The sequence below is a fragment of the Vulpes vulpes genome, unplaced genomic scaffold (genome assembly GCF_048418805.1).
Source record: "Vulpes vulpes isolate BD-2025 unplaced genomic scaffold, VulVul3 u000000682, whole genome shotgun sequence".
NCBI classification, from domain to species: Eukaryota; Metazoa; Chordata; class Mammalia; order Carnivora; family Canidae; genus Vulpes; species Vulpes vulpes.
Window position 1 is genome coordinate 399,845 of NW_027325781.1, and position 72,089 is coordinate 471,933.

At 39.9% G+C, this 72,089-nt stretch overlaps 1 protein-coding gene across 1 annotated transcript; it reads right to left on the bottom strand.

Moving 5' to 3' along the window:
- Positions 1 to 11,354: 11,354 nt before the first annotated feature.
- Positions 11,355 to 56,841, bottom strand: LOC140597324 (uncharacterized). Its single transcript, XM_072745547.1, has 6 exons — positions 56,780 to 56,841; positions 55,778 to 55,808; positions 53,166 to 53,725; positions 17,259 to 17,320; positions 14,532 to 14,622; positions 11,355 to 14,370 (listed from the first exon to the last, which is right to left on the bottom strand). Exons 1-6 carry the CDS (start codon positions 56,839 to 56,841, stop codon positions 14,307 to 14,309), a joined length of 870 nt encoding a protein of 289 aa, XP_072601648.1. The 3' UTR covers positions 11,355 to 14,306.
- Positions 56,842 to 72,089: the final 15,248 nt, after the last annotated feature.

The following is a 72,089-nucleotide window of genomic DNA, read 5'->3' on the forward strand; positions in this document are numbered from 1 at the left end:
AAAACAGACACATAGATCAATGGAACAGAATAGAGAATCCAGAAGTGGACCCTCAACTTTATGGTCAACTAATACTCGACAAAGGAGGAAAGACTATCCACTGGAAGAAAGACAGTCTCTTCAGTAAATGGTGCTGGGAAAACTGGACATCCACAAGCAGAAGAATGAAACTAGACCACTCTCTTGCACCATACACAAAGATAAACTCAAAATGGATGAAAGATCTAAATGTGAGACAAGATTCCATCAAAATCCTAGAGGAGAACACAGGCAACACCCTTTTTGAAGTCAGCCACAGTAACTTCTTGCAAGATACATCCAAGAAGGCAAAACAAACAATAGCAGAAATGAACTATTGGGACTTCATCAAGATAAGGAGCTTTTGCACAGCAAAGGATACAGTCAACAAAACTAAAAGACAACCTACAGAATGGGAGAAGATATTTGCAAATGACATATCAGATAAGGGATAGTTTCCCAGGTCTATAAAGAACTTCTTAAACTCAACACCAAAGAAACAAACAATCCAATCATGAAATGGGCAAAAGACATGAAGAGAAATCTCACAGAAGAAGACATAGACATGGCCAACACGCACATGAGAAAATGCTCTGCCTCCCTGGCCATCAGAGAAATACAAATCAAAACCACAATGAGATACCACCTCACACCAGTGAGAAAGGGGAAAATTAACAAGGCAGGAAACCACAAATGTTGGAGAGGATGTGGAGAAAAGGGAACCCTCTTACACTGTTGGTGGGAATGTGACCTGGTGCAGCCACTCTAGAAAACTGTGTGGAGGTTCCTCAAAGAGTTAAAAATAAACCTGCCCTACGACCCAGCAATTGCACTGCTGGGGATTTACCCCAAAGATTCAGATGCAATGAAACGCCAGGACACCTGCACCCCGATGTTTCTAGCAGCAATGTCCACAATAGTCAAACTGTGGAAGGAGCCTCGGTGTCCATGGAAAGATGAATGGATAAAGAAGATGTGGTTTATGTATACAATGGAATATTACTCAGCCAATAGAAATGACAAATACCCACCATTTGCTTCGATGTGGATGGAACTGGAGGGTATTATGCTGAGTGAAGTAAGTCAATCGGAGAAGGACAAACATTATATGGTCTCATTCATTTGGGTTATATAAATAATAGTGAAAGGGAATAGAAGGGAAGGGAGAAGAAATGGGTAGGAAATATCAGAAAGGGAGACAGAACATGAGAGACTCCTAACTCTGGGAAACGAACTAGGGGTGGTGGAAGGGGAGGAAGGCAGAGGGTGGGGGTGAATGGGTGACGGGCACTGAGGGGGGCACCTGACCAGATGAGCACTGGGTGTTATTCTATATGTTGGCAAATTGAACACCAATAAAAATAAATTTATTATTTAAGAAAAAAAGGATGCAAGTAAGAAGACAGCACAGAGAAACCTGCATTTCTGCCTCCTGGGCGGTGAATGCCGAGTGGATCTTTCCAGGTTGGAAGGAAAAAGAGAAAGAGTTTGATGTACTTGTGAAACAGGACATAAAGCCACCCCGACGAGGCTTTGACAAAAGTTACCGGTAAATAAAAGATGAGCGATTTGTCTTTTTGAGGCTTAACTAGGGTGGCACCTGGCTCCGTGATGGGGTTGTAACAAGGAGAAAGCTGCATAAGCAGGCACGATGGGGATTCGGTCACGGGGGGACAGTCTCTGAAGGTTGAGCCACTCACAGGAACACGGCCCCCGTACCGCAGCCTTTCAAAGGGAGTCGCACGGGATTTCTGGGTCTGGTTAGAATGAATTTACTTAATTAAGAACAAACTTTAGTTATGGGCATTCTCTGCAATCTGAGAGTGCAGCAACCAAAAGAAAAGCAAGGACATAATCCTGCTGCCTTTATAGGGGATTACGGAGATGCTCCGACTCGAGCCTTTAAACCCACTCCAGACACGCCTCCCGTCCTGCAGGCCTTAAGACCCCTTTGAGCAGCTCATTCCACCCATCAATGTGTCCGACAAACTGTGATCACATAGATGCAAAAAGGACACTTCACACCCAGATATGTCCCCACTCAGCAGCGTCCAGAAAGTTGGGAGCCAGGCCGCTGCACCTCGGGGCCAGGTCCCCCTGTGGCCAGGCCGGTGGTGCAGCCAGGCCCAGCTCCCGGAAAGCACGGTGTGGGCAGCTCAGGGTGCAGGTGAGGGGGTGCTGTGATGTCCGGGGGTCGGGGGCACCCCACCCACCTCCTCCCGGTCCCCCTGCTCTGCACGAAGGCTTTGGCTACTGGCTCTGGCCCAACAGTGCCTGCCCTAGGCCTGTGTCTCCCTTCCTGTGGGAACCAGGACACAGCCAGGCTTCAGGGTGGCCCTGGACCCCTGACACTCTGCGGGGGAGGGTCCCCAAGGGTCCTTCAGCCTGGCCCCCGGACTAGCCAGCCCTCCACCTCCACACCAGGATGCTCCAGGGGCAGGACACAGGACAGGGCCCCGGGAGGGCCTGGCGGGTGGGAGGGTACTCCTGTGACTGGCCCTCCTCTCCATCCCTGGGGTAGGGTGCTCCCGTGACCCAGTCCTCCTCTCCATCCCCAGGGGAGGGTGCTCCTGTGACCTGCCCTCCCTCCTCTCCATCCCCAGAGGAGGGTGCTCCTGTGACCCCACCCTCTTCCCCATCCCTGGGGGAGCTTGCTCACAGTGACCAGCCCTTCTCCCCAGTCCCAGCCCCTTTGCCCTGGGAAATGTCTCTCTTCATGTCAGTTGACACCTTGAGCCTTCCTGAGACCTTTGCCTCTAAAATGGGCTTAAAAACACAAAGGCTTTTACAGTTTGACTCCTTCTCGCTCTTAAAGTGCAATGATGGTCTCTTGCCGTTCTGGACATCTTACCTGTAATTAGAAGAAATTCTCTGAAGGTGCATTTACCTTGTTTTCAATGATGAGAAAAATTATTATTTTAATGAACCTGATTATCCCTGTCTTTTTGGTTGTGTGTGTAAGTGCCCTCCGCATGGACTTTAGGGATGGAGTTCTGGATCATAGGCTCTATGTAGTTCGTGTATTTTAATTTTACATGCATTTTATACTCCATGAGCTATTGTTTCTGCTTTTAGGGTCATAATTTACTTATATTTGCCCACACATTTTTTCTTTCCATTACTCTGTACCTTAATGATTTTAGTGTTTCTCTCTGTTATCGTATTTTTGTCCTGGAAAAAGTAATTTTCGTAACTCTTTCAAATGAGAGTGTGCTGCTGATGAATTCACTCCATCTTATTTTGGTTGGAGATATTGATTTCTATTCTTCAGTCCAAAAGATACAGATATAGAATTCTGTTTGGCAGTCATGTTCTTTCTGGAATTTAAAGGTTATTCCATTGCCTTCTGGCTTTCATCATTTAAGATGATAATACTTAACTGTCAATTTTATTGTTACTCCATGAAGGCTAAACTTCTCTTAATGCTCCCACCCCTGGCTGCTTTTCAGTTTCTAATTTCTTTTTAACTTATATTTTAATATGCTCAGATTCATATGTCTTATGCTAGTTTGCTTCTTTGTGTTTACCTGCCTGGGATCTATCATTCTTGAATCTATAGATGATGCATTTTATCATTTTTAGAAAATCTCAGCCATTATTTCTTCAAGTATTATGTTAGCATCACCTTCTCTCTTCTGTGTTGCTTCATTTGCAATTACATAAATTAGACGTTATTCCATATACACACATTTTATCTTTTTCTTCCTTCTCTTTGTTCACATGTAAAAGCTCTTCTGGTGCTCTAGTCTGGATATTTTCTCCTGAACTTTATTCCAATCCTCCATTCTTCTTTACCTAATCCATGGATGAGTGACTTTTTTTTTTTTTTTTTTTGTAAAAGACTAGATAAGAAATATCTTATGCTTAGGACATACAGGTAGAAAACTGGGCATCCTAATACACAGAGAGTCAGACACATTATGTAACCACGTGGCTATGACCTGTTCCAATACAAAATCCATTATCAAGTATTCTGCACTTGGACTGTAGGCTGACATTTGCCAATATTATGTTTAATAAGACCTTTGAGTTCATAATTTCATTACTGTATTTTTTATGCCTAGAGTTTACATTAGACCATTTTCATAGCCTCTAGTTCTCTGGTGAAATTTAACAGATTACCAGCTCTTTCCTGAGCACCTTAGTTGTCATTATTTTGTCATTTGTGTCTGAGAATTCCAACATCTGAATCAGCACTGAGTCTACTTCTACTGCTGTTTTTTGCTCTTAGCTGTATCTCTTGCCGTGTCTATTAACATCTTATGAAGTCGGAGACTTAATTAATATGAAAAACTCTCAGAGCTCTAGATGATACATTATCTTCAGCCTGTAGTCAGCATATGGACGTATCATCTTAGTACAAGTCAGGTCAAGCTCGATCAAGGCTGAGTTTAGTGCTTTTAAGTCCTGGTGTATTTCTGCTTCTCCCTTACTCCTGTGGTTACTTGTTTTCAGAAGTCCTACATGAAATTCTTGGGAATTTGTAAGGGGCCCTACTCAGTGGCAAGCCCTGTGTGCCGTCCTGGTGCTGGAGCTGCCCACTGCTGCAGGGCCCCAGCCCTCTGGCCTGCATGGCCTCGGGGTCGCTGGGTTCCTGGAGGAGGCAGCGGTGCTCCCTTGCCCAAGTCTCACTTGCAGGGAGATCTTGTTACTCAGGCATGGCGGGCTTAGCATCCTTGGCGTCTGGGTTGCACCTACCAGTCTTCAGAAATGTGGAGAAACTCCATTTATGGTCTCCGTCCCTTAGCAGCCATCCTGCTCAGCTTCTCAGCTATTCCCTCTCATCTTAGAAATGGATGTTTGCTTGTCAAGAAGAGCGACGTGTGGCACCAAGTCTTCCCCTGTGAGCATCTCTTCTCCTGCCATAATCACCTTTCAAGCACACACTTACTTGCTAATTTTTCATTGCCTTTAAATAGATGGTTGATTTTTATTGTCTGCTTGTTTGAATAATTTCTAGTTTTTTCCTTAGTTTTTTGCTTCGTTTTGAGAGGATATTATATAGATTGCTACGAGCTAGTCTGTCATTACCGGGAAAATGAAAATTTACCTATTATTTTTTTTAATCTCTTGAAAATAATTCAACATGACATTTTCTCCTCTTTTTATCACTTGCATTTGCTGTATCAAAGTCATGCACTTCATGTTTCCTCTCTGCTCCATGTCCGAGGAGATCCCTCAACCTGTGTTACCCACACTCCCTTGCTGCCTGGCTTCCTAGTGGGTTTGGGGGGAAGAGAGTCCAAGCATGGCAGCTGAGAGGCTGAAGCATTTGTTACCTTTCTTCATGGAAGGAAGCATTCTCACCCTTTGGCCTCAGGTTCTGTGTAAAGGCTGCTCTCACACGGGTCTAGCTTCCGTTTGGCTAGACCACCATCCTGCTTTGCCCTTTCCATGTACTTTGGGCCTAAGGGTAGGTGGTGGGGTTTCTTGCTTTTGCTGGAAATGTGGTATTTAACTTGACCTTGGTTATTCCCTTAATAGCCCCTTAGTTACGTTTCTTTCAGTTAATCTTTTGAATATGCCATCTGCTCTGCTTGGACCTTGACTGATACATATTCACATTCTTCATTAGGGTAATGAGAGGGGCTTTTGGGGATTTGTAGCTAGGATGGTTCAGATTTTGCCCCAAACTATGGACCTTTTAACGAATGTAGCCTTGCATTCAACAGAGTCAAACCTAAAAGAACAAATAGTGATAATTTCATAAAAAGAACTCTCCAAATGCACGTGTACACTAATGTAATTTGTGCACCTACAAAACACAAGATTAAAAAACAAAATGTTAGTTATGAAGTAGAACAAGATACATAGAGTTGTTAAGTAAGATTCCAGCTGGCAATGTACTACAAAGGTAAGTCAGTAATTAAAATGCATTGGGCTGGACAAAAATGGGGTAGACAAAGCTCAACTGGCTTTAGTATGTCAGTGTCACTGACTTTGAGTATTTTTCATTACTATAACGATTAGTCTAAGATTTGCAGTTCTTCCCTTGACATGCTGACCTTTTCACACTGATTCTTTCTACCTGCTGCTAAGATGCAAAATCAATATAATCAAACAAGCAAATCACTTGATACTGAAATTGCCTGATAATAGAGAAGAAAATCTTATTACCCAGTGTCCTTGGATGTGCTTATGCATCTATAAAGACAGGCCCAGAGACCTACCTTGAAGGAGACCTGTTACACTCCCACATCCAACATATGACCTTAGTATTTAAAGGTGTGCTGTTGAACAGAATCCAGTGGGCGGACATGCCTGCTGATGTTTGATGCCGTCTCCCCTTGATGATATCCTATGGTATTTCTTTCTCTTTTACTTTTATGGTAGTTTTGTTAGCTTTCCTCCCATCCCCATTTCTATCCTGTTTTTCTGCACCTCACCTGACATAGAGCTCGTCGAAACCAGATATGTAATGGAAGGGTTTTAAGGAGGTGATTCAAAGGGATTGTGGACCCTGGTCGTTTTTCTTCCCTTCCCATCCTTCCACTCCTTTGGGAGACATGCTGGTCATTTGAAGTATTAACAGCAGCCCCTTCAGCCTTTGTGGGTTTTTTTCTGCCAGAGTCCTGGATCTTGTTCACAAAAACCCAAAGCAAGTTGCTTCCTTAGGGGGGTTACCCTGACACAATTCCTTAAATCATAGTTTGTCAGTAGTCATCCATGTATCAGTTAGATTTAATATACTACTAATTAATCTGTATAAAAAAACTAACTGTAGTACTTGTAAAATTTGTAAAACTTTGTTTTTAGAGCACCTTGCTCTGTTTGGAAAGTTTTGACTATTAAATTTTACTCCCTGAGAAAGAAAATCCCATAGGGAGTTCTATGATTCAGGTATTTGCTGGAAATGATATTTTATTTAGCTGTGCTATGTGTTCATCATTGTCAAGAGTGGCAAAGCATATATGCTGATTTAAGGGCACAGTGCATTTCCTTTTGAATATTTTATCAAAGTTAAGTTTCTTAGTTACTTTTTTAAAAAAGTGGTAATGTATTTTATAATCCATTGTTTTGAATCTAGGAATCAAACTGGTAACAGGACAATATAAAGAATCTACAACACGTTTTTCCCTTTGGAAGCAATCTTCATATAACTCATCTATAATAAGGATATTACATATTCTCCAAATGTAATGCATTCACGTTAACTGGTGATAAATTGAGATGTTCATTCTTAATGTCTGGTTGGAAACTAGTCCCAAATTTTAAAAATTGCTGTTTAAGGAAATAAATCTTCTATAGAAAAATGTATTTTTATAGCATACTTGTAATTCATTCCATGAATGGGGCAGATGGGGCTAGTTGTAATCATCAACTCAACTAAGTGCCTTTTATTTGCTGAGATTGGGTCTCATGTCTATAATATAAAAATGTGTTCTAACACATTTGTTAGTTGTTTGTCTCAACTTTTAGTGGAAAAAAAGGTGATCGGTGTTGGGTTTAAATTATGAAAACATTTCAGACTTAAACTGCAATTGAAAAATATATTCTTTTTTTAAACTTTATTTTTTAGAGCAATGTAAGCTTCACAGCAGGACTGGGAGGATCATGGAGATTTTCCACACATTGCCCACTGACACACACACGTGGCCTCCTGCATTATCAGCATCACTCACTAGGTAGTGCATTTGTTACCAATGATGAATCTACATTGAACATCAAAATCACCCAGAGTCCAGAATTAACCTCGAGGTTAGTGCTTGCTGTTGTGCATTCCGTGGGCTTAGACAATCATATAATGACACTTATCCATCATTCTAAAATCATATAGAGTAGTTCCACTGCCCTAAACATGTGCTCTGTACATTTATCCTTTCTTCTGCCACTGTTGACATTTTTACTATTTCCATATTTTTACTTTTTCCAGAATATCATTTAGTCATAATCACGCAGTCTATAGTCTTTTCAACTGGTGTCATTCACTTCGTAATATGTACTTAGGGTCTCTCTGTGTCTTTTCATGGCTTGAAAGCTGATTTCCTCTTAGCACTGAATAAAATTCCCTTGTCAGATGTACCATAGTTATTTTTCCATTTACCTACTGAAAAAGAATAAAAAAATTAAAAAATGATGGATATCTTGGTTGTTACCAAGTTTTGGCAATTATGACTTAAAGATCTATGTGTATGTTTTTGTGTGGACACATTTAAAACTTTTCTGAGTAAATGCCAGGAAGAGTGGTTGCTGGATCAAATGGTGCGTTTAGTTTTATAAGAACCTGTCAAATTGCTTTCCAATATGGCTAGACCATTTTGCATCTCATCAGCAGTGTATGAGCGTGTTCCCATTGCTTCACATCCTCACCAGCAATTAGTGTTGCCAGTGTTCCAGATTTTAGGAATTCTACTAGGTATTTTGTGGTATCCTCTGCATTTTTCTGTGGGCATATAATGTGGACTATTTTTCATATGCTTGTTTTATATCTGTATATATTTTAAGGTCTTTGGCCCATTATTTAATTGGTTGCAAATATTTTCTCCTGGTCTATACCTTGTCTTCTAATTCCCTTGACATTGAATTTCATTGAGCAAAAGCTTTTCATTTTAATGAAGTTCAGCTTATCAATTATTTCTTTCATGGGTTGTGTCTTGTGTTATATCAAAAAGGCATCACCATACCCAAGATTATCTAGGTGTTCTCCTATATTGTCTTCTAGTTCTATGACCCAGTTTTTTCTTTAAGAATTATTCTAACCACATATTTTATATAACCACTTTTTAAAAATATACCATTTATATAAGAGAAAAATGAATGACACAGTGTTTTTATATTAGATTATATTTAGATTTTTTGACTGTATAAATGGCCAGTTTCTTATAAGATAAAATATATTTGCACATCATTCTGAAAAATGGCTATTATAACTATTTTTAAATGAAAAAAAAAGATCTCATCTAATACAGTAAATTCTGTAGTACCATTGATACCACTGATAGAATCATCTTCATTTGGGGAAATAATTACTAATAATTCATAATCTTGTGTTGGAATAGCTCTCTTAGAAAAAGGATTATTTAACTATTTTATTAAAGGTTTCCTGGTCAAATGATGAGAGACTCTTTAACTCTGGGAAACAAACTGAGTGTTGCTGAAGGAAAGTGGGTGGGGAGGATAGGGTAACTGGGTGATGGGGATTAAGGAGGGCATGGGATGTGATGAGCATTGGGTGTTATACTAGATGTTGCAAATTTAATTTGTTTATTTTTAAGATTTTATTTATTTATTTACTGAGAGAGAGAGAGAATGAGCAGAGGGAAGAGGCAGAGAGTGAGAAGCAGGCTCCTTGCTTGAGCAGGAATCCCTGATGTCGGGCTCAATCCCAGCGTCCCAGGATCATGACCTGAGCCCACCCAGACACTCCAGCAAATTGAATTCAAATTAAAAAAATCAAATAAAAGTTTCCTGGAATTTTGTGCTATGTTTTAGAAACTCCTCCTCCTGACTCCCTATCAATGGATTCACTTATTCACCCAGAAAATATTTACTCAGTACTTTCATAGACACAACAGGGGTTAATGGATATTTGTATTATGGATAAATGATTAAATAGAATGCAAATAAGAGTGACATGCATTCTTTCTTTGACAAATATTTACCTCTCAACTTTTAATTTTTAGCTCACTGATCCTTCATTGATGAAGTCTTTCATTTATTTAGCACTTACACTGGAATCTCGACCTGTAAGTTTTAGATACTAGATTTATATAAATAAGAGATAAGTATCCATTCTGCATATGGGTATTTTTTAAACAAAACAAAATTTTGAAAAGACAATCTTGTGCCCAAATCCTTTTCTAACCTAAAAGGGGGGGAGCAAATATGGTGGCAGGAGTTTATGGAACATCTCTTATTTCTTTCTATTTGTTTGTTTTCTCTGAGAAATGGAGAAGAATAAGAAGTCATAGACTCAGTAAGGATCGGTGAGGATGCATTATTAATTTGAGAAGAGGTCTGGCCTAGTCTTCCAGGAATGCAGAAGAGTGAACAGAATAGGAAAAATATATTGGGTGCCATTAAAGTCCTACTTGTGGTGAGACTCAAATGATCACAGAACTCACATGGTATGTGTTTTTCTTTAGCTGCATGAAACTTTGTGAGTTCAGATCCCAAGGAGGAGGAAATTTGTTTTAAACTAGGATTGTGATTATTCAAGCAAATGCTCTGAAGGGAGCATTGCATAACGGAGTTACAGGTACATGCCTGAAAGAAATTAAACCTTCCATGGAATTTAAGCTAGTAATATTGAAAAGGAAGGCACAAGGATGAGGTCATAAAGAACATCGAAAATGCAGTAGAAATGATGGACCGAAAGTCCAAGTGGGTCTGTGGCATTTTTGGAATTAGAGTACTAGAAGAAGTAAGCTGGAAAGATAGGAGCTGGTGATTGGTGAGCTGGGTTCTTAAGGCAGTGGAAATTAGTAATTACAAACATAGGCATGATTATGTGAGTAGCTGAAGCATGCTGAGAGCCAAATCCACTGGAGAGAAGGACATGGAGTCACTGAGTGAGACACCAGGATCAAAAGTCATCAATGTAGATAATAAAATTATCAAGGATTTTGATAAGAATTGTGGTGTAAGTCTTCAAGGAATAAGAGGAAACACAAAGGAGTAATAAAAGGCTTATAAGTAGGGAGGAATATAGTGAGTGCAATACATATGGGTAATTCCTCAAGATTATTGTAAAAAACATGAAATTTTAGAAAGGAGGAGGGAGAGAGCCTGGTCACAGCAATGATTAAAGGTCTTGTTACAATTCCTGAGCCTCCAGAGGAACAACTATGCCCCCACCCCCACCCACCTCTCCCCACCTCTTGCCTTCTGCGTTCCAGGCATTTGTGGGAAGAGGGCAATGGAGGACATAGCCTTCAATTGACAGGACTTTAGGGGAAGCGATGTCCTCAGTGGGGAGACACTTTCAAGTAGGGAAAAATATTGATAAGAACTTTGGGGTAGCAGTTAGAGATACAGGCAGGTTTAGCAAACCCTGATTGTGAATTCTGAACATCACTGTGCAACAGTGTCAGGATATAGACGTAGGAGTATCACCTAACAGAACGGGAATTTAAGACTGATGTTAACATATTTGGGGATTAGATCCGAGAAAGTCATTATGCAAATGTGAGAAATGAGGAAGATTTGTTTAATGCTGCAACATGCTCTGTTTGTGAGAAATAAATTTTTTCTTTTTTTAATAAATTAATTTTTATTGGTGTTCAACTTACCAACATACAGAAAAACACCCAGTGCTCATCCCGTCAAGTGTCCCCCTCAGTGCCCGTCACCCATTCACCCCCACCCCCCACCCTCCTCCCCTTCCACCACCCCTAGTTCATTTCCCAGAGTTAGGAGTCTTTATGTTCTGTATCCCTTTCTGATATTTCCTACCCATTTCTTCTCCTTTGCCTTCTACTCCCTTTCACTATTATCTATATTCCTCAAAAGAATGAGAACATATTATTTTTGTTCTTCTCTGACTTATTTCACTCAGCATAATACCCTCCAGTTCCATCCATGTTGAAGCAAATGGTGGGTATTTGTCGTTTCTAATGGCTGAGTAATATTCCATTGTATACATAGACCACATCTTCTTTATCCATTCATCTTTCGATGGAGACCGAGCTCCTTCCACAGTTTGGCTATTGTGGACATTGCTGCTAGAAATATCAGGGTGCAGGTGTCCTGGCGTTTCATTGCATCTGAATCTTTAGGGTAAATCCCCAACAGTGCAATTGCTGGGTCGTAGGGCAGGTCTATTTTTAACACTTTGAGGAACTCCACACAGTTTCCAGAGTGGCTGCACCAGTACATATTCCCACCAACAGTGTAAGAGGGTTCCCTTTTCTCCGCATCCTCTCCAACATTTGTTGTTTCCTGCCTTGTTAATTTTCCCCATTCTCACTGGTGTGAGGTGGTATCTCATTGTGGTTTTGATTTGTATTTCCCTGATGGCAAGTGATGCAGAGCATTGTCTCATGTGCATGTTGGCCATGTCCATGTCTTCCTCTGTGAGATTTCTCTTCATGTCTTTTGCCCATTTCATGATTGGATTGTTTGTTTCTTTGGTGTTGAGTTTAAGAAGTTCTTTATAGATCTTGGAAACTAGCCCTTTATCTGATACGTCATTTGCAAATATCTTCTCCCACTCTGTAGGTTGTCTTTTAGTTTTGTTGACTGTATCCATTGCTGTGCAAAAGCTTCTTATCTTGATGAAGTCCCAATAGTTCATTTTTGCTTTTGTTTCTTTTGCCTTTGTGGATGTATCTTGCAAGAAGTTACTGTGGCCAAGTTCGAAAAGGGTGTTGCCTGTGTTCTCCTCTAGGATTTTGATGGAATCTTGTCTCCATTTAGATCTTTCATCCATTTTGAGTTTATCTTTGTGTATGGTGCAAGAGAGTGGTCTAGTTTCATTCTTCTGCATGTGGATGTCCAATTTTCTCAACACCATTTATTGAAGAGACTGTCTTTCTTCCAATGGATAGTCTTTCCTATTTTATCGAATATTAGTTGACCATAAAGTTGAGGGTCCACTTCTGGATTCTCTATTCTGTTCCATTGATCTATGTGTCTGTTTTTGTGCCGATACCACACTGTCCTGATGACCACAGCTTTGTAGTACAACCTGAAATCTGGCATTGTTATGCCCCCAGCTATGGTTCTCGTTTTTAAAATTCCCCTGGCTATTCGGGGTCTTTTCTGATTCCACACAAATCTGAAAATAATTTGTTCTAACTCTCTGAGGAAAGTCCATGGTACTTTGATAGGGATTGCATTAAACGTGTAAATTGCCCTGGGTAGCATTGACATTTTCACAATGTTAATTCTGCCAATCCATGAGCATGGACTATTTTTCCATCTCTTTGTGTCTTCCTCAATTTCTTTCAGAAGTGTTCTATAGTTTTTAGGGTATAGATCTTTTACCTCTTTGGTTAGGTTTATTCCTAGATATCTTATGATTTTGGGTGCAATTGTAAATGGGATTGACTCCTTAATTTCTCTTTCTTCAGTCTCATTATAAGTGGATAGAAATGCCATTGATTTTTGGGCATTGATTTTGTATCCTGCCACGCTACCAAATTCCTGTATGAGTTCTAACAATCTTGGGGTGGAGGCTTTTGGGTTTTCTGTGTAGATTATCATGTCATCGGTGAAGAGGGAGAGTTTGACTTCTTCTTTGCCATTTGAATGCCTTTAATATCTTTTTGTTGTCTGATTGCTGAGGCTAGGACTTCCAGTACTATGTTGAATAGCAGTGGTGAGAGTGGACATCCCTGTCTTGTTCCTGATCTTAGGGGAAAGGCTCCCAGTGCTTCCCCATGGAGAATGATATTTGCTGTGGGCTTTTCGTAGATGGCTTTTAAGATGTCGAGGAAAGTTCCCTCTATCTCAACACTCTGAAGTGTTTTGATCAGGAATGGATGCTGTATTTTGTCAAATGCTTTCTCTGCATCTAATGAGAGGGTCATATGGTTCTTGGTTTTTCTCTTGCTGATATGATGAGTCACACTGATTGTTTTACGAGTGTTGAACCAGCCTTGTGTCCCAGGGATAAATCCTACTTGGTCATGGTGAATAATTTTCTTAATGTGTTGTTGGATCCTATTGGCTAGTATCTTCTTGAGAATTTTTGCATCCATGTTCATCAGGGATATTGGTCTATAATTCTCCTTTTTGGTGGGGTATTTATCTGGTTTTGGAATTAAGGTGATGTTGGCCTGATAGAACAAATTTGGAAGTACTCCATCTCTTTCTATCTTTCCAAACAGCTTTAGTAGAATAGGTATGGTTTCTTTTTTAAACGTTTGATACAATTCCCCAGGGAAGCCATCTTGCCCTGGACTTTTGTGTCTTGGAAGGTTTGTGATGACTGCTTCAATTTCCTCCCTGGTTATTGGCCTGTTCAGATTTGCTATTTCTTCCTGTTCCAGTTCTGGTAGTTTATGGCTTTCCATGCAGGGATCCCAATGTGGGACTTGATCCTGGGTCTCCACGATCAGGCCCTGGCCAAAGGCAGAGGCTAAACTGCTGAGCCACCCAGGGTGCCCTATTCATTTGTTTCTAATAGTGATTAAGAAAAAATCATTTTAAGATACATTGAGTACCACGTGCCAATTCAAACTTACCATTGATGTTTTTTTTAAATTTCCAACTGATCTAGATACTGAAAAAGGAATCTGACAATATTCAGTTACCTGGCAAACAAAATACATATACATAAAATATACATAAAATATATATTACAAATAGAGACAGTCATATATATCAAAGGAAAGGCTAATTATCTAACTTTCTAAAAGTGAATTCCACATCATCAATTTGCCCAATGCAGTAACATCTTGTGGAGGCCTGTAAATGCAGCAAAAAGAAGTTTATTAGGTAATGGTGTCATTTCTGCATCTAGAGAACAATATGCTATCGGTGATCTAATTATTAATATTAAATTTAAACTAGAATATTAAAATTAAGTTAGAACTTTCATGTTATACGACAGGGAACTACAAACAAACCTTAAATGAATTTCCAAAACCCTGGTCCAGAAAGAGAAAAAAGAACAGGCAACTGAGAGGTTCAAAGAATTGAGAGAATCATCATGTGTACCTAAATCCAAAAAATAAATCATTTTAGTAACAAACTACTTGCAAAGCTCTTCCTTTGGACTGATAATCGATTCAAAAAAGTAAAGTACAGGAGAATGTTGATCTGTATCTCTGAATGACACACAAAAATCATGGTGGCTTACAGTTTTATTAGATTCAACATTTTGGTAGTAACATCTCATAGAGAATTCAGATTTACAGGCAAATTTGCACATACAAGAGCTTCTCTGAATGTCCTAGTTGTTAGGGTTTTTCAAACAAACTTAGGAAATGAAGATAAACAAGCCCAGAAAAATGTAGTAAGTAACCTGGCTGGAATGATTCAACAGGAAAACTGGAGATAGTGCCTTATGGTAGAGCTGCTACAGAGTATTCTCTTGAGGCGGGTGCTCTGCCAAAATCCTAATGCACCACAATGACCGTTTCTGAATTCATAAAGTATGGAAGGGTTGCCATATAGTGTTATATCCAACTGTCATGAAGTTTGAATGATTACCTGTATGCATATAGTCTTTAAAAAATACTATCATCAGTGTCATTACCTCTTTCCTTACTAGTAACCTACTCTTACCTCGCTAGAGTGTCTTAGCTGATTGGGAAGTTCCAACACAGGAATCAGTACATAGTGATGGAATCAGCCCCTATGCCAGAATAAAAACTCAGGTCTAGAGAAGAATAAGGAGAAAGACTGGACGATGGGCTTTAGAACTAGACTAGGAACTGACACTACTCTCTTACTTTCTGCCTATGTAGATATCCTTCCTTATCCCATGGGCCTCAATTTCCTCATCCATAAAGCAGAAAATAGAAAACTTATTTATGCCTTGGATCGTACTGCTATTTTCCAATAAGTGGCTAAGAACACATAAAAGAAACAACAATACCTCACATTGATATAGCACTTGGCAATTGTCTAAAAATATCACGTACTTTATCAGGCTTTCACCTTCTGAGAGATGGATGAAAAAGTCAAGTGCATTTCCAAGTACACTGGGTGGAGAGACTCTGCCTTGGAATCAGATAGACCTGACTTGGGATTCTGGTATACAATTTATTAGCAATGTATCCTCAGGAAAGGTTATCTTAACTTCATTTATTACCTTATCTACAAAATAGGATCAATAGCACCTACCTAAAAGAGTAATTCTGGATTAAAAAATTCAAAAAATATCAGGAAGGGAGACAGAACATAAAGACTCCTAACTCTGGGAAACGAACTAGGGGTGGTGGAAGGGGAGGAGGGTGGGGGGTGGGGGGATATGGGTGACGGGCACTGAGGGGGACACTTGACGGGATGAGCACTGGGTGTTTTTCTGTATGTTGGTAAATTGAACACCAATAAAAATTAATTTATTAAAAAAAATTCAAAAAAATCTGGGTCCATCTCCCAGAAGAACACCTCCAAGCTGTGCACATTTTACCAATGGGAGAGTTGAGACTAAGTGATGATAAACAATTGTAAAGCTCACACTTAGCAAATCCTAGAGCCAGCCTATAACTAGAACCATGAGAAGAACAGGCGTAGTGAACTCAGGAGTGAAATAGAATGAGTTAATCTATATATAGCTTTCAATTTTCCTGGATAAAACATTTCTTAAAGGAGGCTAAAACAACCCAATGCGTTTGACAGCTAAATGGAATTTGTCCTCATATATTTCTTTTATTTCTTATGCTTACTTTTCAATGACTCACAAAACAATTTCCTTTCTTTGGCCAGACACCTATTATTAACTATGCTACCTCAATGTTATGTGCAGGAAGAAAACTTATATTCTGTTATGTACATCTGATATTAATATACTCATGAAATAGCCACTTATATGTCATATACAAAGTAAGAACACTTAATTAGGAGACAAGATTGTTCTTCTGGCTTTGGCTTTCCCATTTGGGCCCTTTCACCTTGGGCGAGTCTCATCATCTTTGAAACTCTTTCACTTAATCTGTAAAATGGTGTAGGTAGACTTTGTAATCTCATCCCTTTCAGAACTAGATTCAATCACAGGTGAAATAACATCTTTCCCAAGAGCTTTAATGACGTTAAAGAGAAATGCATATACAGGATGATGTGATCATTGCTGCCCCTCTCAGACCTCACCCTTTGAAAAGGATAGTTGGTATGGAATTAAGAAACACACTTAAGTGGGATATGACAGTGAAAAACTGGAATACACAATCTTGGAAGATTGGGGGAGGGGACTTCTCTGAAATTACACAGGATAATGTAAGCCACCATTTGATAAGCTTTTACCAATGGAACTGCTTCTGTATTGTGGCAATAGCTAGGACCAAACAAACTCACAATGCCTTCCAGTCTAATTCTTTCTGATTCCATCACTATCACAAAACATTTACTCCTGGATATCTAGATGTATCTACTTTTCAAACTTCCTATCTCCTTCCAACATCCAGCATCACTCACAAATCTCCAATTTCTCTGACAACTTGCCCACTGTCCCTTTTCAAGTACCATACCCCACTAAGATTTCATGTTCTCATGCATTTGAGGTTCAGTTCTGCTATTTCAAAACAGCAAATGTAACTATCTCTTGTTTTGTAAGGAAATATAGTCCCCACTGTGCACAAGTAAATATAACTCTAGAAAAGGCCATGCGTGATTTGGTATTTCAGCTGCACCTGTCTGTGACTTAACTTGGTTTCTCTTTACTTGCTGGGAGACTGTTGTCCACATGTGGATGCTGTTAAAAAAAAAAAAAACAAAACATGACTATGAAATTGGCAAAGGCATAATTTAGTGTATTGAAATGGTAGTAGATAGCGTCAGATTATCCAGCCAAATTGACTAATGACTAATCAATACAATAGGAAATAATCTTCAAAATTCCTAAAGTTACAAACTGAAACTATACCAGTATGGACGAAAAAAGTTTGAACTCCCGCTCAATTATCAATAGAAGTAGGAGACAAGTGATAAAGGTGGAGAAAATAAAATATAATGAAGTAGGAAGTAAGAATTCCATATGTAATATCCTTTCACTTAATTCTTCCTTACAAAGATCCTAATTCAATCTTAACCTGTATATTAACATCAGTTCTACAGAGTTCAAAATATAAAGCTGAAAAATATCAGGAAAAAATTATTTCCACAGTAAAATTCACAAAATATATCCTTAATACTCCTCTAACAAAACAAAAAATCTTTAAAATGAACACTGGGTGTTTTCTGTATGTTGGCAAATTGAACACCAATAAAAAATAAATTTATTATTAAAACCTAAAAAAAGACCTGACTGTAACAGAACATTGCATTCCTATTTATTTACTCCCATCCCAGGAGGGGGCACTGTACCAAGTTGTGATCTAGCCCAGAGTGGTGTGTGTGTATGAGGTGTGTACTGTATCAGGCTTGACCAAATGACTTGTACTGACACATGAAATGTGACTGGAAGCAAAGTGAATCATGTCCAAGAGAATGCTTTAAGAGTCGTCATGTTTGGGGGACTGTTCTTTCCCTTCTGCCAGAAAAATGCATGTCTCTTGTAAGTGTTGTTCCCTTACACATCAAGTGGAACCAAATGCTGGAAAGAGTCACAGCCTCCTGTACCCCACACTTGCATGGACAAGAGCTAAATCTTTGTTGCTAGAAACCGCTAAGACTTTAAGGTTATTTGTTTGAGCAGTCTTCTTGGCAAAAGTTGACTGATACAATGACTTAAGCAAAATAATACTTTTTAAATTATTCCCTTGGTAAAAATGAAGCATCTTTTAATCAAGGAAATTTATGTGAAGCAGAAAAATGACAGGTGTATTCAAAAGAGTGAACTGTGTAAAATAAGTTAATTTCATATTTACGGCACACTCATCGGGTCCTATTAAAAAGTGAAGTTTCAAACAAATGTAAATGTTTCTTTTCTTTTCTTTTAAAAAAGATTTATTTATTTATTTGTGAGAGAGAAAACAATGGAGGGGAAGAGGGAGAGCAAGAAGGAGAGAAGCAGATTCCCTGCTGAGTGTGGAATCCTACTCAGGGCTGGATCCCACAATCCATGAGATCATGACCCGAGGTGAAATCAGGAGTCAAATGCTTCACCAACTGAGCCATCCAGGTGACACTAAAATGGTCTCTGATGGTTTCTAATCACAGCTAATAATCAGCCACACAGCAAGGAAACAATTTAATAGGATTCCTAGGAATGGGATCCTATATTAGACAAAAAAACTAAGTCCATAAATAAAAAACAACAACCACAAATCACTAACATATATGCTATGTTTCTCTGAGGGGCTCAGGCAAAGACAGTAATCTTTAAAGTATCTTACAAAAAAAAAATCTGACATGGAAAAAAAGTCAACAGAAAAGACAAGAAGAATAAAAAGAAAAATCTGTTACACAGAAAACATGTGATCTGATCCTAGGAAACAGGTACTCTTCACAGGAAAAAAAGGTATACCTCAACTATTTTACTTAGATAAATTACCAATCTCGACAGGCCAAGAAACTTTAGAATAAGATTATGTCACAGAGAACAGAGTGGCTATTTTATAGACAAGCAATTAGAGAGCATATTGTGTTCCCAGAGCATTTTTGCTCTATTTTACATCAGAAGTTTTTTAACTGACCTCCACTTAACTCATTCCCAGATTTACCTGACACTGCATCAAGTCAGCTGAATGACGTCCAAAGCAAAGTCTTCTCAGTTGGCAGCCTGCTCTCTGCTTTACGGGCACACCTCTGTCCTCAGCCCTTGACTAGCATGCTTGTGTCGTGAGAGTCCCTTGTGTGTGTTCCCACATATTTTATGACACTTGTACAAGATATTTTAATTGATAACTTAACCAAATATTACATAAACCAAAGATATACGAGTAAGAAAAAAATTCATTTGTTTCTAAGAAAATCAGCTGTATATTTTTAAAAAACACTCAAAGGTAAATGTGTAAAAAGAATTGTCAAGTTACAGAAGGAAAAAAAAAGAGGAAAAAAACAAAAAAAGTTACAGAACGAAAGCAATTATAAAAGATGGAGGAAAATCATAAGTCTGGAAGGAGTTTATACTCCACTTGCTTTACAAGAAGGAGGCTTTACTCATATTACTTTAAAAATAGCAAAACTGAATACTATAAGGAGTGGTTATAAAAAATATATATGGTTGCAAACTCTAGTGAGAAAACCTGTGCTCAGAATCAAGAAGGCTATGGTCATAAATTTTATTTTATTTTATTTTTATTTTATTTTATTTTTTTTTTAAATTTATTTATTTATTTATGATAGTCACACACACACACAGAGAGAGAGAGAGAGAGAGAGAGAGAGAGGCAGAGACACAAGCAGGCTCCATGCACCGGGAGCCCGACGTGGGACTCGATCCCGGGTCTCCAGGATTGCGCCCTGGGCCAAAGGCACACGCCAAACCGCTGCGCCACCCAGGGATCCCTAAATTTTATTTTTTTAAAAAAGATTTTGTTTATTTATTCATGAGATAGAGACAGAGACAGAGACACAGGCAGAGGGAGAAGTAGGCTCCATGCAGGGAGCCCGACGTGGGACTGGATCCCGGGTCTCCACTATCACGCCCTGGGCTGAAGGTGGCACTAAACTGCTGAGCCACCCAGGCTGCCCATAGTTTTAAAAATTAAAGAATCAATGTGTTCTCATTCATTTAGGGAATATAAATAATAGTGAAAGGGAATATAAGGGAAGGGAGAAGTAATGTGTGGGAAATATCAGAAAGGGAGACAGAACATAAAGACTCCTAACTCTGGGAAATGAACTAGGGGTGATGGAAGGGAAGGAGGGTGGGGGGTGGGGGTGAATGGGTGACGGGCACTGAGGGGGGCACTTGACGGCATGAGCACTGGGTGTTATTCTGTATGTTGGTAAATTGAACACCAATAAAAAATAAATTTATTATTTTAAAAAAGAATCAATGTATACTTACAAAACTTAAACTAAAATTAAATGGTTGAAATATCAGTTCTATTTTCCCTGCTAGCACAAACTTTTTCTATTACCTGACCACGTACCGGTCCATATCACATCAGAAAAGAGAATTTCAACCAAATTATTATATAACCAAGTTTGAGCAACAGATTCCCCACACATGCCTCCCTAACCAACTTTGCTATCCCTATCAAAGTATTTCCCACCCTGATCTGTATTTATTTAGATGCATCCGCCAACTGGGCTGCAAACTCCATGGGGGAAGGGATTATATCCTCAAATTACATATAAATTATCATTCCCCAAATATATATTATTCTAAATGGCAGGAGACTTCACTAAACACAGATTTCTCCTTCCCCTTGCCTCCTCCCTTCCCCAAAGATTCCTTGCTCCCAGAGGGCACGCACTACATCATATTCATCTATGTAGAAATCTCAGTACCTGACTCAACACCTTGCTCATGAGGGCCAGACACAAAGAACCCAATGGACTAAAAACTAAGAAAAATAACTGGCATTTTCCTGTAAATTAATAAGATGATAAAGGCAAGAATGTCATTCAGGAAAGTGGAACTTGCTAGAAAAAGGACTGAGGAATCAAGTTCCCATTCCCAACAAATTCTTAAGAAATCAAAAGTTAACCAATAATTGAGAGTATTTTAACCGACTGGAAATAAGAGGACAGAGTAGATAAGCAGATGTGCTTCCTGGAAAGAGAACCGGAATCAGGCCAAGCACACTCCACTCATATACCAAAAGTCAATTCAAAAACCTATGAGAGAAACCGAGTGTTCATTCAATGCATTTATTGTAGCACATCATGTGCACCATCCTGCAGGACCCCCCACCCCCCACCACTCACAAGAAAGTCAATACCAGTTTCTGCTCTGTAGGACTTGACATGCTTTTGGTGGAAAGAGAATAGGAACTGGTTAAATTACCATAAAAAGTAAAAGGGGCCAAGACAATTGCATGGAGAGCAGCAGCTATGGAAGTCTCAGAGGCAGTTTCACAACAGTGTTTGAGATTCACTCTGAACCTTGAAAACTAGGAAAGTTTGGGACAAGACAAGATTGAGAGGGAGTGGGTTTATTAAAATAGGGCAAACAATGTCAGCAAAGTCACAGTATTACCAAGCGTAGCTCAGATTATGGTAAGCAACAAACCTAGCTAGAACACTGGGTATTGCAGACAAGTTGTAGAAAAGGAGACTGAAAGAGCAGCTTCGATGTGTGGAGTGACTGAAAAGTCAGGCACAGATTCAACATGCCCTGCCTTTGGCTCAGCTCGTGATCCTGGAGTCCGGGGATCCAGCCCTGCATCAGGTTCTTTGCTCAGTAGGGAGCTTGCTTCTCCCTCGGCCTTTACCTGCCTTCATGTTCTCTCTCTCTTGCTGTTTCTAATAAATAAAAAAAATCTTTTAAAAAAATCTAAATATGCCTTGTTAATTGCAGCATTTGAAGAAAATTATAAGGCAACCTCCTCACCCTAATGAAATAGAAAAAAAAAAGACTAAAAAGTAGAAATCTATAATAAATTTTGTTCATTTGATCAATATGATGGTATATTTTATGTATCAACCTGACTGAATCATAGGGTGTCAGATATCTGGTCAAACATTATTCTGAGTGTATCCATGAGAATATATTCAAATGAGATTAAGATGTGAATTCATTGACTGACTATAGGAACTTGCTAGCCACAACATGGGTGGGCCTCATCCAATCAGCTCAAGGCCCAAACAGAACAAAAGACTAACCCTCCCCTGAGAATTCCTCCTGCCTGACTGCCTCCAAACTGGGACATTAGCTTTCTTCTGCCTTTGGACCTAAGTTGAAACACTGGTTGTGTCTCGAGCTTGAGAGTCTTTGACCTGAGCTATACCCTCAGTTCTCCTGGTTCTTAGGCCTTCAGACTCAAACTAGTACAGCACCAGCTCCCTTTGGTCTCCAGCTTGCTGGCTTACCCTGCGGATCTCAGAACTTGTCAGCCTCCATAACCACCTTAGCCAATTCTTACACTGAGATATATATATATATATATACACACACACACACACACACACACACACACACACACACATCCTATTGATTCTGCTTTTCCGGAGAGCCCAGACTAATACAATCAAACTTGAAATTTCAGATGTCTGTTATATTGCTACAATAGAATCTATCTGATAAAAAACTAAAGGACTCTTGATACACCTTCTAGTCAATGAAAACATGTTAACCTTGACCAAAATGTAACATTAAATAGCCTTCAGATAAGTTCAGAGCAATAGTCATTCAATATCAACCATTTTTAATTTTACTTCTTTTTATTTTAATGAAGAAAGAAATACTTCTTATATAGATAAACAATTCTTTTGAGAAAAAAAAAATGAGCCCGTATGTGCAAGAGTAATGCTAGGACTAAGTATATTACAGTGAAATAAATAAAGCAGGCACAGTACCCAACCTCAAAGAGCTTACAGACTAGGTAGGGATAAGCCATTAATCAACCACCAAAGAAATGGAAAATAACCTGATGAATGCAAGGACAATGATGAACATGGTGCTACTGGAGTATATAATGGAGAGAGCTAATCTCATCTGGAGTTCAAGGATGGTTTCTTGGCCCTGTGATGACTGAACAGAGGAATCTAGCAAAGGAAAAAGAGAAAATGCAAATGTAGAGCAAGTGGAAGGCACTCAGACATTTAATAGCTGGGTAAAAAGCGTATAAGCTGCAAAAAAATAGAACAAAAAAATGAGTGGCTAGGAGATGGTTTCAGTGAAGTCAAGGAAGAGAGTGCTTTAAGAGGGAGGTATCTGTCATCTGTCAACAACCCCTAATGCCACTGGGCAGATCAGCAGAAGGAGCTCCAAAAAGCCTGCAGTGCTTTAGTGACACAAAGTGCATGGTGGCCTGAGAGAGTCACTAGAAAGCTCAGGGCAGAAGCCATCTCAGTGCGGGCAGAGGAGCACATTGGAGGTGAGAAAACTGGAGACCTAGAATATCCAAGCAAAGAGGGGATCCCTGACGAAAGGGGATGTAGAATCAAGAGGGAACAATTTTGAAAAGAAAAAGTCTGAATATTTAATATCAATGACAATGATCATCAGTGTCAGAGGGTGAATATCAAATGAAGAGAGGGGATGCTCTACGTCCTAAGTGTTCATCAGAGGGGGTACACAGGCTTGTTCTTCAGAAAGAGGAGGGGACAGACACTTCTCTATGCCGGGAGGACGAAAACAGAACGAGTGCACCGATGAGTGAGTGTGAGTGTGTGCTGTCAGGAGCTGATGTGTCAGTGTTATTTACATTATCTTTCCAGTTGTTTACTGACATTCTAGGGTTAAAATTACCATAGGGTTTCCTATGGGATTCAGATGGTGTCAACAGAATTAAAAATCTTACGTGTGGCAAGGTACAAAGTATTTCAAGGGATTATTAAATGTCACTTTTGTGTACAATATGGCATTGGTCCTACCATGAATTGAAACAAAGCAAAATATATTTATAAAAGTTTAATATAGCATATAAATACCCAATAATGTGCATTTAAATTTAATAGAGAAAAAAATGAAGAAAGATCAGGAAAGCTGTTTACAAGCACACTACATTCCAAAGTCTACAAATGGGCCCATGGAACTAAGTCGCGGAGGGAAAGCTCTCCAAAGCCTGCTTGGTTCCATGCTGTTGCTAGAGGAAGAGTCAGGGAAACTGTCAGCAAGAATGACCATGCTCCTTTTTCTTTGCTTTTCCTTTCTGAAAAACAAAAAGAATGGGAGGGAGTGAGGGAGGGAGGGAGGGAGGGAGGGAGGGAGGGAGGGAGTGAGGAAGGAAGGAAGGAAGGAAGGAAGGAAGGAAGGAAGGAAGGAAGGAAGGAGAAAGAAAGAAGGAAAGCAAACCGATAGACAGACAGACATGTAACCCACCCCTAACTGTGCACAGCCATACATCACAGGACTTAGTTCACCAAAGGGAAAGACACAAGGAAATGTCGCTGTCATCTCTGCCCACTGAGATGAATTAAATCAATCGCCCATTCAATCCCGCCTGAAGGAGGCAGCTGAGCTGGGGCGGGACCCTGAGGCTGCGTGTCCTGCCCCTGAACAAGGGGCCTGGGACGTGGCCTGGGCGCTGCTGCTCCTGCTGGCGCTGCTCCAGGCGCCTGTGGACAGCGCGCGCCTGCACGGATCTCTGCATGCAGAGAATTCGATGCCTCAGGAAACCACCAACAGGGAATGTCACCTCTGTGACCTCCAGCTCTAGGAGCCAGGCCACCAGCAGCTCCGGGAACCCGCTGACCAACCGCCATCTCCATCTCCAAGACGCGTGGCTACAGCCAGAATCCCAGCAGCTGGGGGCTGGGCCAACAGGATCTCCAGCAGCTCAGGGTCCCAGAACACAACCCAGGCGACACTGGCCTCGCAGACCATCCCCACGACAGTTCAGCCGCGGCCTTTTCTTATCAGTCACAATCACACCAGCTATTAGCTCTAAAGGAAATCCAGGATCCAGAGTGGATACTGGCAGCTCTCTGGGCGGTATTGTGCTGACACTGGGTGTCCCGTCGGTTCCTTACATCGGAGGCAGAAGGTATTATTCCAGAAGAGGCGTTCGATCACGAACCATTGGTGAACATGATGCCATCATCTAAGGAGGTCCAGGACCAGTGGAAGAAGACGGATACAGCCCTGTCAGATCATTTCGGTGATTCGGCCATGCACATAATATACAATGTGCTATATAAACATGTGGAGCGTCCTCCTGGTTCCTAAAGGGAAAACGGGTTTGGTTTGGGTTTTCTAAAGGAGTATTTGGAACATAGAGTTAATGCAATGGTTATAGTCACTTTTAAGAAATACACAGTAAGACAAGGCCTGCCCTTTCCTTGTATGGCACTGGTCACAGCAGGGGAGTGATCGGCAGACATGGTCCCCCATGGGTGCTGTGCCCTCCCTGCATACAAATAAGGCCCTCAGGATGCTGACAGAAACACCACACAGCAAAAATTATAGGAGTTCACCAGCTCGCAAGCATAACTTTAAAGCGTTGTGCCGGGTGCACTGCCCCCAGGGCCCAGTCAAACTAGCGAAGATATCTGGGCTTTGCCCTGCTAGGGAGAGCCTGAACTTTCAATGAGAGGTAATCTAAGTATTTTTTTCCTCTGTGTATTTCACTAAATTGGAACACTGAACAGTGTTTTAAAGATTTGGTTAGGTTTTTGCTGATGTGAGACTAGTGTCACTACCAGAAATCGCTCTATTTCATATGGAACAGTTATTTTCTGTTTAGTGAATATTTTTAAGAGGTGTAAAGCTTTCTGCTCCTAGAATCGCTGAATGTCCTGTAAACTTCCCTAACCTAAGTTCCTCCTGTGATTTCCAAACCCACCCCACAAGCTAAGGCTGTGCCAGTCCATCCAGGGGCCGTAGGGCAGCACTACCTACACAACCCCTCAGGCTCCCACCTACATACCAAATGCTGCATTTTTGTGCACTGTTGATTTTACTCAGATTGGGGACATAGCATTTTTATACTACAAAAGCTTTGGAGTACATTTTTAAGGCTTTTAAAGATAAGCTTTTATTATTCTTCAGGCCACTGGTCTCCTGGGGGCGGGCACATGGCTGTATTATGGTATTAGAGAAAGCCCCATGTTGTAGGGACCCCAGGGCCAGTCAATGTAGTTCCTGTTACAAGCAGCCAAAACTCGTTCATGTTTGGTGAAAAAATGGTACTTAATCTGACTATATGACCATCCGACAGAGTGTTGCTATCTTAGTAAATTTCTGCTAATCCAGAAATGCACTAATATGTCCTAATGTCCCTCGTCTGCACTGCAAAGGATTTAAATGTGACTTGTGATCAGCTTTTGTGTTTCAGAGGATGCTAGGAATTTCTATGTAAAAGCATCACGTCTACGCACTGTGCATTAAGGCCTAGTCTGCTGAGGACCAGGTAACGCCGCAGGCCTGAGATGTGTATTGTAGAAGGAATCCAAGAAAGCCTGGGTGGGCAGAGTTGGTAACAGACCACATACTTGCCTGGTAGGAACCCCCACCGTTTCCATTTCTTTGTAAAATGACGATGCGGGTGGGGGGTGTTTTCAATTTTACCTTTTTCATCTCTTGTGTTCTTTGTGCTTCCAGGCTTGAGGTCCATTAGAACCCCAGAGGCAGGGGATCCCTGGGTGGCGCATCGGTTTGGCGCCTGCCTTTGGCCCAGGGCGCGATCCTGGAGACCCGGGATCGAATCCCACGTTGGGCTCCCGGTGCATGGAGCCTGCTTCTCCCTCTGCCTGTGTCTCTGCCTCTCTCTCTATCTCTCTGTGACTATCATAAATAAATAAAAATTAAAAAAAAAAAGAACCCCGTAGGCAGCCGGATTCTGAGCACTCTGAGGATAGGGAACCACTTCATGTCCCTGAATACCTTTCCGGTGGCCTGAGGCCTGTCTTCTCCGTGTGGAAGCTGCATCGCTCACTTCCCAGGCCAACCACTGCTCCCCTAGTGCACATTTCACGGGCATAAACTCATTACCTAGTCCTGTTCACTGCGGCAAATACTCGCTTCTGTTCCCGCTGAGAAATGTATTCACTGGAAGATGCGTGAGAATCCAATCCAGGACTTTAGATAATCCAAAACATGAATCACTCCCATTCAGGTAAATGAGAGTTGACAATATATTCGTGAGAATTTTGTATTTTTAAGGAGAAAAATTTAAAGCAAATTCCTTTAACTCTTTTTTCCTTTTATTATAATGACCAGGTTTTGGTATTTAATTGTCACTGAGAACTATTTTTAGAATAAAATTTTGTTCTTCATCTAAAAATTAAAAAAAATAAAAAAGTAAATACCAACCTAAGAAATAATAGACACATCAGTCAGTTGATTATGCATTTAATTAAGAATAATACTCCTAACTCGGGGAAACGAACTAGGGGTGGTGGAAGGGGGGAGGAGGGCGGGTGTTGGAGGGGAATGGGTGACGGGCACTGAGGTGGACACTTGACGGGATGAGCACTGGGTGTTTTTCTGTATGTTGGTAAATTGAACACCAATAAAAATTAATTAAAAAAAAAAGAATAATAGTGTGTATAGTTTTGACATAAGTCAGCCATGATAATAATATATTTAATTACTTTTTAGACTCTTGTTAAACAAACTCCTGGGATCCCCGGGTGGCGCAGCGGTTTAGCGCCTGCCTTTGGCCAGGGCACGATCCTGGAGACCCAGGATCGAATCCCACGTCGGGCTCCCAGTGCATGGAGCCTGCTTCTCCCTCTGCCTCTCTCTCTCTCTCTCTCTCTCTGTGACTATCATAAATAAATTAAAATAAAATAAAGTTTAAAAAAAAGAAAAAAAAAACAAACTCCAAAAAAGGGAAGGCCACATTTTAGAACTCCTCTCCTTTTTTTAAATTTATTTTTTATTGGTGTTCAATTTGTAAACATACAGAATAACACCCAGACTCATCCTGTCAAGTGCTCACCTCAGTGCCTGCCACTCAGTCACCCCCACCCCACGCCCACCTCCCCTTCCACCACCCCTAGTTCGTTTCCCAGAGTTAGGAGTTAGAACTCCTCTTCTATTCAACTCTGTACCCTCTTGATGCAATAAAGCACCACAAACAGTGGCCTACAACTCAGTAACTTATCTTCCTTTTTCTTTTCTCCAAGCAGTCTTTTTTTTTTTTTTTTTTTTAGGCACAGGATTTCTTTTATTTTTGATTTTTTTAATAATAAATTTATTTTTTATTGGTGTTGAATTTGCCAACATACAGAATAACACCCAGTGCTCATCCCATCAAGTGCCCCCCTCAGTGCCCAGCACCCAGTCACCGCCCCCCCCCCGCGCCCACCTCCCCTTCCACCACCCCTAGTTCATTTCCCAGAGTTAGGAGTCTTCATGTTCTGTCTCCCTTCCTGAGCAGTCTTTTTTGGATCATGTGAGATTTCCAAAGAGGGCTAAGGCACAATGAAGGATGACTAAAGTTCTAGGAAACATTTTTCCTAAGGTTCTAAGAAACATTTTTCTTAAGGTTCTGTGAGCTTGTTTCTCAAATTCTCATAATTTAATATACTTAGCTGAATACATCTTTATTGTGCAGGTTACATTCACTGAATTATATAAAGTATAAATATAAATCATAAAAATTTATATTACAAGACAAATTTTAAACCTTCTTTTGAATATTTTATTAATTCAATGATGCAATGTAGAACTTCACATTTTATTTTGTATGGCTAAGTAGTGGCTGAATCTTTTATGAGTATCCACTCATGTTACTAGATGGAATACATTTTTCTTGAATAAAAATCTCCCTAGAAACACAACTTTCCTTCATAAAGAACTAAATCTAGCTAATTCAAGTGTTTTAGGTTATGTGCATTAAATTAACTTCACTTTGCAGCTTATTGACTATTTTTATACCAATCATTAAAAAATAATCTAATACTCATCATAAAATATATCCCCAATTTAAAAAAAAAAAGGCATTTTCTTCTTTATCTTCCTACACAAAGAAATCCTGTCTGGAAACAAGCAATATGTATGTTTAATTTTAGTTGTCTAGATATTAGATTTAACACTTAAAAGTGTTATATTCTTTTAATTTCCTCTTGTGATAAGTGATGTATTCATGTTATTTGCCTTACTGAATCTAACTCGAATGCCTCTTCTTTTCATCATAGTTTTTAGCAACAAAAGATTGTAAACTTTCTCCTTTTTAGTTTTTACCATATCTCTTCTTAAACCTGTGTATTTAATGCAATGTGGATTAATTTTAGAATACTAATCTTTCATTATTACATTTGTTAAGCATAATTTGAAAGAACCCTGCAGCAAATACCATCTTCACATGAACCTTAGTCATTTCACTGCTCCATATCCAGGTTTCTGAGTAGTCCAGACAGGACTGCCAGGTTCTTAGTCAATGGGGTATCTTAATCGAAGGCTCTGATTATCTGTGGTAATAACCATAAAAAGATCTATGACCTAACAACAAGATGCTGTTGGCCACACAGTTATGTGGCTCAGAGATAAGCTACTTACACAGTAGACCAAAATGTGTACACACATACCAGTACATACTCAGCAATCCCAGGGTAAAAATGTAACACTTTGCCAGACCAAATACTTCCATGCACATGAACAGCAGACCAGAGTTCAAGTGGAAGAATTTGCTTTCTGTGACTTCCAAGGAAAGAGACATAAGCTTTCTTCCGAATTGAAAAGGCACACTGGACGAGGTGTACTGCATCAGGAGAGAAACGAAAGGGAACAGAGGAGGCCAGATCACCCAGCATTCACTGAGCCCCGACTGCCAGGGTGGGCAGTGAGAAAATAAACATAGCTGTTCTGTGTTCCTCAGTTCAGTTCTTGAGGAACTCAGTTCAGTGACAAAAACACATATATAAGTAAATCATTTCTCTAAGTGGGCCCATGGATATATTACTCTAGATTTCTATTCTAGAGGTATTGGGAAAATCTTAAACAATTCTGCTTCAAATTCACTTAAAATGTTAAATTAGAAATTAAATAGAATTTAATTTTAAATTAGTAATAATAATAACTTTAAATATAAAATCGAAGACTCAGCACTTTTCCTCCCAAAGAAGAATTTCACAGAATTCCTTTTTTAAATTCTATTTCATACTTTCAGTATCACCAATCCTGTTAACAAAGGCCGCAGCGCAGTTAGGAAACAAACACTCTAGCTTCTCCTTGGTTGATGCCTCAGCGGTAGGCTTTACTGCCCTACAAATTATGAAGGTGTAGGCTCACTGAAATGATTTCTAAAGACCCTACCTACTAACATCCAGCATTCCCCATTCGGAAAGGTAGCTGACTGCAGGCACAAGGTTGACTAAGAAACAATCAGCTGGCACAAAACCTGCTTCTCTTAAAAAGCTGAAAGCGGTTTAGCATAATAATAATGATCTTAAACCTATCTCTAAAGCTGCCAAACCACCATATCTAATAAAGGTCTCTGCACAGCACAACAAGATATCTTCCCTACAGGACATTTCTTACATTTATAAAGTCCTAGCAACCTTTCCAAAGAGAAGACAGGCCACCCAGCCATAGCCAGTACGATGGCCCCGGTAAACAATATTCAAGTGGCCTAAGTGAACACATGCTTCCCTGTGCATCCAACTGAGGAGCCCAGGAACAGGGCACTAGGCTGCTGCTGTCTTCATTGGGAGTAGGCCCGTTAGGACTGTCATCCACATAGCACGTTGTTCCTTGAGTGGTGATTATTTACTTAAACGTCTTTGGCATGCTTGGGATTTATACCAGCTACCTTGAGATGTTAGAGAAATAAAACAGACTTTGCTCTGTTTTATATAGAAACAAAACTACAGAGACAAAAACTATACACATGGCAGAGTGGTGATAAAAATACTTGCTAACTTATATGGCACACATAGGGGCCAGGTGTTTTGCTTATGTTATCTTATTTAACTTAATCTTCACAAAATCCAATGAGGTAGGTATTATCATCATTAATTCACAACAGAAACAAGAGTTCCAAGATTATTTTTACCACTATGGAAACAGTGACTAGATTATCTTTTGAACTATAACATGTCCAGTGCTCTGTACAGGCCCTGGCCCACAGCAGATGCTCGAGGGCTATCAGTTGAATGAATGCATCAAGTGAAGTGTTCAGCCAACAAGGGTCAGAAATTAGGCATTTATTGCCTTTCTTAACAGAATCCAAACTGGGCTCAGTTTTGTACAGGCCCTGGCCCACAGCAGATGCTCGAGGGCTATCAGTTGAATGAATGCATCAAGTGAAGTGTTCAGCCAACAAGGGTCAGGGCCAGAAATTAGGCCTTTAAATTGCCTTTCTTAACAGAATCCAAACTGGGCTCAGTTCTGCATTCTTTCTACTTCTATATCAAGTGTTTGTTTTGTCCACTGACTCTAACTTTTCCTCATCCTCCAACAAAGCTAATTTCCCTCACCAAAGGGAAAAAGAGGCTAAAACACATATTGCCTACGCATGACTTTTGTATAAAAGAAAAGAAGGTGCAATGCCTTTGAATGAATTCAGGATGTTTTGAGAACTTAAAAATATCAAGGAACATGAGTTCTAAATAACTCTAAACTATGTATATTCTTAAATGAAACTGTTTGCAAATGTTCAGTAGTTTCAAAACTATCTAAATAGTAAATTCAGAAGCATGGAAGGCTTTTAAAATCTGTGTTTACTCTTTTGCAAATTAACTCTAAGGTATTAGAGCACAGAGGTTTACACGGTGGACAGGGAAGACAAATTACCTGGACTCAGTTCCTATCCAGCTACTCAATGGCTGTGTGGCTCAGGCAAGTTACTTAGATTCTGTATCAGCAACCTCACCTGACAGAGGAGGGGACAATTCTAGTGCCTTCCTCACATATTCATGGTACATATTAAGGTTCTAATACACATGACCACTTATAGGCACATAGTACCTATTCTGTGCTAGCTGCCGTCACCATCATCATTATTAAGGATTAAATGATGTATTTCAAAGTTATCAATCTATACAGCTTAAGGATATTTCTAAAAATAGTCGTTTGACTTGTGGATAATCTCCAATTGAATTAAAATAATATATTTATAAGTAATATAATAATTTAACTTCCTATAGTAATATGTAGCCACAGTAGGGCTAGTACTTAAAATTTCATAGGACCTACTGCTTCTAATTGTACTTATTTTAAACTTTTAACTAAGGAAAGACAAATATGTACTTTACTATAAAATAATCCATTAAAAGATCTCCAAGATATTTAACTGATATTATTATGGTATTACTAAAGAAATCATTAGATAGCTGCTCCCTAATATTCTGTAACAGAGTCTAGAAAAATTATTAAAAAAACATTTATATAAATCTGATTTAAAAAACAGAAAAGAAACTGAATTAGAGAAAAGTCTTTATAATTTTTGGTATAAATGAAAAATCCAGTTGATTTTTTTTTTTTGGTTGCTAGGTTGGTGCCCCTGCGATCTGAATGCTGCATCAACAACATTTAATAAGCCCATGGATCTCAATGTCTTCATGACAATGGAGAAAGTCTTGTCTGTGCTTTAGAAACAATCAAGTTGCTTCTCTCACAGGAATCCACATTTGATCTCTTGGCTTGACCATTTTGAAATATCATGTGTCACCAGAAGACTCCAAGATAAACTGCCTAAGACTACCCAGCCTTGCACAAAGCAGAGAAAGGAGAGAAAATAATATGTAATAAAATAGCTCTCCTGCTAATGGGAAAACGAAACTGACATCAGAATTGGGACAAAGCTTTGTTGACATCACAAGTTTGGCTCAATACCTAGTGCTCTCTCAACATATTCAGTCCATCCCCACAACCTGACATCCCTCATGAGGTGTTCCAAAAACCCAGGTTTTCTATATGCTCCTTTTTCTTATAACACCAAGCCACCTTTTCATTTATGTTGATATTATGCTGCAAAAAAGTCCCAGGAAGGGATGCCTGGAACTATGTCTTTAAGAACATGAGATGTAGCACTATATCTAAAATATTCCAAGAATTCAAAGTCTTGACTTTAAATGATGTAATTCTGTACATAAATAATTTTCTATGAAAAGATCAGAAATTTTTAAAAGCCTGTAAAATCTGAGTAGGTCAAATATTTCTTCCAATATTACATTTTTCCTTTGGTGTAAAGAAATTAATACTTAGTCATAAGAATCACCCATTTTTTATGGAGCCTAAGAATTCTTTTGGTTCATTTTAAGCCACATCTTTCACACTTAGAATTTTCTGGTTCAGTTGGAAATACTTTTCAGAAGTCTGAACATACAGTTCAATGAATTGTTCTGAAATGTGTGCATGTGGGAAGAATTTTTTGCTTATGAGATCCTTCAATAATTCATATATTTAAATCATCATTTCCAAAGCAAATCTTCCAAAATCAAATAAATTGCAAAACTACCAGTGAACTAAGTCTCCAAAAAGGAGTTCCAATTCTCTGCCAAAACAGACTTCAAATTCTTAATCCCTTGTCCAAAAAAATTGGACCAACTATTGATGTTTTCCACCAAGCAAGCCACATAGCCACAAATGTTTCTCATTTACTCCAATCCTGGGACATACAGCTCAAACAAGAAATTTCCTGAATACCCCAAATTTCAGATACAATTTGGAATGTAAGTGATTCATAATGTTAAGCAGGAAACATTATGGTCTTCTCCTACCAGCTCGATGTTTCTGGAATGCAACCCTCAGGAGATTATTCCACCGAATCAGAAGGCTGACATCACTGTCAGCCTTGTGACCCATTATAGCTGGGTCCTCTGCTCCCAGCTCAGATGTGATTCTGAACCCTGAACAGTCTGCTACTCCAGCTAGCATTCAAGGAAAACAGACGTTCCGCCAAGGGAGCGACAAAGATCCATACTGTGCTCTGTGGCAAGGAACACAGAGTGCACTCGATCCCACTCTAAGGAAAAGCCAAGATAATGTTAAAAGGAATTAAAGACACTGTCATCACTTGTGCACCAAAAGGCTCTCACACTGGCCTCTGAACAGATTCTAATTAATTTGAATATGAAACTTCACAGATCTTCTAGTTTATGAATCCTCTTCCAGTCCCACCCCCACTTCACCTCCTCTTAAATCGAACAATAATTTCTGAGAGTATCAAAGTTGCCAACAGTCATCTTCTGTAGATTCCTACTCTATTTCAAGGAAGGAAGCGCACCTGACATAGCAGAAGACAGGTACGACACTGAATGACCGAATGACCGGGAGAACTGTGTGAGTCTTTGCAACACCGGCTACTAAACAAGAGAGACGTGCAGGTGGTTCCCTTATAAAGAAATACATAAGTAGGGCCTAGAGGAGTGATGTGGGTAAAAGGTAGAGATAAAAACTTACCGACATAGTATTCCATTACCTAAAGGGATCATTGCAAGCAAAATATACAGTTAAAGGGAACTCAAAGCTGAGCAGCCAATCCTTTGGGAGTCTGGGCAAACGTAGAGTGTTATCGATGATACAGACATAACCACCAATAGGAAGAAAGGTCACAAACAAAAGGCAGCTGAGCAAAGGTAAGAGTTACTATTTAAGCATAAGGAAAAAATGTAGTTTAAACAGAATAACATTCTCTAAAACACAGAATAAAGAAAGAACACAAAACAGTGGGTTTGCCTAAAGTAAATTCCATGAGTCTACATGTAGGCTTTTTGATATCAGTAACATTCACAAGGAGACACTTGAACTGAGTTTGTAAATTAAAATTGTGAGGTCATGCTGGAGGTGCTGGAAGAGGACTGCATCAGGAAGCCATAAAAAATACAAAATGCTTGGAAAAAATTAATGTATGCACATTTAAAAATATCAGTTGAAATTTGTGGTTGGATCAACGTATATCCTGAATAACCTAAAAAGTGGCTTGAATATCTCCAGCTGCCAAAAAGATTCTATTTTCCAGCCCAATCTAGCCTTTTGTAAGAGGCATCTCTCATTTATCCAGACAAAAAAAAGACAGTAATTACATTGGTTATCCAATGCTTATCTGTATGGAGAAAATATGGTTAGCTAATAACATCAGGAAATGGAATATTCTAGATGACTATCCTTTCTGGTTACTTTAAAACCTAATTCTGTGCATTTTCCCTCTTCTGACTGTGGACTTTACACTCAGAATGGAGTGAAATCAGCATAACTCTCAGCAAATTATTAAATTTACAGTCTTTCGGATCACAGTAAATGACATGATGTACAATGAAGCTTCTAGAACAATAAACATGGTAAATTCTTTGTTTTTAAAGATTATTAATTTATTTATTAGAGAGAGAGAGAGAGAGTGAGAGAGGCAGACGGAGAAGCAGGCTCCATGCAGGGAGTTTGACATGGGTCTTGATCCCGGGTCCCCAGGATCACGCCCTGGGCAGAAAGCAGTGCTAAACCGCTAAGCCACTGGGCCTGCCCGCACATGGTAAATTCTTAAAAAAATATTAGTTTCCTTATTCTTTCCCTTCTCTCTTACTTCTGCCAACCATAGCTTTGCTTTTTTTTTGCAGCTTAGGTACCAGGAGCTGTGCTTTCACATGCAATCAACCAATTTCCCAGTGAATTGCAATGTTTCTTCATTCTGTTAACCATCTGATAAAGGAGTTTTAATTAGAGGACTCCTCTAAAAACTTATTGCTTAACTTTTTCTCATCTTGGCGGAATTTCTGCTGAGGAATCAGCTATGTTCAACTCACAGTTTCTGTCAGAGCCCAATGTAATGTGCAGCACTAGGCAAGGATACAGGGATATGGAATTCAATAAAATACGGTTCCTACTGAGGATGGTTAATTTTATGTATTAACTTGACTGGGCCACAGGATCACCAGATAGTTGTTCAAACATCATTCTGGGTGTTTCTGTGAGGGTGTTCTGGCATGCGATTAACATTTAAATAGATGGACTTGACTAATGCAAATTGTCCTCCAGTGTGGGTGAGCCTCATCCTATCAGTTGAAGACCTGAACAGAACAACAGGGTGATCCTCCTCCACATAAGAGGATTCTCCTGCTTGATGATCTTCAAACTAGAATATCTGCTCTTCCAGCCTAACGGTGTGTAAAGTGGGACACTGCTTCTTCTACGTCAGCCTGTGGCCTCTAGATTCAAAGTGGGACACTTGTTCTGCATATTCTGGACTTGGCCAGCCTCCATAACCACGTGAGCCAATTCCCTGGAATGAATCTTTCGATAGATAGAGATATATATAAATAGATAGACAGAAAGACAGATATCTAGATCCTATCAGTTCTATTTCTCTGGGAAACACTGGCTAATACACTATCCTCGAGAAGCTCAAAATCTAGTCATGAGGATATACCCAAATAAAATTTCTCCATGAAGCCTTTCCCAAGTAATAACACAGAATATTGCACTATGAGCCAAATAAACCATCAAGTAAAGAAACTATCAATAAATGTTCACTGAATGAATCAAAAGTACTTGAAAACAAGATCTGCCAAGGACATTATCAGAGCATGTAATTCATTCCCTCAAGAATTCTCATAAAGAGAATGATCTGGTGTCAATTTACAACTAGATTTAACCCTTTTCTGCATATGCTGAATACATGAGATTTCTCTGCTTTATGAGTTAGTTACTGTTATTTGAAGCAGGTCATTGGGAATAAATTTAAAATAGGGAGTGCAGTTATAAATTGGTTCATTCCTCTCACAGTACATAGTACAAATAAGAAGCAAATAAGCTTCCTTGAATGGCAGCCAAGTTTTTCTGCTCCTGAGATGGTGCCTCATGAACAAAGCGAAGCCAGTTGGAGTGTCGAGGGTTGGTAGCATCCAAAATGTATAGTACTTCTCCCTTACTCCCACGAACCTGAAACATAAAAAGCTGCTGAGTTTGGACATGAAGTTAGTATTAGTCATACTAAACATATCAAGAGTAGGATATGATATTTTCTCATAAGGATACACATTTCTTATTGACAGATGTTGAATAGATGCTGGATTAACATCCATTCTCCCCCTTAAACATACGTACAAATAGAACCTACTATTTTATTTGGCAGATGTCTAGACGACTCACAATTGCAGCAACTCTCAGAGTTGATAGCTCTTTTCTGGTTCAAATTATTTGTTAGTTGGTATATTTTAATAGACGTGTTGCAACTGCAACCACCCAGGGGACAACCATAATTGCAACCTGTCCCCCTTTTCCCACTGAAAAGGGGATACTGCTTGGTTCCCACTTGAGGGGGGCAGAGCTGGAGCAATCCTTTCAATTTCACTCTCCACCTGTTTCCTGAATCTTTTCCATATGAGGAGAACTTGCCAATGAAACCAGTAGAATCTGACATCCACTGAGCCACATTTTCACATTTCTAAATAGTAGATAAATAAAATAGGTTCCATTTTGTCTTTTCATGGCCTGCTCATGGCTTGTTGAGGTCAGTGCGCCCTCTGTCTTTTGTTTCATGCCATAAGGCTTCCTGGTCAGACCCACTCAACATTCAGTTGGAGGGAGAGAGGTAACTGCCAAAGGAGTGGGTAGCTCATTTTACATTCTGGAAACCAAGTTGCTTCAACTCAAGCTTCTCCAAGGCCCCCACGCTGTAGGTTATCAGGCGGTGCTCAGTTTAATAATGGAAAAATCAATCTCCATCCAACTCACTGTGTGTTTAAATTCCATTGGAATCCAGGGGAGGAGGAAAGGAGTGAGTGATCAGCACTTCAGATCTCTAATACCAAGTAACACAAATATAAGAATATAAATTCACCTTTGCAGACTTGGGGTGGGGATAAACAAATTCTACATCTCCAAAACTTCATTTAATAAAATAAAGCACCACGAGCCTAATAATGTCTGAATTTCCCAATGATCCATTTGGACAATCATGCATTCACTGGACATAATTCACTGAGTCCCTACCATGTGCCAGGTACAACTTAAGGCACTATGAATCTTTCAGTGAACAAGACAGCTGGAACTGGACATCGTTGCAGCACTTAAGAACAAACAAGCATAGGATATCACTTCAGGGAAAGGTAAGAGCTGTGAAGACAACTCAAGCAGAGCAGAAGGAGGCAGAGTGAGGGGAGCTGAGCAATCTCAGAAGAGATGATACAGCCTCTCTGACCTGAGAGGAGCTCTAAAGAAGGTAGGGACTGGCCAGTGGCCAGTGGAGGGCTGGAGACAGAGTGCTCCTACCCAGAGAGAACAGCACATAGAAGGCAATTAGAAAGGCCCCGGGAGTGGCACAGAAGCAACCAAGAAAATGAGGGGCAGGGACATCAAACAAACTGCACAGGTCCAGCCACATACTGATGTACAGACTAGGAAGCCATCTGCAGAGGTCAAGTTACCTCCAAAAGACTGTTACATCAAAACATCTGCTACATGAGCTCCAAACACTGATATGTCAAGATTTTAGCATATATTGTCCAGAAAAAATGCAGTTTTCCTGTTCTGTCTTTATACCATTCACTGCCATGTGTCTCAAACAATTCCTGTTTTCTTAAATGCCAAAGGATCCTCAATAATCATTTAAAAATCTTGCTGACAAAATGCGAGACCTCCATGAGAAGCAGAAATTTAATTTTTGATATTGTAACTGCTAAAAGAAGAACTCAGGACTATAAACACCTACTATTTATATCTCATATGTTTAGGTGAGAAGCCATGGGAATTTGTAACTTCTCACTAGGAAAGCTCATACTGAGATCTCCTTTGGGAGGCACTTGAAAACTGTGCTATGTTGCTGCTTACCCCTCACTGCCCATTGGGTAACGTCAGAAGTGTCCAGAAAGACTGCTGGGATACATAGAAAGAACTCTCCATGCCCCTCCTCAAAGAGGACATCAACTCACTGTTCTTTAAGGACAGTGAATAAAGCATTAAATAAGTCACGTTAGATAATTGGGTATGAAGTCTCCTTTCCCGGTTCCTCTGTAGCTACAGTAACAAAACTGTTTACCTTGACAAAGAGCTAAATGAAGCAGAATGAGCAGCAATGCCATTAGATTCTTGAAACAAAAATTTTCTTAGAATCAGATTTTAAAATCTGCGACTGTTTTGCAGAAGGGAGACTGAAGCAGTGGAAGGAACACCCTAAGGCACGGTCCCCAGTCTTTAAAGGGAAATGATGGGGAGAGGAGCAGAGGCAAGGCTGGTGATAAATAAGCTACACATTAAAATCCTGGGAAGAGGCATGCCTGGGTGGCGCAGCGGTTTGGCGCCTGCCTTTGGCCCAGGGCGCGATCCTGCAGACCCGGGATCGAATCCCACATCAGGCTCCCGGTGCATGGAGCCTGCTTCTCCCTCTGCCTATGTCTCTGCCTCTCTCTCTATCTCTGTGACTATAATAAATAAATAAAAATTAAAAAAAAAATCCTGGGAAGACAATGGCCTCCTTTGTAGTTTCTAAGACCTTGGGGTGGGCAGATCAAATGCCTCAGGTGTAGAACATGCTCTCTCCCCTTCCACCCCTACCCCAAGGTAACCCCTAGACTCATTATAATGTATTTGCATAATGGGTACAACACTCTATCCCCCCCCCCACGGAGAAGGCTGCCAAACCTCAGAGGGTCAAACTCTTACTCCCAACTTGTGGGAGGAGTTTCCCAAATGACTGGAGGCAGCTTCCATTAAGAGACCACCTCACTGCAGATCACAGCTCCTCCCAGCCCAGAGAGGCCCAGTAATACCCAATTCCAGAACAACCTAGGAGCCGGTTCCACCTCTCAGAACCTGCCTATTCTTCCACCTTGAAAGTGCACTTTTTTTGCTTTAACGAACCGCTTTGCATTTACTACATTCTTTCTGGCTATCTTTATTGGAGTGCAGATCCCCACATAAATCTTCTGGGGAATCCAAGGACTGAGACCTCCATTTACACAAACAGACACTCTCTTCCAGAACACCATTACTGTTGGAATCCACACAATCCAACTTTTTTTTTTTTTATGTAGGGAAACCCCAATGGCTCTGTCAGGGACATATCTCCGTTGGAGAGGACAGCACTACTCACAGAAACTACCTCTGAGTCATACATTGGCTGCCCAGTAGGAAGTACAATATACATCAGATGTGTCTGACATTTGGAATTCTTTCTTCAAAGATGTGAAATGTAACAAAGATTTCTCTGTGACTTATTAGAGTAAGGACACTCGGCCAGGGGCATCGTTGGCTCTTTGTATATTTCAGCTTTTTCCCAGGCCCTTTGCCTCCAACCAGGTCCAAGTATTCAGTATTAGTGACTTATTTCCGGTCCATTAGATGTATTCACTCTGGTTGTCTGTAACCATCTCACACCACATCACAGCTTAGGAGACAAGCACCATTTAATTTTATATTAAACTTCTGATGAAACCTGTCCCTTTCAATACATCCATTTTACATATCGATTCAGGATTACTTATATTCTCATAGCAACAAGATCATAGACAGCAGTGTACTGTAGAGTTGCTTACATATTCATAGCTGAGATACTTCTTTTTGTTCATTAACAGAACCACTATTTATTTTATTCAAAACACCCTGAACCAAATGACTTCTGAGTTCCTCTCTGCAGGCTACCTGTTCCCTCCAACTCTGAAGTGCCTTGTTCCCCTTCCCAGTCTTAACACTTCCCTGAAGCTGTAAGATCATCTGCTCATGTGATTTGTATCTTCCCACCCTACCCACAGCATTCCCCTCTTGAAATATCTAAGAGACATTCAAAGATAATCTAAGCCATCCTTCCTCTCTCCAGACAAACCAAATAAAAACTCTCCAGACAGATGGCTACTATTAAAGTCTCCATTTATCTATTTTTAATTTGATACCAAACCCTGAGGTAATAAATTGAACATTTTTAAAGTCTAAGGAATAAGGAAGATATTCCTCTTAGTATCATTTTCCTGCATCTAACTAACCTTTGCAGCCAAAATATAATTTTTTCCTGTCAAAACTTGTCTTCCAAATAGCATCATCTTTTATTTGAATTTTCATGAAGATGAAGTGTATTGGTTACTGTCCTACTGAAGATCATCTCCCACATGTCTGGGGGCCTGTAATGAGTGAATATTCTCATCTTGCAGTAAAAACCATCTCGATCCCAAACCCTGTTTGATTTGCACAGACCTCCTAAGCCAGTTACATAAAAAAAAAATGTAGCTAAGGTGGGGAAGGAAAAGAAAAGAAAAAGAAGCTAGTTTTAAGCACTAATATTTAAGGTAGGGATATCTTTGGAGAATCAGATGGCACCATATGTTTATATTAAATTACAGGCATTTTTTCCTTTGTTTTTAACTGAAGTTAGGCCAGATGCTCTGCCTTCAGTGTCCAATTAAACAGATCTCAGGATATCCTTAGAAGCACAAAGAAAAAAAAAGTCTGCTCATGTATTCAATTCTGACAGCACACCGTTCTCAGATTTAAACCCAAGAGAGACACATTTTTAGAAATCAACAAAGATCGTCACTAGGACAGTAGAGATTTACAATTTTTCAGCAAAGGGCACAGGGCTTTTTCTATTGATTTCTCAAAGGATTCTTTTTTTTTAATAATAAATTTATTTTTTATTGGTGTTGAATTTGCCAACATACAAAATAACACCCAGTGCTCATCCCGTCAAGTGCCCCCCTCAGTGCCCGTCACCCAATCACCCCCACCCCCTCGCTCCTCCCCTTTTACCACCCCTAGTGATTTTTCAAAGGATTCTGTTAAAAATTCTTGCTGTTTTGGGCTTATACACACGTATACACATATCACCGAGGCCTACCTGTTTATATCTTCTCCAGGGGTATTATCCAATAACCCCGACCCATGGAATCCCCTATCTCCAGATTGAAAAGCAGATAGAAAACACATATTTTTACAGATCGCAGTCTCTTTAACTGAACAGCATTCAGAATACAGTACACAGGAAGTTAAATAACTTAAAAGGGTTGATGTGAAAAATTAAGTCAGTTTTTCATTACAAGTAATTAGTGCCCTAAATATGTGTAGCTGAAGAATGTCAGAAAAGTATTCTGGGCAAGATGGTGGAAGAGTAGGGTTCCCAAGTCACCTCTCCCCACCAAATTACCAAGATAACCTTCAAATAATCCTCAAAATCTACCAATTTGGCCTGAGATTTAAAGAGAGAACAGCTGGAACGCTACAGTGAGAAGACTTCATGCATCTATCAAGGTAGGAGGACGGGGAAAAAGAAATAAAGAAACAAAAAGCATCCAAGGGGAAGGGGCCCCATGTGGAGCCGGCTAAGGCTGGGGACGGTGTCCCCAGGACAGGAAAGCTCCGTCCCGGAGAAGCAGGAGCTTCACCAATCTTCCCAGATGGAAAGGGGCTCACAGGAAGTTGGAGCAGGACCCAGGAGGGTGGGGATGCCCTCAGGCTCCCAGAGGCACTAACAGACACCTGCACCCCGGGGACAGCACGCCACACCCCAGAGCCGAGCTGCCTAAAGGGCTGCAGTGCACTTGGCTAGACCGGGGAGTAGCTCGGAGGGGCTCCGGCTGCGGCTCCGCGTGAAGGGGGTTGCGTGGCAGGAGCAGGATTCCAACAGCACAGGCCTGGGAGCCCAGGGCGCCGGGGACACAGCCCAGTATCTGGCCTCCTTCGCTGACAGGTAGAAGCCGCGAGGGCCAAGGACAACAAGGAGGCTCCTGCCACAAGCTGAGCAGATGAGTGCCCCCGCCCCGGAGTCTCCAGGCCCCTGCAGACTGAGAGCTCCCGAGTTACTGCGGGAGCTGACTGTAGGGCTGGAGAGCTGGCTGCCACTACTCTGGTTGCTCCTCCTGGGGCCTCAAGGGGTAAACAACCCCCACTGAGCCTCACAGTGGCCTCACCTGATAAACAGTTTAAACATCTTTCACTGAGCCTTGCAGCAGGCAGGGGACTGAGCAGTTCCCCCAAGTGCTAACACCTGAAAATCAGCACAGCAGGCCCTTCCCCCAGGAGACCAGCTAGGGGGACAGGGGAAAAACAAATTATTCACCAAGCAGCACTGGAAAGTTCCAGGGGGGGTCGAGGGATTTACAGTACACAGAATCAGAGGGTACTCCCCCTTGTTTTTTTTGTTTTTTGATTTGTTTCTGACCCCCCACCCGTTTTTTTCTTTTCTTTTTTTCTCTTTTATTTTATTCTCTTTCTCTTTCTTCTCTTCTCTTCTCTTCTCTTCTCTTCTCTTCTCTTCTCTTCTTTCTCTTTTCTTTTCTTTTGCAAGAGAAACACAAGCAAAAATGAACTATTGGGACTTGATCAAGATAAGAAGCTTTTGCACAGCAAAGGATACAGTCAACAAAAGTAAAAGACAACCTACAGAATGGGAGAAGGTATTTGCAAATGACGTCTCAGATAAAGGGCTAGTTTCCAAGATCTATAAAGAACTATTAAACCCAACAGCAAAGAAACAAACAATCCAATCAGGAAATGGGCAAAAGACATGAACAGAAATCTCACAGAAGAAGACATAGACATGGCCAACACGCACATGAGAAAATGCTCTGCATCACTTGCCATCATGGAAATACAAATCAAAACCACAATGAGATACCACCTCACACCAGTGAGAATGGGGAAATTAACGCAGCAGGAAGCCACAAATGTTGGAGAGGATGCGGAGAAAGGGGAACCCACCTGCACTGTTAGTGGGAATATGAACTGCAGATAGGGGATTCCAGGGTGCAGCCACTCTGGAAAACTGTGTGGAGGTTCCTCAGAGTTAAAAATATATCTGCCCTAGACCCAGCAATTGCACTGCTGGGGATTTACCCCAAAGATACAGATGCAATGAAACGCCGGGACACCTGCACCCTGATGTTTCTAGCAGCAATGTCCACAATAGCCAAACTGTGGATGGAGCCTCAGTGTCCATTGAAAGATGAATGGATAAAGAAGATGTGGTCTATGTATACAATGGAATGTTACTCAGCCATTAGAAACGACAAATACCCACCATTTGCTTCGACATGGATGGAACTGGAGGGTATTATGCTGAGTGAGATTAGTCAATCAGAGAAGAACAAACATTATATGGTCTCATTCATTTGGGGAATATAAAAAATAGTGAAAGGGAATAAAGGGAAAAGGAGAAAAATAATTGGGAAATATCTGAAAGGGAGACAGAACATGAGAGACTCCTAACTCTGGGAAACGAACTAGGGGTGGTGGAAGGGGTAGTGGGCGGGGGGTAGGGGTGACTGAGTGACAGGCACTGAGGTGGGCTCTTGACGGGGTGAGCAGTGGGTGTTATTCTATATGTTGGCAAATTAAACACCAATAAAAAATAGATACATGAAAATAAAAAAGCCACAAAATGTAAAGTAGAATAAATAAATAAATAAGTATTTTTTAAAAATTTAAGGAAATGAGACATATAATGTGACAGCATAGAGTCTCAGACAAGCCTTATGCCTAATACAGTCTTTAATACATGATAGATATTACTTTTCAGTTAATCAAACATTATTAAATGGAGTATACCTTCAAAAGTGATTTCTTGTAAAAATAAAAATTATTCAAGAGGCTTGTACAGAACAACTAGATGTTAGCCACTGCTGCTTCTTAGGCTCCTGTTTTAAAAGCACTAATATCTGTACAGAAACACTTAAAGGAATAAAATGGTCTTTTCAATGCTTGTTTTCTCTCAATTTAGTACTGAAAAACCATTAAGACTCCCTAGACTAATAATAACTACACTATATATGATGTAATTTTCTGAATAATGTATAAAAATAAAGAGCTGAATATTTAGTTGAGAAAAATAAATATAAGAACATATCTTGTTTTCCCATTACTATCAAAAACTTAATTTTTTTTGCAGAAATAAGTTATAGATTTGGGGGACCTTTTTTCAAAATATCAAAGATAAAACTCACAACAAATGTGAGAAAATAAATAACTATAATGAAAACAATTGCAATATTTCACAATAATCATAATTCTAAATCGCAGAATGGTTTTTAGTACTAGATAACATAATACTTTAACACTCTGATACAGATTTGGAAACTAAAGTTGGTCTGTTATAGCTCCTACCGAAGGGGCTCAATTGAGGAAATTCTCTAAGTATGCTGAAGCTTGGGCCTCCAGGAGGGCTATGCACCAGGTTTTTGAGCAGTAATATTTGGGGAGATTTGCAGGATGCTTCAGACAAGTAGATTAAAAAGTTGCAGGACCTGAGTAATCCACAAAACACAACATATTCCCAAGTTTTGAAGATTACTATTAAAGTGTCATCCCTTTTTCTTTCTGTCCAGTGCTTTTTTCCATAAGTCATGTGAATTAATCACTTTAAAACCAGAATTACAAAAATTATACTAATTATTTGTCTGGAAAGGGATGGTTAAACACCTATACGGAAATCTGCTAAAATGATCTGTAGGAAAACCACAAAAATAACTCACAAAAATAAATATAACATTAGATATTTTTCCTGCCCTTCAATCCTAATTTTACAGTTTGAGTTACACTGTTTGAATGATTTGACCTGCATCCACTACTCATATATTTGGAAAGTAGTTAAAGAAGAAAACTATTGAATCTGAGAATCTGACACTCTGCTCTCCCTGTGAGAATCAAGAATGCTTAGTGCTGGGGCACCTGGTGGCTTAGCCGGTTAAGCATCTGCCTCTGGCTCAAGTCATGATCTCAGGGTCCTGGGATAGAGCAAGGAACCATGGGCATCAGGCTCCCTGCTCAGGGGAGAGTCAGCTTCTCCCTCCTCCTTCTGCAGCTCCCCCTGCTTGTATTCTTTTGTTTGTGTGCATGCTCTCTCTCTTGCTCTCTCAAATAAGCCTAAAAAAAGAATGCTTAGAGCAGAGAGTTTTTTATTCATAATTTTTTTTTTATTGGTGTTCAATTTGCCAACATATAGAATAACACCCAGGGCTCATCCTTTCAAGTGCCCTCCTGAGTGTCTGTCACCCAGTCACCTTCACCCCCCGCCCACCTTCCCTTCCACCACCCCTAGTTCTTTTCCCTGAGTTAGGAGACCTGAAAGAGATTTTTAAGCTCACTAATGAATGTCTCTGCTTTGATTCCCTACCCTCTCTCACTTTAAAGCTGAGGGTTATTAATTTGGGCCAATTCCAATGCTGGGGACAGCACTGGGAGGTCTGAGCTCCCCTTCCACTTCCTTTTCCAGTACCTCACAGAATTCACAAATGGTTCTGTTCAAATCATTAATTAACATTCATGTAAAAAATAAGGACTCTTAAAATCTATAAAATCACCATTCATTTGTTCTAATTCCCACTTGCCAGAATAAAGCAATGACTGTCTGTGATTATATTTAAGGTGCTGATGATTCTCAAGATAAAGATAAAAGAGTAAACTACTGAAATTCATTCTAGGAGAGAGAAGAAAATATACATTATTTCCTTTAAATTTCGTAAGAACCCTACAAAGTAAATGCTATCCCCATTTTACAGAGGAGGCAAATGAAGCACCTAAGGTCATAATCTTTGAAAGACATAGCTCCAGGGTTTGAAGCTAAGATTTGTCCTATCTGGGGCCCTTACACAGTATTCATCAGTAGAAATCAATATGAAAGAGTTTGGAACAATGGCTTCTAACCAAGTAGTATGTACGTAATAGTATGTCCTTGGGGGCATTTGGAAATGTGGGTCAGTATGATGGGGGCACTCTGGCAATTAGTGTCTGGGGCCTTGGGATGTTAAATATCCTGCAATGTGTTGTACAGTGTCTCAAAACAACATAAAAAAGCCACCATCGAACTCCAATAGCATCCCTCACCTTTTCTTTTTGAGAGGGGGAGAGAGAGAAGCTGGGGAGGGAAAAAAGTGAGAGGGAGAGAGAGAGAATCTTAAGCAGGGTCCATGCCCAGGATGGAGTCCAAGGTGGGGCTTGATCTCACAACCCTCAGGTCATGACCAGAGCCAAAATCAAGAGCTGGACACTTAACCAACTAGACCACCTAGGTACCCCCACAGCATCCCCTTTGAGGAGTACTGCTTTAGATAAAGAAAAGATGACTACACTATAATAGGCTATTAAATGAAGCTGGGGAGATTCGGAGCACCTCCAAGTGATATCCTCAAATAACCTCTACTCCGATATTACAGTGATTAGTTCTCTTGGATCTGGCATGGAAAGGACATGAACGCTCTGCCTGAAGTTATCTAGTATTTCCAAGTTTTCTCCAGCTATGAAAACATCTGAGAAGCTAACTGGGACCCGATACAAATTAAATGCATAACTGCTTCATGTGGTTTTACATTCACACTTGACTGAGAGTTGAAAGAGATGTGTTCTGTAAATTTCCGTGCACTCACAAACACATGTGTGAAAAATATTCCTTAAAGGAAATCCTACTTATCTCTGAAAGAAAACATAGTCACTGACGTCTATGCTGTAAATATGTAAACTGATTTGTTTTGCAGCTGAGATATGGGAAAGACTGTGCTGGTTTGGCACTTGGGGGCACCTCCAATTGGAGGGACCCCAAACAAGTGTGTTGTGGAGATCTGTAATTTTTCTATGAAAGTGTCTTAAATTTTGTGTTTCCACACTGATGATAATAATAATAATAATAATAATAAAAAGAAGAAGAAGAAGAAGGAGGAGGAGGAGGAGGAGGAGGAGGAGGAGGAGGAGGAGGAGAGAAAGAAGGTGAAAGAAGTATACTTTAAAATACTGGGATGACCACCTTGGAATCAAGCACTGTCCTGCAATTTTGGCAGTCAGGTATATATTTGTGTTCACAATCACACTGCAGTTTAGTGGTCGCAGAACAAAGGGAAATCTTGAAAAGAGACCACCTTGATATGCAAATATGCTTTCAGACCAAGGAAAACCCAAAGTTGGTATGCTGTGCTATTGGAATAAAAGCTTCCTGACTGAGCAGACCCAGGGGAAGAAGTCAATCATCATTAAGGCAACTGTAGCAAAGGTGAGCTGACCTCAGCAGACCCTTTACTGGGCAGGCAGGGCCAGATTCACTCTAAAAGGGTGATTTAATAAATGCTGTCAACTTGTATCTGGCTGGGGTTGTACCATTTTAGTTCGTAATTAACTCACAAATTTATTTCGGTATTACAATTGGAAAAATGCTGTAATTATGGCAGCATTATACCAGCTCTTAAGAATTCCACGTTTAACTAACATTAAATAAAAGGAAGCCCGGCACTAGATGGTAGGTATCTGGAACTTCTTGCTGTGTCTACATCGCTTTCTTTTAGGAAATTCCCTCTCCCCCAAAGGCATTTCAGATTGTGGCTTATCCACCCCTTGGATAAACCTATTCTTCTGGACACAGTGATTGGTCCAGAGCTGGCACATGACCCAAGCAGGGCCAGAGTAATTTTGAGAGGACTGACACAAATAACAAGGTATTTCTCTAGTTTCAGAATATTAAGAGCCACCGAAAGTTGCACCAAAAAGGCTTCCAGCCTATAAAGAAAATGTACAGAATAAAGCCAACACAGCATAAGACCAAAAACTGGAAGGGTAGATGGACAGAAGGAAAGAAAGAAGGAAGAAGAGGTGAATGGATAGACTGAAGGAAGGACAAACAGATTAAACAGACATACAGACAAACAGAATCTTGACGGGTATTTGATCAGCTCAATTTCATAACCAAACCAATCTCCAGGCACTTAATCATGTAAGTCAATTTTATATGCATCCAAGTAGGGTTTATGTTACTTATGACCAAATGCTTTCTAATATGCTAGAGATGAATAAGACTGTCTTTAGCAGGGGAACACTACTTAAGTCTGAGAAACACCGGATTTCATGATCCTCTCTAACTCTAAAGTGCAAAAATTCTGTGTGTGTGTGTGTGTGTGTGTGTGTGTGTGTTTTAATTATTTCATCAGCTTAAGAGATCCGGATCTTTTCTTATACCTCGGTATATGTACAGAGAGCAGAAATAAGGATGGCTATTTTTTATAGTTATCACTAGAGATATGATACTAGAAGAGTATCTTTTCAGTCCCAAGTTTAGTTTTAATAAAATTATTCAGAAAATGTAATTTCCAAAAGGTTGACTTTACAATTCAGAATCAGAGGAAAAGTCTCGAGGAAAACAGAAGCTACCAATGGCACATAACACTTTAAATAGCATGTTCAGTACAAACTACAAACCAGAGAAATAAATAGATATCCTTAAGAGCTTCTTAAAAGGTTTTTAGAATACTTAGCAAAATGACTCTTAAGAACTCAAGTTCTTAACTAATTCAGCACAGTTTTGCAGTGTCAAAACTTAAGCCAAGTGAGTACTTGGCTTTACCTGCCTTAAACATTTGCTTGGCAGTAAGCGTAAATTTCTACCAGTTAGAGAAAATGAATAAAGCACTTACATCGTAAAAAATATATATATAGTTCAAGTTAAGTGGGAATACCAAGTCGGTAAATAAGATTACAGAGCTAAATATCAAATGAATGACTCCTATATTGGAAAGCCTTCCTTCATTTTTTATTCCTAGGTATGTAGCTCACAGGCGCTTTTTACTCAGAGCCTGATATAACAGATATCACCGCGACCACATCAATCAGCTGTAAACACTGGTCAACTGAATCCGCATCTATCCAGCTAAACTAATTTCATAGGAAGTCCTGCAAAGTCAGTAACTAGACTGCATCCTAAATTCAGAAATTAGTCGTTTTGAACCCTCCACGATCAATCAACTCAGTGATTTGTTTAATTGCCCAGTGGTCCTTATGGAAGACTTTCCTCCTAGGAAGAGGCTGTCATCCTACAATCAGCTCTGAGAACAAAGAACACATCTAATTCGACATAACAGTTACAGGTTTAATAAAATATTAGGTTGAAAAATGTTTGGGGGATAAACTAATAAACACCAAACAGTTCTGTTTAGCCTTTTCAACTACAGAAGAAATCTTTCTTGAGCATTCTTAAAATGCAGTAGGAAGTTCAAGCAAAGTCCTAAGTTATTTTGTGTTTCAAACCTTAGGAAACCTTCTCTGTATTCAGATAAGGATGAAGGTACAAATTCTACCTTTGAAACTTAAAAGCCAGTTTCGGATATTTTAAATATTTAGGTGGAATTACTAAAAAGAAAATTTTGTTGCACAACATATTCAAAATACTAAAAACTGCACATCTTGAGGTGAGTACTAAAGAGCAGCTTAAAGCTGGCTATATGAACGCTGTTTATAAACCATACAAAAAGAAAAGGTCATCACCGCATCAGAATTACCACCATAAAATTATTATAAATAAGACCGAAGTCAGACTGAGTCAATAACCATAGAGTTTTATTATCTTCAACACTAGTGACAACTTAATAACATATGCCTCACAAATCATTTATCTGATAATTGGAATTATATTCCTATATATTCACAGAAACAGTATCTTTTGAAAAAGTGGATGGCAATATTTATTTGATATCTATCATCTGATTTTATTTCATTTGAATTTTTTATAATACATTTATCTTTTATTGGTGTTAAATTTATTTCATCTGATTTTAATAGAACTATTTTGCAAATAAGAATATTACAGCTTTTAGAGATGAGAAAAATTATGACAGAAACAAAGAAAGAGAGAAGAAAAGAAAAGAAGTGAAAAAAATCCTAGACACAGGACCAGGAATGTGAACTAATTCAGCACAGTTTTGCAGTGTCAAATAAAAAGTCTATCGCTGAAAGCTACACGGAAGTGTAAGACTTCTGTTTCTGGACTTTGATCCAAGCGGTCATAAAAACTTGTCCTCACTTAGTAATTCCTATTTCCATTAAATGCCAAATATTCTGAATATTCTCTTTGCCTCGTACAAAACAAAGCAATAAAAAGTCAACCATGCTACTCCTACAATACTAAATGATGTAAAACATCACCCTCCTTGGCAGAGAAGTTTAGTAAATAATGAAAGGTAACATTATTTTAGTATGATGGCAAGAAGAAGAGCTGTTAAAGTGGCACTGGCACCAGAAGCCTTCATTTGCAAATGCATGAAGATTAGAGCCCTTAGTTCACAGGGTATGTACACAGGCAGGTAGAACAGTGAGGGTGGGATTTTCCATACGTTGTAGTTTGCAAGTCTCAAAATAATTTTTCTGCCTATAGATTATGTTATGAATTCTTCAATTGACACTCAAATTCACATAAAGAGGCTGCGATTCCTTTTTTTTTTCCTTTGAGGCTGCGATTCCTAAAAAGCATCTATGCCCCAAGCTTGTAGCTTTCTTTAAACTAGGTGCTTAGCTCTGTGTTTGAAGATAAGTTATAACAATCAATGTAATATAGCAGCAGAACTCCTTTCAAGGTCAACCAATTTTCACAGGTATTTTTTAAATTTTATTTATTTACTCATGACCGGGGGGGGGGGTGTGCAGAGACACAGGCAGAGGGAGAAGCAGGCTCCATGCAGGGAGCCTGACGTGGGACTCCATTCTAGGTCTCCAGGATCATGCCCTGGGCAGAAGGCAGGCACTGAACTCTGAGCCACCCAGGGATCCCCTTCACAGGTATATAAATAAGAATTTAGGAATGCCAGAAACCTTCATCCTGTTCAGGGACTACTTGTGAGGACAGATCATTCAGTCTGGGGATAGGATAAAAAAGCACGCATGAATGTCAAATGACAACAATTAAATCAAATAAGGTAGAAATATTCCATCAACATGCCTGTTTACAGGCACGGATGCCCAATCTAAGTGAATCCAAATTTATTTTAAATTTAAAAAATGTTAAATGTTTCTACAGAACGATCTGTTTCATGGGGTTCTGAATCACAGACTCATTTTACACTTACAGCGTGTAACAAAAGGGAAAAAAGCAAAGTAATGTGAGCTTCTAGTTAAAAAAACAATCCTAGCTCTAAAGTGAAAATGTCTGCAATAAGTTTTTACCACAACCATATGAATCACGCTGGGTTTAGAAATTTGGAATTTTTATAATCAACAACTGAGTAATCTCTTAAATACCCAGTTAATGCCACCAAATATCAGCCCAAACCAGAACCCCTGACTACACACAAGCTCTTAGATTATATTCTTTAAACTGACAGCTTTTGGTGCTTTTTAACTCTTACAATTAATGGTCTGTGCTACTCTTTAAATATTTTACACTTTCCTTTTCTGACTTTTACTCAACATGAACTCTTACAGATAGTATATAAGAATATATACACACATACGTTTTAATAACCATAGCTTTAAAAAAAAGTCTTTTTTTAAAGACTTTACAAGGACGGGGAGTAACGAAACCCTGGAGATCAGAGTTGCCCGAAGAGGTCGGCTCTGTCCCCAAACCCCAACAGGGATGACAGGGACACCAAAGCTTTAGGAGAAACAGCCTTTTGTGAAAAAACAAACAAACAGAAAAACAAGAGCCGCTTCTGAGGTCCCTAAGTAGGACTACACGAAGAGAATGAAGGCAGAGAACCCTATCAGTCCGCTTCCAGGGGAGCACCCCCGCCCCCGGCTGACCCCGACGCCCCCACCCCGCACCCAGCCCCGCGCCCCCAAGGGAAGTGGGAGGGGGGATGCTCGGGAAGTACCTTGTTTGGTCCCCAAAGGGCACCTGCCCTCCGCCGCCGCCGCCCTCCCCAGCGCCGCCCTGGGCGCAGCCAGAGAGTGGAAGGAAGCGCGGAGCCCGGGAGGGACTGCGGGGGCAGAGGCGACCCCACTCACTCCGGGAGGACTCAGGCATGGTGCTGCCTTAGGGCTCCCCGCGCTCTCCCCCGCCGGCTTCCCCGCCCCCCCTGAGGGCCGGCGAGGGGCCTGGGGTGGAGCGGAGCCGCTGCGACCAGGCTGGAAATGGTGCTCCCGGAGGAGCTGCAGGGAAGGGCTCCAACATGGTTTGAGGGGCGCTAAGATTTAGGGGGCCCCGGAGGCTAGAGCGGGGGGAGGCCTCTGAGCGGGGTGTCTGAACAATCTTGCGCTGGGGATGCCAGGGCAGGGGGTGGGGGGCGGGGCGAGGGAGGGGGTCCAGCCTGTGCACTGTTGCATCTAACTTTGTGAGAAAGTTGCATCGAACCCCACGCCTGGCGTCTGGGCTGTACCTGCCGCGGAGTAGAGATCTCTATGGCCCAGTGGGACCAAAGCCCTCCTTGGAAAGCAAAGGGCCTGGGAACAGAGCTCCTTTAAGGGTGAAGGAAGGGGGGAGGTTCAGGAAGGGGGCGAGCTGAGCCCCAGGCCACTCAGCGCCCGGCGCGTCCTCCGGGGGTCCCCTCCTTACCTGGTGGCTTTCCTAACAAAGTAAGAGAAGGTGAAGTCCCGGTGATCACCAGCCACGCTTCCACGGAGGCCTGTTCCCGCTGCAGCTGCCCCCCCACCCCCGCTCCAGGACCCCGCGGCCTCCGGGCAGCTGCCTGGTGCTGCTGTGCCCCCCGCTGGGGGCCCTCCCCCGCGGAGGAGAGCTCTGCCCCCGCCGCTCCCCCTCCGCTGGGCTCCAGGCCCGGGCTGTGGGCGGCGCTGCTCCTGCCCCAGGCCAGCTGCTGGCCGCGCCCCGCCTCTCCGGGCCTCCCCGCTCCCAGGGGTGGCGGGTGGGGCAGGCACAGCGGCTGCGTCCTCCCTGTGTCCCACGGACACCAGGGCTCGCAGTCCCCTGGGGCCCCAGATTCCCAGGCGGCGACGGAGGCAACTGGGAGCTTGCAGGAAGCTCAGTGGCCGCCATTGGGGTGCGCTGGGCGCTGCAAGGGCTGCAGGGGGGCGCGCAGAGGTGATTGGGGGTGGGGGGTCGCGGAGTGCCTCACTTAAGAGAGGGACTGTCGCGATGAGTGCGCACACCCCCAGGTCCTGAAAGCCAGAGCGAGGGGCAGTTTCCACCAAAAATAAGAAGTGCTGCTACCCTGGGCACTTTGCCCCCACCCTGGGTGAACCACGACCGCCCAGCGCCCTGGGCTTGGGTCTGGAAGGAGCCAAATCAACCTGTCTGGAGCCCAGCCAGCCTGGGTGTGGGCCACAGGTTTGTGGGTCCTGGTGGGTGACCTCCAGCAGAGGCATTCCCCTACGTAGTATGTCCATGATAAGGACAATGTTAACTATGAACTAGGCTTCTTTGCAGCAAACACTCCCTTTGCATGACTCCAAACAGGATGTTCTGGGAAAAGGAGAAGGTAAACTGAAATAATCCTGATGGTTTGGGGATGAAGTCAGGGAACAAGGGCACCTCTGCGCAATCAGGTTAACTTGAGAGCAAAGGCATCACCTGGATGCAGTGCAGAGCAGGCCGGTTAGCCCACGTTTAAATTAATTCGTCATCTATATTTAGGTGGGATTAACACACTTTTAAAATTAGTATGTCATCTGACCCTATCTCAATCATTTATCAAGATGAGATATTGTTTCATTTGTTTCTTCTGACCTAAGATGTGGTGAGTAAACATCAAATTTCCGACCTAATTTCCGACCTAATTTCCGATGGAACCTGTCTCAGGGAACAAATATTTTGGGAAGAAAACGATGAAGTCTAGATGTGGGTAAACCAGCTATCTCCTCTGGAGATGGAAGACAGTCACATTTGGCAGGGAATGCTCAGTCAACTGATAGATCAGCCAATTTTTTTTTTTATTCATGATAGTCACAGAGAGAGAGAGAGAGAGAGAGAGGCAGAGACACAGGCAGAGGGAGAAGCAGGCTCCATGCACCTGGAGCCCGACGTGGGATTCGATCCCGGGTCTCCAGGATCCCTGGGCCAAAGGCAGGCGCTAAACCGCTGGGCACCCAGGGATCCCAGATCAGGCAATTGACAAAGCAGGGAAAGTGCATCTGGTGCGTTATTAAGTATCAAGATGATGAACATAGGTCATAATTAAGCTTGTACTTAACAGCTCATTGACTTGAGTAATAATAACAATGACTTTATAAAAGCACCCTCCTAACTTTTTTCTCATTGTCCTCGCAAAGAAATTTAACAATGTCTGTGTTGTCATTATCAGGAAAATATGTCAGCCTTCTCCTTCATTAAAGCCTTCCCTGTAGTCTTCACATTAAAATTTTTATGTTTTCCATTTAAAAAAATTATTTCACTTCCTCTTTGGAGACAAATCACTGTATAAATCCCCACATACAAACAAATAAGTCAACCTATTACATGTTGTAAGACAGTCACTTCATTTATCTATCTCTGTACATAAGAGGCAAAAGAATTATTAGAGAAGTTTCAGATGAACGCTATATTTTGATGGATGGAAACACTAAAATGAATTATGTAATAGAAATAACATACACAGTATTCTGTAAAACTGTATTACATCGTCATATATCTTTGCATGAAGATTGAGTGATTGTGTGTCTCACCTGTCAGATGAAAGAAGAGAGTGGAATGTACTAACCGATAATTAGAAATAATATTTTACAAGATTGGTATGTCCTAATTTATTAAAAGAGAGGGTAAGATTTGAGTTAAGGTTAAATAGTAAGGAATTAGAATTCCATATTCAATGGAAATAAAATGTGTAAGTCTGATTAAATAAGAAACCAATCAATATACATTAGAAAAAAAAATAGCTGACAGAGGGTGATTTTAATATGGCAATTAGTCCCTGACCAAATGGACAATAAAAAAATTGTGTTCTGTGAATTTCCCTGTATGTAAATTTCACATGATTTTTCGAGGAAAAGTTTTTTTTAAGATTTATTTATTTATTCATGAGAGACAGAGAGAGAGAGAGAGAGAGAGAGAGAGAGAGAGAGAGAGAGAGAGAAGCAGAGACACAGGCAGAGGGAGAAGCAGGCTCCATGCAGGGAGCCCGACATGGGACTCCATCCCAGGTCTCCAGGATCATGCCCTGGGCAGAAGGCAGGCGCTAAGTGCCTAAGTTTACAGTGTTTGAATGAAACACTCACATCATCTACAAAGGAAGTAAGAAAGGCTGCTCTGGAAAAAACAGAAGAAATAAATGAGCAGATTAGAAAAGAGAAAGAGGAAGGTGAGGCTCGAATGCGACAAGCATCCAAGAATGCAGAGAAATGAACTGGTGGAAGTGGAAATGGCAGTAAAAACTGGTCAGAAGATGATTTGCAATTACTAATTAAAGCTGTGAACCTCTTCCTTGCTGGAACAAATTCAAGATGGGAAGTTATCGCTAATGATAAGACTATACACTCTTCTTCTGGAGTCAAGAGAACTGCCAAAGATGTTATTGGCAAAGCAAAGAGTCTTCAAAAACTTGACCCTCTTCAAAAAGATGACATAAACAAAAGGGCTTTTGATAAATTTAAAAAAGAGCATGGAGTGGTGCCTCAAGCCAACAATGCGACACCTTCAGAACGATTTGAAGGCCCGTGCACAGATTTCACCCCTTGGACAACAGAAGAACAGAAGCTTTTGGAACAGGATTTAAAAACGTACCCAGTAAATACACCTGAAAGGTGGGAAAAAATAGCAGAAGCAGTGCCTGGCAGGACAAAGAAGGACTGCATGAAGCGATATAAGGAACTTGTCGAGATGGGAAAAGCAAAGAAAGCTGCTCAAGAGCAAGTGCTGAATGCAAGTAGAGCCAAGAAATGACTTATGACAATCTTTGTTGTGTGGGCATTTTTATAATAAAACTGAAAATTTTGTACAAAAAAAAACCACCCAGGGATCCCCCAGGAAAATGTTTTTAAAAGATTTTATTTACTTATTTGACACAGAGACAGCGCACAAATTGGTGGAGTGGTAAGCAGGGAGACTGAGAAATAGGTTCCCCACTGAGCAGAGAGCCTGATGGGCTCCATCCCACGGTCTTGGGATCATGACCTGAGCCAAAGGCAGATGCTTAACCAACTGAGCCACCCAAGGAAAAGTTTTTGATCTATACCACAAATCAAGCATTGGACAGCAGACACATCAGTTGTGGACCTCACATTTCTGAACAATTTAGAAAGCCCACAAATCCATAGTTATTAATATTGTTATTTTTTGCCATTATCGTTGTTATTGCTTAGTTGAAATTCCATTATAACTGCACCTTCTGTAGTCAAGTAATTTATTTGTCTGGAACAATGCCAGTCTAGTGAAGCATATGATGCACATTAAGATCTACTTCTCTGATTATCCCTAGTCCTCATACAGTGAGAGCAGGTGTTGGGAAGAGTAGCAGTTTTACTCGCTCTAGAGTCTCTATCTTCACCAAGATTCAAGAGAGCTGTTAAGAGAAATGCATTTGTCTAGACAGAGAGGGAAAACTATTCTCTATCATTTCCATTTCTAACTTCTTTTGAATAAAAAAAACAAAAACAAAAAAAAAACCTCCACCATTGTAGGAAAATTTTACTGATAGGTAAAAGAAGCCCCAGAAGATCCTCACAAATCTGAAATGGGGCCTTTTCATTTAAGTATAATGGACTTGGATGAAGATATGAATGCGAAGGGTGAAGCTTGAATATTCTTCTGTCTCACAACATTTATATCTGCTATCCACAGCATCTTCTTGTCTAGGTATATGATACAGGTTAAGAGCAAGGACTTTGGGAAAAGGTCTGCATTTGAATCAAAACCCAGGGCCAGATGGCTTCACAGGCAAATTCTATCAAACATTTAAAGAGTTAATACCTGTTCTTCTCAAACTGTTCCAAAAAAGAGAGGAAGAAAAGCTTCCAAGTTCATTTTATGAGGCCAGTATTACCCTACTACCAAAACCAGATGAAGACACTACCAAAAAGAAAAAAAGAAAGAAAGAAAGAAAGAAAGAAGAAAGAAAGAAAGAAAGAAAGAAAGAAAGAAAGAAAGAAAGAAAGAAAGAAAAGAAAGAGAAAGAAAAAGAAAGAGAACTACAGGCAATTCATTGTTTCTGATGAATATAGATGCAAAAATCCTTAACAAAATATTAGCAAACAGAATCCAACAGTACATTAAAAAATCATTCACCATAATCAAGTAAGATATTATTCCAGGGAGGCTGGTGGTTTAATATTCACATATCAATCAATATCATACATCACATCAATAAAAGAAAGGATGAAACCCATGTAAAAATTTCAGTAGAGGGCAGCCTGGGTGGCTCAGCAGTTTAGCGCTGCCTTCAGCCCAGGGCATGATCCTGGAGACCTGGGGTCGAGTCCCATGTCAGGCTCCTTGCATAGAGCCCGCTTCTTCCTCTGCCTGTGCCTCTGCCTCTATCTGTGTGCGTGTGTCTCTCATGAATAAATAAATAAATAATCTTTAAAAAATAATAATAGGGCAGCCCAGGTGCTCAGCGGTTCAGCGCCGCCTTCAGTCTAGGGTGTGGTCCTGAAGACCCGGGATCAAGTCCCATGTTGGGCTCCCTACATGGAGCCCGCTTCTCCCGCTGCCTATCTCTCTGCCTCTCTCTTTCTCTCTGTGTCTCTCATGAATAAATAAATAAAAATCTTTAAAAAATAATAATAACACTAATTTCAGTAGATGTAATGTGTTCGACAGAGTACAACATACACTCATGATAAAAACCTTCAACAAAGTAGGGACATTAGAGAACATACCTCTTATCTCTCACAGTTTGCTGATTTCTTTAGTGGATTACTTGGATTCATTTCTCTTTCTTTTTTGCATATGTGTTGCCAGTTTTTGATTTGTGGTTACCATCAGGTTTACGTATAACATCTTATGCATAAAGCAGCCTATTTTAAGTTGATGGTCCCCTTAAGTTTGAATCCATTCTAAAAGCACTTAATTTTTACTCTCTCCAAAACATTTTATGTGTATGGTGACATACTTTACATCTTTTTAATTCATGAATCCCTTGACTAGTTTTTGTAGACTCACTGCTTTTTGCTTCTTATTCTTCTTACTCCTGCTTATGGTCTTTCTTTTTCACTCAAAGCCTCCCCTCTAACATTCCTTGTAAAGTTAGTTTAGGTGTGATGAATTCCCTTAACTTTGGTTTGGGAAACTAATTCTCTCCTTTTATTCTGAATGATAGCCTTGTTGGTTAGAATATTCGTGGTTGCAGATGTTTTTTTCAGCACTTTATATATATCATGTCACTCCCTTCTGGCCCACAAAATTTTTGCTAAAATCAGCTTATAATGAAACGCCAGGACACCTTCACACTGATGTTTATAGCAGCAATGTCCACAATAGCCAAACTGTGGAAGGAGCCTAGGTGTCCATCGAAAGATGAATGGATAAAGATGTGGTTTATGTATACAATGGCATATTAGTCAGCCATTAGAAATGACAAATACCCACCATTTGCTTCAACGTGGATGGAACTGGAGGGTATTATGCTGAGTGCAGTAAGTCAATTGGAGAAGGACAAACATTATATGGTCTCATTCATTTGGGGAATATAAATAATAGTGAAAGGGAATATAAGGGAAGGGAGAAGAAATGTGGGGGATATATCAGAAAGGGAGACAGAGCATAAAGACTCCTAACTCTGGGAAACGAAGTAGGGGTGGTGGAAGGGGAGGAGGGCGGGGGGTGGGGGTGAATGGGTGACGGGCACTGAGGGGGGCACTTGACGGGATGAGCACTGGGTGTTTTTCTGTATGTTGGCAAATTGAACACCAATAAAAAATAAATTTATTATAAAAAAAGAATTTTAACTATAGGAGAATTTCATTTTGGATAGGCCTTTTACTACATTTTTGTTTGAATACATGGTTTATCTTTATTGCAATAAAGAATAAGAACATATTACAAAAAATAAATAAAATCAGCTTATAGTGTTATGGGGTTTCCCTTGTTTGTGACTATTTTCTTTTCTCTTGCTGCTTTTAAAATTCTTTTTCCCACTACTTTTTGCTGTTTTTAATTGCTGTGTGTCTGGTGTGGACCTCCATGGGTTGATTTTGTTGGGGGCTCTCTGTACCTCTTAAATCTGGATTTCTGTTTCCTTCTTCAGATTTGGGAAGCGTTCAGCTACTATATCTTCAAATACATTTTCAACCCCCTCTTCTCTTTCTTCTGGGATTCCTAGTATGCAAATGTTACTATGCTTGATGTTGTTGTTGAGTTCCCTAAATCTATTTTCATTTATTATTATTATTTTTTTCTCCTACTTATTCAGCTCGATTGCTTACTGTAGCTCTGCCTTCCAGGTCACTGACCTCATTCTTCTGCCTCCTTGAGTTCTGCTTCCTCTCTTCTATCCAGTGTGTTTTTAATTTCAGTTACTGAGTTCTTCATCTCTGACTGGTTCTTTTTTATGTTCTCTATCTCCTTGTTGAGTGTCCCATTGAGGTTTTCCACTCTTTACTCAAATTTAGTGAGTATCTCTATGACTATTTCTTTAAATTCTCTATCAGGCATATTATCTGCATTTCATTTAGCTCTCTTGTTTTGATACTGTACTGTTCTTTTATTTGGGACATATTCCTCTATCTCCTTATTTTGTCTAATTCTCTGTGTCTGATTCTGTGTGCTTGGAATGTCAGCTACATATCCTGCCCTTAACGATAGTGACCTTTTGAAAAAGAGGTCCTGTTGTGCCTTGCAATGCAATGTCCCCTGTTCCCCAGAACTTGATGCTTCTCAAGTGTCTCCTATGTGGGTTGTCTGTGCCCTACTATTGAGGCTCACTCGTGTTTGTCTTTAGTCCAGTAGTCTGCAATGGTTCTCTTTGCCTGTTGTGGCTAGGGCTTGGTCTCTGTGTTGTTAAGAGGTCAGTCTGGGGCCCACCTTGGGCTTGAGTTTACTCAGACCAGCAGTTTTCCAGAGCTTCAGTCTCACTGAACTACAGGGCAGGCTCCCTACATTGTGCCCTGTGAAGCTTTGGTTGGTTGGTGGAGCCTATAGTCAGAACAGATGTCTGGCCCTAGCCCACTGCTGCGGCTGCAGTCAAACTGGTATGTGTGGTTGCTTTCCCTCTCCCCAGGGCAGGAGTCATTATGAAGTGGTGCTGGTCCCTGTTAGGGCTGCCTGCACACTGCCACTCTTGTGACACAGCTTTGGATTGACTCCTGCTGAGGGTTTGTTGAAGTGGACAGGTCCACAGGAGAATACTGGGGTAAGGCATGGAGTGTTAGCAAGCTAAATGGAGAGTACTCATGCTGAATCCTGCAGTTGTCCAGATATACAGGCTGAGGGGTAGGGGAGTGCCGTTGCATCCATCATTTCTTTTGTTCTTGGAGAAGGCTCCTGAAGATCCCTACACCCCCAGCACAAGTTGCGATATCAGGAAATCAATCTCCTCCGTGTGTTTCATTTTTTTCTTTTTTTTTATAATAATAAATATATTTTTTATTGGTGTTCAATTTGCCAACATACATAATAACACCCAGTGCTCATCCCGTCAATGCCCCCCTCAGTGCCTGCCACCCATTTACCCCCACCCTCCACCCTCCTGCCGTTCCACCACCGCTAGTTCGTTTCCCAGAGTTAGGAGTCTTCCATTTTCTGTCTCCCTTTTTGATATTTCCTACTCATTTCTTCTCCCTTCCCTTCTATTCCCTTTCACTATTATTTATATTCCTCAAATGAATGAGAACATATAATGTTTGTCCTCGGTGTGTTTCAAACTGCTGCTCCATGGGATGCCTGGGTGGTTCAGTGGTTGAGCATCTGCATTTGACTCAGGGAGTGATCCCAGAGTCCTGGACCGGGCCCCACATGGGGTTCCCCACAGGGAGCCTGCTTCTTCTTCTGCCTATGTCTCTGCCTCTCTATGTGTGTCTCTCATGAATAAATAAATTAAATCTTAAAAAATAAAAGCTGCTGCTTTTGTGCTATATTTTGAGTCCATTTCTTGAGGCATTATTAGAGTTCCTGGTACAGTCCTTTTCATGGGGCTGTGAAACTGCCCTGCCTTATTATAAAAAACAGTGTTTGGCCTCTGCCTCATGTCCGAGCTTTTGGGCAATCAGGAAAGGAAATCAGTATTACCTGTTGAGGATGAACTACTATGGTTAATTATATCAGTAACCGACAACATCAGAATGGAAGAAAGTAAAACCCTAATTTGGATATGATATACAAATGTTATATAAGGATTATATCAGTTTTCCTTTAGGGTAGTAACATGTTGTGTGTGATATATGAGTACTTTTCTATAAAGTATATGGTCTCAGAAATATATTTAGATTAATAACATTTTTTACCAGAATGTAACAACCAATAACGTTGAAACTTGTCTGATTTCTTAATTCTTCTCTCGTAGCTTTTGTGATAGTACTGAGCTAATAATGAAATAGAATACACACATGAAAAAGATTATTTCTAGTAGTATTTCCTACTGTTACTGTTTGTAAGATAAGAAAAAAAAGAAAACAAAATAGTTTAAAAAGCAATGTGTGTGTGTGTATATAAATATATAAATATAATCTGAAAACCCTCAGTGTTGGTAAGATATGGAACAACTGGAACTCTCATACACTGTTGCTTGGAATAGAAATTGATAAAACTACTTTGAAACACTTTTAAAACTTTAATAGAATCATAAATGGAAAAAAAAATACATCTAAACCACAAAAAGCCTTAATATTGTACTTAAGAACCTTTTAATAATTCTCAAAACCATTACTCTAGGATCACCTGAAATTTTCATCACATTTTTCTGAGCTGAAATTTCTTTGTTTACAACAACAAACGTGTACTAAACAATCAGAAATTGTCTAGTGTGCTAGAAAGACACAATTATGAAGAAGACCTGTTTTTTGCCATAAAGGGACTTCTAGATAACTTTGGATGACAGACCTGAAATTACTAATAGAGCAGATCATAAAAATACTAGATGGTTTTACAGAGTGATATGATGAAAGATAAACGGAAAGTAAAAAATTGCTTCTACTCCAAGAGGTAGAGATAGAAAGTAAATAGGGAATGCTTGTCAGAGGTGGTGGTATTTAAATCAGGTTCTGCAAGATAAATAGAAGTTTTCCTTGCAAACTTACTTGAGGGGAGAGATAGCATCAAAAAAACATGAAGCCATAGGAAAGTGTGTGGTATGTTGGAAGGATAATTGTAATAGAGAAGAATTTCAGGAAGTATAGAGGTACTAAATTTCTCAAGATATACATTACAAAAAGAAGTAAAACAGCTATTGTGACTTCCCAGTACAAATTCCTGAAAATCTGGCTAATATGTTACTGCCGAAAATCCTAGAGTTAACATTATATATATATATATATATATATATATATATATATATATATATATATATTAATATATATTTTATGTTATCTATTACTAATAGTAATATATTACTAATATATATTACTAATTATTATATATATTATATATATATATATTACTAATATCAGAAGAATATTGAATATTTTAAGAAACTCCTGTTCTTTTAATTCAAAAGATTTAGGTCATTTTAATGAGAACATAATTTTGGTGAAGGTAAAATGAAATCTGAAATGCTATGTATGTGCATGTTTTATATGCCCCATTACATTGATAAATTCACTGAATAAGAGTGTTTTTCTTTACTGATACTTTTTAGAGGCAGTTAACCCTACCTGTTAGCTCTTGAAATGAGTAGATGAGTTTTTTATAGTGAAAAAAAAATGTACTAAGACATACAGATGCCTAATATATTAGTGACCAGTTTAATGTCCTTAAAAGTTTTAAAATTTCAGTTTTAAAGTTGGATTCTTTCGTATATATGTAACAGACACCCACTTATGATTGCTTAAGCCCCAAGAGGGAATTTACAATAAGGGGACTCTGGAATGTTGAGAATCTAAGGAGATTTGAACAATCCAGCCTCAGGCTTTTACCACTAAAAACCAAGTTAAAGGGGAACCCTGGGTGGCGCAGCGGTTTGGCGCCTGTCTTTGGCTCAGGGCGCGATTCTGGAGACCCGGGATCGAATCCCACGTCGGGCTCCAGGTGCATGGAGCCTGCTTCTCCCTCTGCCTGTCTCTGCCTCTCTCTCTCTCTCTCTCTCTCTCTCTCTCTCTGTGACGATCGTAAATAAATAATAATAAAAAAATTAAAAAAAAAAAAACAAGTTAAAGAAAAGAGTTCTGCGGTTTCTCAGGTCCAGTTGATTCTCCAAAAGCCAGATGGCTACAGCCACTAGGGGCCTGCTTCACACTCAGCACACAACTGAAACTATAACATTTCAGGAATGATTCTTCCTCCAGATAGATATTCTGAAGGATTAAACATTTTGTTCTGTACACAGGCCAATAAGTCTGGGGGTCTTACATGCTCTATCTCCCTAAACTTACACGTTGTCTTTATTGTAGCACTTGTCTATAAAGTAAAAGTATGCAAAAATAGCACAGGCTGAGTTCAAACACTTTCTTTATGTTTTGTTTGGGCAAATGTCTAACATGTGGTTTATCAGAAACAAAATGTGGAAGCTTCCAGGGAGCCGCAGTTAGTGGCTATAAAAAGATTAGGGCAAGCATTGTATTAAATGTTAACTCCTAGCCAGCTAAAGAAGAGAGTGGCAAATGAGAAGAACATTCCAGACCGATTCAACAGAGGGTATGTGAAAGTTGCCTCTCTGGAGAAATTACAAAATCCCTGTTTGAATTTTAAAGATTTATTTATTTATTTATTTATGAGAGAGAGAGAGGCAGAGACACAGGCAGAGGGAGAAGCAGGCTCCATGCAGGGAGCCCAATGTGGGACTTGATCCTGTGTCTTCAGGACCACAACCTGGGCCAAAGCCGGCGCTAAACCGCTGAGCCACCAGGGCTGCCCACCTGTACTCTTATCTAATTAATACTTTCCTTAAGTAAATTTAAGGCTTTTATCTAAAATTTTATTGATGATGGAACTCTGTTACTAGTGCAAATCAGAAACCAGAACTAATTGCCTTAAGTAAGTTGTAGAAGATTTCTACACTGCAAACAAAATCTGGGTTTATATTCTTCCCTGCCCTTAAGTGAAATAAGGAGACAGAGAGAGAGAAGAAGAGAGTAGCAATTACTGCGGGAGCAATACATACAAACTGGCACCAGTTTGAGACTTTGTCCTTGATGTAATAAAGTTAATTACAAAGAAGTTTTAAAGGGAATAATTTTTTTATGGTCTGATGCTGTTGTTACTTAAGGCCACTTTGTTTAGTCCCCATATCATCTTGTTTATAGCCATGGCCTACTTTGGGAACATTTCTTGTAACATGGTCCCCAAACAGAACACACAGCACACCTAAATTCCTAATTGTTTGATTTTTCAGAAGTTACTTAATTCCTTTAAGCCTTGGTTCCTCATTGTGAAAAAGGGCTAATATATTTACATTTCAAGATCACTTTGAGAATTAAATGAGGTAATGTCCACAATGTGTCTAGTCCTGTGCCTGGAGTTTATTAAAATACATGAATACCTTGGGGCAGCCAGGTGGGCTAAGTGTCAATTGGTTAAGTGTCCTACTCTTGATTTTGGCTCAGGTCATAATCTCAGGGTCATGAGATGGAGCCCCATATTGGCTCCATGCTGAGCGTGGATTTTCTTTCTCCCTCTCTCTGCCCCCCCCCCCGCCCCACCCCCATGCATAAGCTTTCTCTCTCTCTCTAAAACAACAAAAACAAAACAAAACTATGTGCCAAGCACACCTCTTTGGGGCTCAGGCTCTAGAAGAACACGTGACAGAAAATGGCTCTGCTTTCATGGAACTTACAGTCTGTTGAGATACAAATCAACCATAAACTCAACAAAAGAGCAAGTCACTCCAGGCAATATCGATAAAATCTCTATAGTAAATAAAGTGAAGCACCATGAAAGAAAGTGACTGGTGTTTACAGAATGCTAATTTTCCTCCTGATTTTCAACTGTATGTGATTAGTGTTCCATATATGGAGAAAGAGATACCGGCTATTGAGAATATGCTTGTCCAATGAGATAAGCAAATGGCAAAAGATAGAGAATGAGTAAGAACTGCAGTTTAAAACATAAATACGTGGCCCAAATTTTAAATGTCTGTACTGCTCTAAGATGTGCCTTCTTAAATGATGTTCTTTTTTTATTAAATTACTTTCTATAGAACATATGATCCTCTCAGAAACAGAGAACATTTCATTGTTCATTGTCATTGGAAAGAAAATACAGTTGGGGCTTTATCACTTTTGTTGTGGTTGTGCTTAAAGAAAAAAAAAAACAATATAACCAACTTCAGAACTTACTGTAATATGTGTGATGAGTTTGATTTTAGTAAAACTAAGAACATTTTGTCACATTATTCGGGCCCCTAACTACACTGAAGTCCACAAATTCTGAGTTGGGCTGGGCTTGGAAGTCAGCATGCTGATGAGGACAGAATGGGAAAAATTAGGATTTGTTTCTAAAACAAAGGATGGATTTATATAGAGAGAACCAGTTCTGAGATTTCTGAGACCTATTATCTGGCCCATGAATGATAAATGAACTCATTTGAGGCACTGCAGATTAACTTTAGAGGGCCAGGAAAAAAGTTTCCTGTTTTCCAATCCATTTATCTCTTTGCCACTCTAGTCATTTGCAGTGACTTTGAATCCTGTTGCTCTTACTGGACTCTGTTTAACATCCTTCCAATGTCTAAATGGCTTAATTACTGGAATTAAGATTTTGAAGAATCCATTAAGAGTATCTTCTGGAGATAGGATACCCAATTAGGAAGCACTGAGAAGGCAGCTACTCTGCTCCCAGCATCCTTCATCTCAGTCCTAATGGAATTCTGCTTTTCCCTCTCAAATAAGAGTAAGTCTTTTGATCTCTGTGAAAGAAGCAAAGATCAAGCTGATCCTCTGAATGAATATCCTCCTTCCTCTACTTCTTCAAAGATGTAGTTAAGTGTGAGTTGTACTTATTTTTTAAAAATGTTTTCCAATGCAATTACCAGACACAAAAGAAAATTACTTCATTATCATAACACAAAACACCATTTCTTTTTTCTTCTAGTTTTTTTATGTTACATTTTAAATCAATGAGAGTCTTGTAAATTTAATTTTTTTCTCTGAAAGTTCACAGTAAGAGACTTTCATGGTAATGCCACAAATAGTTGCTTTTTTTTTTCTTGTGTAAGAACTGTTACCTCTAACACAAGTCGTTCGGAGCTGTTGGTTCATAATTTACTTTGGAAACATAATGATTTTTATTTCCCAGAACAGCAATTGAGAATGTTTAACAGACGAGATGATATAGTGGATAAAGCTGTGATCTACTTCTGACCCAGTATTTGCTATTTGTTTTCCGCAAGTGAAATCTGAATTCTGAGCCCCCAGTTTCATATCTGTCGAACAATATTTGTCCATGGTGCTATTTGGAGGAAGAATCAAATGTGGAAATACATATGTGCTGTTTTTAAACTGCCAAGGCTGCTACGATTAAGTTTTATTATTACCACGGTGCTAGAAGAAAAACGTGAAAGGGCTCATGAAGCATAGCAATAGTTAATCTCACGTTTTAGTGCTTACTTTATGCAGCTACTTGCATTCATTTGAATGCTTTCAAATGTCATTTTGAGAGTTTGAAATGCCCCTGATGCTGTATCAGTTCTGCTCTAAAAAAAATCCAGGAGATGACTGCTGAGATTCCAAATACAGAATGAAAGAGCAGCTCAGATCCACCCTTACCTAGCGACTCTCCATCAGTCTTGACATATGTATCAGGGTACAGGTTTAAAGACTTCAAGAAAATTTACTTCGAGCAATAATGACACAAATGATACACCATCCATGATGTGAATTCAGTGGCAAATGTGTATTAACATTTTGAGATCAGCCTGCCTCATAGACATTTGCTTTTTTCACTCATTGTCTCTTCCACCAAACCTACCATGCAGGAAAACCTCTGATACACAAAGCTGTTGGGAATTTGGTCTTTGTGGCTGTGTCATCTAGAGAGCTCTTTGAACTCCTGATTAGTTCAGAGGTTTTAGGTCTGTAGCAGATTGGAGACCCTTACAAAGCTGAAATCATATTGCATTTTATTTGGTGGAGTAAGGTGAAATGAAGTAGAGCTGAGTGAGGAAAAGAGGTAGAAAACAGAGCCTAATAGATAATGACACACCGTGATGGTTAATTTTATGTGTTATTGTGGTTATGCTATGGTGCCCAATAGTTTGGTCAAGAACTAGTGTAGACATTACTGTGAATATATTAGATGTGAATAAGATTTAAATTAGTAGGCTTTGAGTAAAGCAGATTACATTCCGTAGTGTGTGTGTGTGGGGGGGCATCATCCAAACAGTTGAAGGCCTTAAGAGCAAAGACCAGTTTCCAATAGAAGAAGGAATTCAGCCTCAAGACTGTGCCATAGAAACCTTGCCTGAATGTCTCATTTGCCTGTGCAATTTGGGCTCAAGACTATAACATCAATTCTTACCTGAATTTCTAGCCTGCAAGCTTGCCCTATAGATTTGAGACTTGCCAGACTCCACAATTGTGTGAGCCCATTTCCTCTTTTGAAATAAAGATTTTATTGAATGATTGATTGATTGATTGATTGAGAGCATGCAGGAGAAGGGGCAGAGGGAGAAGATAAAAAGTTTCTAGATAAAAATTGTGGTTGTTTTTCCCTCCAAATTCTAATCTTCTCTTAAGGATAATACTTTCTTCTTAAATTATAGCCATTTACAGATTTTCTTAACACCCATTAATGTGCTTTGGAAAGAAATCTAAAATTTGCTGTCTGCAAAGAACCATTAATGCTATAAAATTTGTGTTCATTCTGGGAGGCCTGAGGCACCATTTTTTAAAGAAAATGTTAGAAGGGAACTAACATTTAGGAGATTGGCACAGAGATGTTTGAAAGATTAAGAGGAGTGATGACTATGGATGTAGTCTGCATGTTTGCACACAAACCAATCAAGAATAAGCTGACCCAATTATCTAGACATAACTGTGCCAGTCTCTTTGGGAGCAGAAGCCTGTGTTCTCCTAAGAGAGACAAAGCTAAAACATACTACACATTTATACCAATATTTTTGGGTTCACAAAACTTTTTGCTCAGATCCAAAAATGAAGTAATAAAGCAAAAAGTATAAAAAAAGAGTTGAGCTGCTTGTTCAAGGCTGTGGAGTGACCAGAGCAAGGCTCCACTGGTTTGCTTAAATTTCCCACTGCTCTAGCCCTGCTCTTGTACGTGCCATGTAGAACCACCTGAGAACCATTCAGCAGTCACATTTTCTATTTCCTCATATTCTAGAACCCGTGGATTACATATGTGTTATCCATAAAAAGCATTTGATGGGTAAACAGAGAATTGCTGAAAAAGATATAGATATACACACAGACAAGAGAGTAAAATTGAAATTTCAATTTCAGAAAATGTAAAATTACAAAATGAAACGTGCCTTAAAGACTACATGTCACAAAAATCACAGGAAAATGATTATAAGGTTACAGAAATTCACAAGAGAAAATGCCAACATGACTGAACAAATCAAGACAGACTTTGTTGGGAAGCTGACTCTATAGGTCGGACATGGATGGGAAGAGGACAAGAAGGGAACTGTCTAGGGATAGCAAGAGCATGAGCACAAGTGCTAGAGCAGAAATGACAAACTGAGAAATTAGGAAACTTGAGAATTTTCCACATCTTTGAGTCCTGACTTCTTTTTGCTTAATACCTTCTTCAACTCATTTCTCTCTTCTTGCATTTTAGTATAAGCAGTCAGGAAGAAACAAGCTCCTTTAAAACTTTCCTGAGCAATCTACTCAGATAAATATCTGATTTTATTGCTTCCAAGTTCAAACTTCCACAAAATACTAGAACACTCGTTAAGCCAAGTTTCTGCCATTTCATGACAAGGTTCTCCTTGTTTATGGTTTCCAATAACACGTTCCTTATTTCCATCTGAGATCTCACAGAAAGATCTTCAACATCCATGTTTTGAACAATCTGTTTCTGATTAGTTATGTATTCTCTAAAAGATACAATCTATCTCTGAAGCTCTTGATTTTATTTCTGAACTCTTACCAGAATCGCCTTCAACATCTATTATTTCTACCAATAGTTCCTTCACAGCAATGGGGCTTTTCCCAGTGTGGCCCTCCAAACTTCTACAGCCTTCCCCCTTACCCAGTTCTAAAGCTGCCTTGGCATTTTTAGGTATTTGTCACAGTAAGACCTACTTCTTGGTACCAAAATCAGAGGGGAAAATGAATGAAATGAACTTTTTAAAGATTTTCATTTAATTAAGAGAGAGCACATGAGCAAGAGAGAGCAGGGAAGGAGAGAAGAAGAGAAGGTATCTCAAGCAGACTCCCCGCCCAGTGAGGAGCCCCATGTGGGGGCTCCATCTCATGACCTGAGCCAAAATCAAGAATTGTATACTCAACCGACTGAGCTACTCACATGCCCCTGAAATGATCTTTACTGAAAAAATATAAAATTGTATGAATAGGAAAAAGATCTGATTAGTAATCCTAGAAAACATATAGGTGTGGAGAAAAGAAAAAATAGGAAAGTAAAAGAATAAACTCTAGAATGACCAAGGTTAAGGAATTAATAAACTGGAAAAAAGAACTGAGAATTTTACCCAGGATGCAGTACAAAGAGAAAAAGTGAAAAGGTTGTTCGTATCGAGTGTTCTTTGAGAATCATTGTTTCAGAAAATTTTAATGGATTCTTGTAAAAGATAATAGAGGAATATTGGAACAAAGTGGTCAAAGACATAATAGCTGAGAAATTCTAATATAAATAAAAATTGACACAGAGGATACAAAAATATGATTTATGAATCTAACAAAACTTAGGAAAGAAGAAAAAAAGAACCAGGAGGAATCTTCAATGAAAAAGAAACACAAAATACGGTTTGTCAGTATAACTCGAAATACACTATAATGACAATAAATGTAATAGATTAAATCGCTTTAATAAACATCAGAAATTATCAGTGTGGGGATCCCTGGGTGGCGAAGTGGCTTGGCGCCTGCCTTTGGCCCAGGGCGCGGTCCTGGAGACCTGGGATCGAATCCCACATCGGGTTCCCGGTGCATGGAGCCTGCTTCTCTCTCTGCCTGTGTCTCTGCCTCTCTCTCTCTCTGTGACTATCATAAAAAAAAAAAAATAAATTATCAGTGTGGATATAAAAAAATCAGTTATATGCTGCTTACAGGGGACACTGCTACACACACAACCTAAAACAGAAAATATAAAAAGGGAAAAAAAGAAATAGACTAAGCATATATGAACCAAAAAAAAAAAAAACGCTAGTGCAACAATATCTGTCAAAGTCGAATATGAAGTTGAAGCATTAATGTGAATAAACCAAATAAGCTATAATATATAATTCATGAAAAGGCTATAGAAATTATAAATTTGTATGTGCCTAATAATATAGACTTAAACCATAAAACACCAAAAGCCAGCAACTACGAAAACTCAGAATTACAAAATAAAAGTGAAAAGCTCAGAGAAGCATAGTGGCAAAATTTAACACCTCTCTCAGAAACTGCACATTCGGAGAATATATAGAGAATTTGAGTAACACGTATGACATAATTGTGAGTTTACATATCCCTGCACTCAAAAGAGGATACAACAGAGAATAGACATTCTCCTAAAGCATGCATGCAACATTGTAAATATTTATAAAATCAACTGTACACTCTCAGTCACAAAGAGTCATAGTTATTCAAACCATATTATCTGATTACAGTGCAGTTTAATTAGAAATGAACTATTACAACTAGTAATTAAAATCCTACAGGTTAGAAAATCTGAAAAAAAAAACCCAAATGCTTAAATAATGACTAGGTTAAAAAAGACTTCACAAGGAAAATCATAAACTGTAATGGCTTTATCAACAAACTAAAATATGAAAAATAAATTTGTGAGGTATAGCTAAAGCAATACTTAGAAGTTCTGAATAGTCTTAAATATATTTACTACAATCAGCTAGCATTTAATCCAAGAAGCTAGATGAAGAAATCAAAAGAGTAAGAAAGTTGAAGCAACAGAATTATAAAAACAAAACACAAAGAGCCTAGGAAAAACATTTATGGAGATGATTTAAAAAATCAATTTCTTTGAAAGCTAATAAACTAGGTAAGCCTCTAGAAAGTTTGACTAGATGTGCCCACACATACATGTATCATCATATAATGGAATACTACTGTTCAGCCACTTGGACTGAGTGAACCAGATCATCAATACAGAGGAATCACAGACAAAATTGCTGAATGATCAGAAATTCTGTTTTTTAGGGACCTCTGGGTGACTCAGCGATTGAGCATCTGCCTGCCTTTGGCTCAGGGTGTGATCCTGGTCTGGGGATCGAGTCCCGCATCTGGCTGCCTGTGAGGAGCCTGCTTCTCCCTCTGTCTGTGTCTCTGCCTCTCTATCGGTCTCTTATGAATAAATACAAAA

What these genes read in the sequence shown, in the direction of transcription:
- LOC140597324 (XM_072745547.1), bottom strand. Translation starts at nt 56,841, where the DNA reads ATGGCAAAAAATAACAATATTAATAACTATGGATTTGTGGGCTTTCTA. An exon ending in TTACTTCCTTTGTAGATGAT is followed by an intron (nt 53,726 to 55,777) that starts GTGAGTGTTTCA and finishes TCTGGCTTTCAG; the next exon opens with GACCTGGGGGTGTGCGCACT. An exon ending in CCAAGTTAAGTCACAGACAG is followed by an intron (nt 14,623 to 17,258) that starts GTGCAGCTGAAA and finishes TTTTGGATTTAG; the next exon opens with GTACACATGATGATTCTCTC.